Source organism: Silene latifolia, chromosome 7 (genome assembly GCF_048544455.1).
Source record: "Silene latifolia isolate original U9 population chromosome 7, ASM4854445v1, whole genome shotgun sequence".
Taxonomy (NCBI): Eukaryota; Viridiplantae; Streptophyta; class Magnoliopsida; order Caryophyllales; family Caryophyllaceae; genus Silene; species Silene latifolia.
The window spans coordinates 128,234,931-128,306,326 of record NC_133532.1 but is presented as its reverse complement, the minus strand read 5'-3'; the positions used below and the strand labels follow the sequence as shown (position 1 = coordinate 128,306,326).

General features: G+C 37.9%; 6 protein-coding genes across 6 annotated transcripts; all 6 read right to left on the bottom strand.

The window, feature by feature from the left end:
• Positions 1–19,122: 19,122 nt before the first annotated feature.
• Positions 19,123–19,950, bottom strand: LOC141591387 (uncharacterized). Its single transcript, XM_074411690.1, has 2 exons — positions 19,392–19,950; positions 19,123–19,285 (listed from the first exon to the last, which is right to left on the bottom strand). The coding sequence occupies exons 1-2, from the start codon at positions 19,744–19,746 to the stop codon at positions 19,143–19,145; spliced, it is 498 nt and encodes a 165-aa protein (XP_074267791.1). The 5' UTR covers positions 19,747–19,950; the 3' UTR covers positions 19,123–19,142.
• A 6,338-nt stretch (positions 19,951–26,288) lies between these two features.
• Positions 26,289–29,163, bottom strand: LOC141593131 (plant UBX domain-containing protein 4-like). The gene is made up of 4 exons (XM_074414088.1): positions 28,811–29,163; positions 27,418–27,700; positions 27,204–27,299; positions 26,289–26,983 (listed from the first exon to the last, which is right to left on the bottom strand). Exons 1-4 carry the CDS (start codon positions 28,969–28,971, stop codon positions 26,606–26,608), a joined length of 918 nt encoding a protein of 305 aa, XP_074270189.1. The 5' UTR covers positions 28,972–29,163; the 3' UTR covers positions 26,289–26,605.
• A 4,760-nt stretch (positions 29,164–33,923) lies between these two features.
• On the bottom strand, positions 33,924–35,534 carry LOC141590807 (protein FAR1-RELATED SEQUENCE 5-like). The gene is made up of 2 exons (XM_074411365.1): positions 35,514–35,534; positions 33,924–34,871 (listed from the first exon to the last, which is right to left on the bottom strand). The coding sequence occupies exons 1-2, from the start codon at positions 35,532–35,534 to the stop codon at positions 33,924–33,926; spliced, it is 969 nt and encodes a 322-aa protein (XP_074267466.1).
• A 1,099-nt stretch (positions 35,535–36,633) lies between these two features.
• On the bottom strand, positions 36,634–44,018 carry LOC141593130 (uncharacterized). Its single transcript, XM_074414087.1, has 14 exons — positions 43,719–44,018; positions 42,188–42,330; positions 41,460–41,909; positions 40,576–40,685; positions 40,196–40,340; positions 39,857–40,098; positions 39,253–39,377; positions 39,079–39,122; positions 38,654–38,785; positions 38,443–38,520; positions 37,634–37,716; positions 37,421–37,543; positions 37,077–37,137; positions 36,634–37,001 (listed from the first exon to the last, which is right to left on the bottom strand). Exons 1-14 carry the CDS (start codon positions 43,822–43,824, stop codon positions 36,825–36,827), a joined length of 2,019 nt encoding a protein of 672 aa, XP_074270188.1. The 5' UTR covers positions 43,825–44,018; the 3' UTR covers positions 36,634–36,824.
• Positions 44,019–46,574: 2,556 nt separating this feature from the next.
• On the bottom strand, positions 46,575–52,819 carry LOC141593129 (uncharacterized). The gene is made up of 12 exons (XM_074414086.1): positions 52,735–52,819; positions 52,039–52,184; positions 50,802–50,918; positions 50,450–50,699; positions 49,935–50,059; positions 49,738–49,781; positions 49,312–49,443; positions 49,101–49,178; positions 47,623–47,705; positions 47,411–47,533; positions 47,107–47,167; positions 46,575–47,030 (listed from the first exon to the last, which is right to left on the bottom strand). Exons 2-12 carry the CDS (start codon positions 52,142–52,144, stop codon positions 46,929–46,931), a joined length of 1,221 nt encoding a protein of 406 aa, XP_074270187.1. The 5' UTR covers positions 52,145–52,184; positions 52,735–52,819; the 3' UTR covers positions 46,575–46,928.
• Positions 52,820–54,065: 1,246 nt separating this feature from the next.
• On the bottom strand, positions 54,066–60,474 carry LOC141593128 (uncharacterized). The gene is made up of 14 exons (XM_074414085.1): positions 60,180–60,474; positions 59,369–59,514; positions 58,925–59,089; positions 58,405–58,514; positions 58,024–58,168; positions 57,661–57,923; positions 57,059–57,183; positions 56,857–56,900; positions 56,393–56,524; positions 56,178–56,255; positions 55,292–55,374; positions 55,079–55,201; positions 54,745–54,805; positions 54,066–54,667 (listed from the first exon to the last, which is right to left on the bottom strand). Exons 1-14 carry the CDS (start codon positions 60,283–60,285, stop codon positions 54,497–54,499), a joined length of 1,752 nt encoding a protein of 583 aa, XP_074270186.1. The 5' UTR covers positions 60,286–60,474; the 3' UTR covers positions 54,066–54,496.
• Between the last annotated feature and the right edge of the window lie 10,922 nt (positions 60,475–71,396).

Below are 71,396 nucleotides of genomic sequence, written 5' to 3'. Positions count from 1 at the left end.
TCTGACGCGTGATTGAAAAACAGGGAGAAAAAGAAACAGGGGTCCTACGACCTTGAACGCTAAAATTGAAGTATATAATACACTCGCTTTTTTCGATTCCGTGGTCCCGAACAAAATTCTCCATAAATCACATAGAAAGTTCCTCGGGTCCGATAAAGCGGCCACGCAAAATTTGAGCACCAACGGAAGACATTTGGGGGTGCCGTGTGCCACAAACCAAGATTCGCCGAAACTCCTGATTATCGTGAAAAATGTGTTAAAGCTCGTTATTTGAGGTCAAAATCGAACAAAGTTGATTCCCGAAATGAGTTCGGACGCGTGATTGAAAAACAGGGAGAAAAAGAAACAGGTCCTGCATTTACCTTCCGAACAAATTTAAAATTGAAGTATATAATACACTTTTTGGGATTCCGGTCCCGAACAAAATTCTCCAAAAATCACATAGAAAGTTCCTCGAGTCAGATAAAGCGACCACGCAAACTTTGAGCACCAACGGAAGACATTTGGGGTGCTTGTGTGCCACAAACCAAAGATTCGTCGAAACTTCGATTATCGTGAAAAATGTGTTAAAGCTCGTTATTTGAGGTCAAATCGAACAAAGTTAATTCTGAAATGAGCTCGGACGCATGATTGAAAAACAGGAGAAAAAGAACGGGTCCTAGATTTACCTTCCGAACGGCCGAAATTGAAGTGTATAATACACTGCTTTTTCGGATTCCGTGGTCCCGAACAAAATTCTCCTAAATCACATAGAAAGTTCTTCGGTCGATAAAGCGGCCACGCAAACTTTGAGCACCAACGGAAGACATTTGGGGGTGCCGGTGTGCCACAAACCAAGATTCGCCGAAACTCTGATTATCGTGAAAAATGTGTTAAAGCTCGTTATTTGTGGCTGAAATCGAAAAAGTTGATTCCTAAAATGAGCTCGGACGCGTGATTGAAAAACAGGAGAAAAAAGAAACAGTGGTCCTAGACGACCTTCCCAACGGCCGAAATTGAAGTGTATAATACACGGTTTTGGGATTCGGTCCCGAACAAAATTCTCCGAAATCACATAGAAAGTTACTCGGGTCAGATAAAGCGGCCACGCAAAGTTTGAGCACCAACGGCAGACATTTGGGGGTGCCGGTGTGCCTAAACCAAAGATTCGCCGAAACTCGGATTATCGTGAAAAATGTTTTAAAGCTCGTTATTTGAGGTCGACATCGAACAGGTTGATTCCCGAAATGAGCTCGGACGCGCGATTGAAAATCGAGAGAAAAAGAAACAGGTCCTAGACGACCTTCCGAACGGTGAAATTGAAGTGTATAATACACGGTTTTTCGGGATTCCCGAACAAAATTCTCCGAAAATCACATAGAAAGTTCCTCGGGTCAGATAAAGCGACCACGCAAACTTTGAGCACCAACGGAAGACATTTGGGGGTGCTTGTGCCAAAACCAAAGATTCGCCAAACTCCTGATTATCGTGAAAATGTGTTAAAGCTCGTTATTTGAGGTCAAATCGAACAGTTAATTCCTGAAATGAGCTCGGACGCATGATTGAAAAACAGGAGAAAAAGAACGGGTCCTGCACGACCTTCCGAACGGAAATTGAAGTGTATAATACACGGTTTTTCGGGATTCCGGAACAAAATTCTCCAAAAATCACATAGAAAGTTCCTCGGGTCCGATAAAGCGGCCACGCAAACTTTGAGCACCAACGGAAGACATTTGGGGTGCCGGTGTGCCTACAAACCAAAGATTCGCCAAACTCGATTATCGTGAAAAATGTGTTAAAGCTCGTTATTTGAGGTCAAAATCGAACAAAGTTAATTCTCGAAATGAGCTCGGACGCATGATTGAAAAACAGGAGAAAAAGAACGGGTCCTGACGACCTTCCGAACGGCTGAAATTGAAGTGTATAATACACGGCCGGGATTCCGGTCCCGAACAAAATTCTCCAAAAATCACATAGAAAGTTCCTCGGGTCAGATAAAGCGACCACGCAAACTTTGAGCACCAACGGAAGACATTTGGGGGTTCCGTGTGCCACAAACCAAAGATTCGCCGAAACTCCTGATTATCGTGAAAATGTGTTAAAGCTCGTTATTTAAGGCTGAAATCGAACAGTTAATTCCTGAAATGAGCTCGACGCATGATTGAAAACAGGAGAAAAAGAACGGGTCCTAGATTTACCTTCCGAACGGCCGAAAATTGAAGTGTATAATACACTCGCTTTTTCGATTCCGTGGTCCCTAACAAAATTCTCCGAAATCACATAGAAAGTTCTTCGGTCGATAAAGCGCCACGCAAACTTTGAGCACCAACGGAAGACATTTGGGGGTGCCGGTGTGCCACAAACCAAAGATTCGCCAAACTCGGATTATCGTGAAAATTTGTTAAAGCTCGTTATTTGTGGTGAAATCGAACAAAGTTGATTCCTAAAATGAGCTCGGACGCGTGATTGAAAAACAGGAGAAAAAGAAACAGATCCTGTCACGACCTTCCCAACGGCTGAAATTGAAGTGTATAATACACGGTTTTTCGGGATTCCGGGGTCCCGGAACAAAATTCTCCGGAAATCACATAGAAAGTTACTCGGGTCAGATAAAACGGCCACGCAAAGTTTGAGCACCAACGGCAGACATTTGGAGGTGCCGGTGTGCCTAAAACCAGCATTCGCCGAAACTCGAATTATCGTGAAAAATGTGTTAAAGCTCATTATTTGAGGCTGACATCGAACAGGTTGATTCCTGAAATGAGCTCGGACACGTGATTAAAAAACAGGGAGAAAACGAAACAGGGTCCGGTACGACCTTCCGAACGGCTGAAATTGAAGTGTATAATACACGGTTTTTCGGGATTCCGGTCCCTAACAAAATTCTCCTAAATCACACGAAAGTTCCTCGGTCGATAAAGCGGCCACGCAAAATTTGAGCACCAACGGAAGACATTTGGGGTGCCGGTGTGCTTAAAACCAAAGATTCGCCGAAACTCCTGATTATCGTGAAAATTTGTTAAAGCTCGTTATTTGAGGTCAAATCGAACAGGTTAATTCCTGAAATGAGCTCGACGCATGATTGAAAAACAGGAGAAAAAGAACGGTCCTAGACGACCTTCCGAACGGTGAAATTGAAGTGTATAATACACTTTTTTGGATTCCGTGGTCCCTAACAAAATTCTCCGAAATCACATAGAAAGTTCTTCGGTCGATAAAGCGCCACGCAAACTTTGAGCACCAACGGAAGACATTTGGGGTGCCGGTGTGCCCAAAGATTCGCCGAAACTCGATTATCGTGAAAAATGTGTTAAAGCTCGTTATTTGAGGTCAAATCGAACAGTTAATTCCTGAAATGAGCTCGACGCATGATTGAAAAACAGGAGAAAAAGAACGGTCCTGACGACCTTCCGAACGGCCGAAATTGAAGTGTATAATACACTTTTTCGGGATTCCGGTCCCTAACAAAATTCTCCAAAATCACATAGAAAGTTCCTCGGGTCGATAAAGCGACCACGCAAACTTTGAGCAAAGAACGGAAGACATTTGGGGGTGCCGGTGTGCCACAAACCAAAGATTCGCCAAACTGATTATCGTGAAAATGTGTTAAAGCTCGTTATTTGAGGTCAAATCGAACAAAGTTAATTCTGAAATGAGCTCGACGCATGATTGAAAAAACAGGAGAAAAAGAACGGGTCCTGACGACCTTCCGAACGGCCGAAATTGAAGTGTATAATACACTGCTTTTTTGGATTCCGTGGTCCCGTAACAAAATTCTCCGGAAATCACATAGAAAGTTCTTCGGGTCGATAAAGCGCCACGCAAACTTTGAGCACCAACGGAAGACATTTGGGGGTGCCGGTGTGCCACAAACCAAAGATTCGCCAAACTCGGATTATCGTGAAAAATTTGTTAAAGCTCGTTATTTGAGGTCAAATCGAACAGTTAATTCCTGAAATGAGCTCGGACGCATGATTGAAAAACAAGGAGAAAAAGAACGGGTCCGCACGACCTTCCGAACGGCCAAATTGAAGTGTATAATACACGGTTTTTTCGGATTCCGGGTCCCTAACAAAATTCTCCTGAAATCACATAGAAAGTTGTTCGGCCGATAAAGCGCCACGCAAACTTTGAGCACCAACGGAAGACATTTGGGGGTGCCGGTGTGCCACAAACCAAAGATTCGCCAAACTCCTGATTATCGTGAAAATTTGTTAAAGCTCGTTATTTGTGGTCAAATCGAACAAAGTTGATTCCTGAAATGAGCTCGGACGCGTGATTGAAAAACAGGAGAAAAAGAAACAGGGTCCTAGACGACCTTCCCAACGGCCGAAATTGAAGTGTATAATACACGGTTTTTCTGGGATTCCGGTCCCTAACAAAATTCTCCTAAATCACATAGAAAGTTACTCGGTCGATAAAACGCCACGCAAAGTTTGAGCACCAACGGCGAGACATTTGGAGGTGCCGGTGTGCCTAAAACCAAAGATTCGCCGAAACTCGAATTATCGTGAAAATGTGTTAAAGCTCATTATTTGAGGTCGACATCGAACAGGTTGATTCCTGAAATGAGCTCGGACACGTGATTAAAAACAGGAGAAAAACGAAACAGGTCCTGACGACCTTCCGAACGGCTGAAATTGAAGTGTATAATACACTTTTTTCTGGATTCCGGTCCCGAACAAAATTCTCCGGAAATCACACAAAAGTTCCTCGGGTCGATAAAGCGGCCACGCAAAATTTGAGCACCAACGGAAGACATTTGGGGGTGCCGGTGTGCTTAAAACCAAAGATTCGCCGAAACTCCTGATTATCGTGAAAATTTGTTAAAGCTCGTTATTTGAGGGTGAAATCGAACAGGTTAATTCCTGAAATGAGCTCGGACGCATGATTGAAAAACAGGAGAAAAAGAACGGGTCCTGCATTTACCTTCCGAACGGCTCAAATTGAAGTGTATAATACACGGTTTTTCGGATTCCGGGTCCCTTTAACAAAATTCTCCGGAAATCACATAGAAAGTTCTTCGGTCGATAAAGCGCCACGCAAACTTTGAGCACCAACGGAAGACATTTGGGGGTGCCGGTGTGCCACAAACCAAAATTCGCCGAAACTCGGATTATCGTGAAAATGTGTTAAAGCTCGTTATTTGAGGTCAAATCGAACAGTTAATTCCTCGAAATGAGCTCGGACGCATGATTGAAAAACAGGAGAAAAAGAACGGGTCCGCATTTACGACCTTCCGAACGGCCGAAATTGAAGTGTATAATACACGGTTTTGATTCCGGTCCCTAACAAAATTCTCCAAAATCACATAGAAAGTTCCTCGGGTCGATAAAGCGACCACGCAAACTTTGAGCAAAGAACGAAGACATTTGGGGGTGCCGGTGTGCCACAAACCAAAGATTCGCCGAAACTCTGATTATCGTGAAAATGTGTTAAAGCTCGTTATTTGAGGCCGAAATCGAATCGAAGTTAATTCTCGAAATGAGCTCGGACGCATGATTGAAAAACAGGAGAAAAAGAACGGGTCCTATTTACCTTCCGAACGGCCGAAATTGAAGTGTATAATACACTGCTTTTCGGATTCCGTGGTCCCTAACAAAATTCTCCTAAATCACATAGAAAGTTCTTCGGGTCGATAAAGCGCCACGCAAACTTTGAGCACCAACGGAAGACATTTGGGGGTGCCGGTGTGCCACAAACCAAAGATTCGCCAAACTCCTGATTATCGTGAAAATTTGTTAAAGCTCGTTATTTGAGGTCAAATCGAACAGTTAATTCCTGAAATGAGCTCGGACGCATGATTGAAAAACAAGGAGAAAAAGAACGGGTCCGCATTTACCTTCCGAACGGCTTTAAATTGAAGTGTATAATACACGGTTTTTCTGATTCCAGGGTCCCTAACAAAATTCTCCGGAAATCACATAGAAAGTTGTTCGGGTCAGATAAAGCGGCCACGCAAACTTTGAGCACCAACGGAAGACATTTGGGGTGCCGGTGTGCCACAAACCAAAGATTCGCCGAAACTCCTGATTATCGTGAAAATTTGTTAAAGCTCGTTATTTGTGGTCAAAATCGAACAGTTGATTCCTAAAATGAGCTCGGACGCGTGATTGAAAAACAGGAGAAAAAGAAACAGGGTCCAAAGATTTACCTTCCCAACTACTGAAATTGAAGTGTATAATACACGGTTTTTCGGATTCCGGTCCCGAACAAAATTCTCCGAAATCACATAGAAAGTTCCTCGTCCGATAAAGCGGCCACGCGAAATTTGAACACCAACGGAAGACATTTGGGGTGCCGGTGTGCCACAAACCAAAGATTCGCCAAACACAGATTATCGTGAATAATGTGTTAAAACTCGTTATTTGAGGTCAAATCGAACAAAGGTTGATTCCTGAAATGAGCTTGGACGCGTGATTGAAAAACAGGAGAAAAAAGAAACAGTGGTCCTGATTTACGACCTTCTAACGGCTAAAATTGAAGTATATAATACACTGCTTTTTTTGGGATTCCGTGGTCCCGAACAAAATTCTCCGGAAATCACATAGAAAGTTCCTGTCCGATAAAGCGGCCACGCAAAATTTGAACACCAACGGAAGACATTTGAGGTGCCGTGTGCCACAAACCAAAGATTCAAAACTCCTGATTATCATGAAAAATGTGTTAAAGCTCGTTATTTGAGGCTGAAATCGAACAGTTGATTCCTGAAATGAGTTCGACGCGTGATTGAAAAACAGGAGAAAAAGAAACAGGTCCTAGACGACCTTCCGAATAAATTGAAATTGAAGTATATAATACACTTGGTTTTTGGATTCGGTCCCGAACAAAATTCTCCTAAATCACATAGAAAGTTACTCGGTCGATAAAGCGGCCACGCAAAGTTTGAGCACCAACGGCAGACATTTGGGGGTGCCGGTGTGCCTAAAACCAAAGATTCGCCGAAACTCGAATTATCGTGAAAATGTGTTAAAGCTCGTTATTTGAGGTGACATCGAACAAAGTTGATTCCTGAAATGAGCTCGACACGTGATTAAAAAACAGGAGAAAACGAAACAGGTCCTGTTTAACTTCCGAACGGGCTGAAATTGAAGTGTATAATACACGGTTTTTCGGATTCCGGGGTCCCCGAACAAAATTCTCCGGAAATCACATAGAAAGTTCCTCGGGTCTGATAAAGCGGCCACGCAAAATTTGAGCACCAACGGAAGACATTTGGGGTGCCGGTGTGCGAAACCAAGATTCGCCGAAACTCGGATTATCGTGAAAATGTGTTAAAGCTCGTTATTTGAGGTCAAATCGAACAAAGTTAATTCCTAAAATGAGCTCGGACGTGTGGTTGAAAAACAGGCGAAAAAGAAAGAGGGTCCTGTTTACGACCTTCCGAACGGCCGAAATTGAAGTGTATAATACACTGTTTTTCGGATTCCGGGGTCCCGAACAAAATTCTCCTGAAATCACATAGAAAGTTCCTCGTCCGATAAAGCGGCCACGCGAAATTTGAACACCAACGGAAGACATTTGGGGTGCCGGTGTGCCACAAACCAAGATTCGCCGAAACTCGGATTATCGTGAAAAATGTGTTAAAACTCGTTATTTGAGTCCAAAATCGAACAAAGTTGATTCCTGAAATGAGCTCGGACGCGTGATTGAAAAACAGGAGAAAAAGAAACAGGGTCCGGGACGACCTTCCGAACGGCTGAAATTGAAGTATATAATACACGGTTTTTCGGATTCCGGTCCCTAACAAAATTCTCCGGAAATCACATAGAAAGTTACTCGGTCGATAAAGCGGCCACGCAAAGTTTGAGCACCAACGGCACATTTGGGGTGCCGGTGTGCCTAAAACCAAAGATTCGCCGAAACTCGAATTATCGTGAAAATGTGTTAAAGCTCGTTATTTGAGGTGACATCGAACAGTTGATTCCTGAAATGAGCTCGGACACGTGATTAAAAAACAGGAGAAAACGAAACAGGTCCGATTTACGACCTTCCGAACGGCTCAAATTGAAGTGTATAATACACGGTTTTTCCGGATTCCGGTCCCTTAACAAAATTCTCCTAAAAATCACATAGAAAGTTCCTCGGTCGATAAAGCGGCCACACAAAATTTGAGCACCAACGGAAGACATTTGGGGGTGCTGCAGTGTGACAAAACCAAAGATTCGCCGAAACTCTGATTATCGTGAAAAATGTGTTAAAGCTCGTTATTTGAGGCTGAAATCGAACAGGTTAATTCCTAAAATGAGCTCGGACGTGTGGTTGAAAAACAGGGCGAAAAAGAAAGAGGGTCCTGCACGACCTTCCGAACGGCTGAAATTGAAGTGTATAATACACGGTTTTTCGGGATTCCGGGGTCCCGGAACAAAATTCTCCGGAAATCACATAGAAAGTTCCTCGGGTAAGATAAAGCGGAAATGCAAAATTTGAGCACTAACGGAAGACATTTGGGGGTGCCGATGTGCCACAAACCAGCATTCCGAAACTCAGATTATCGTGAAAAATGTGTTAAAGCTCGTTATTTGAGGCTAAAATCGAACATGTTAATTCCTGAAATGAGCTCGGACGCGTGGTTGAAAAACAGGGAGGAAAAAACAGGTCCTATGCACGACCTTCCGAACGGCTGAAATTGAAGTGTATAATACACGTTTTTGATTCCGGTCCCTAACAAAATTCTCCTAAATCACATAGAAAGTTCCTCGGTCGATAAAGCGGTCACGCAAAATTTGAGCACCAACGGAAGACATTTGGGGTGCTTGGTGTGCCACAAACCAAAGATTCGCCAAACTCGATTATCGTGAAAATTGAGTTAATGCTCATTATTTAAGATTGAAATCGAACAAAGTTAATTCCTCGAAATGAGCTCGACGCGTGATTCCGGTTCGACTTTCCGAACTAATTGAAATTAAAGTGTATAATACACCGATTTTCTGGATTCCGGTCCCTGAACAAAATTTCTGAAATCACATAGAAAGTTCCTGGATCGATAAAGCGGCCACGCAAAATTTGAGCACGAACGGAAGACATTTGGGGGTGTCGGTGTGCCACAAACCAAAGATGCGCGAAACTCGTATTATCGTGAAAAATGTGTTAAAGCTCGTTATTTGAGGTCAAAATCGAACAGTTAATTCTCAAATGAGCTCGGATGCGTGATTGAAAAACAGAGATAAAAAAAAGGTCCGGTACAACCTTACGAACGGTCAAATTGAAGTGTATAATACACGGTTTTTCGGGATTCCGGGTCCCGAACAAAATTTTCCTAAATCACATAGAAAGTTCCTCGGGTCAGATAAAGCGGTCACGCAAAATTTGAGCACCAACGGAAGACATTTGGAGGTGCCGGTGTGCGAAACCAAAGATTCGCCGAAACTCGGATTATCGTGAAAAATGTGTTAAAGCTCTTTATTTGAGGTCAAATCGAACAGTTAATTCCTGAAATGAGCTCGGACGCGTGATTGAAAAACAGGAGAAAAAGAAACAGGGTCCTGTTTACCTTCCGAACGGCTAAAATTAAAGTGTATAATACACGGTTTTTCGGGATTCCGGTCCCTAACAAATTTTTTCGAAATCACATAGAAAGTTTCTCGGTCGATAAAGCGGCCACGCAAAATTTGAGCACCAACGGAAGACATTTGGGGGTGACGGTGTGCGAAAACCAAAGATTCGCCGTAACTCGGATTATCGTGAAAAATGTGTTAAAGCTCGTTATTTGTGGTCAAATCGAAATCGAACAGTTGATTCCTGAAATGAGCTCGGGCGTGATTAAAAACAGGAGAAAAAGAAACAGGGTCCGACGATCTTCCGAACGGAAATTGAAGTATATAATACACGGTTTTTCGGGATTCCGGTCCCTAACAAAATTCTCCGGAAATCACATAGAAAGTTCCTCGGGTCTGATAAAGCGACCACGCAAAGTTTGAGCACCAACGGAAGACATTTGGGGGTGCCGGTGTGCCACAAACCAACATTCGCCTAAACTCGGATTATCGTGAAAAATGTGTTAAAGCTCGTTATTTGAGGCTCAAATCGAACAGTTAATTTCTCAAATGAGCTCGGACGCATGATTGAAAAACAGGGGAGAAAAAGAACGGGTCCGATTTACCTTCCGAACGGCTGAAATTGTAGTGTATAATACACGGTTTTTCGGGATTCCGTGGTCCCGAACAAAATTCTCCGGAAATCACATAGAAAGTAATTCGGTCGATAAAGCGCCACGCAAACTTTGAGCACCAACGGAAGACATTTGGGGGTGCCGGTGTGCCAAACCAAAGATTCGCCGAAACTCGGATTATCGTGAAAAATGTGTTAAAGCTCGGTATTTGAGGCTGAAATCGAACAGGTTGATTACTGAGATGAGTGCGGATGCGTGATTGAAAAACAGGGAGAAAAAGAAACAGGGTCCGGTACGACCTTTCGAACGGCTAAAATTGAAGTGTATAATACACGGTTTTTCGGATTCGGTCCCTAAACAAAATTCTCCGAAATCACATAGAAAGTTGCTCGGGTCAGATAAAGCGGCCACGCAAAATTTGAGCACCAACGGAAGACATTTGGGGGTGCCGGTGTGCCAGAAACCAGCATTCGCCAAAACTCGGATTATCGTGAAAAATGTGTTAAAGCTCGTTATTTGAGGCTGAAATCGAACAGGTTAATTCCTGAAATGAGCTCGGAAGCGTGATTAAAAAACAGGGAGAAAAAGAAACAGGGTCCGGTACGATCTTCCGAACGGCTGAAATTGAAGTGTATAATACACGGTTTTTCGGGATTCCGGGGTCCCGGAACAAAATTCTCCGGAAATCAAATAGAAAGTTCCTCGAGTCAGATAAAGCGGCCACGCAAAGTTTGAGCACCAACGGAAAACATTTGTGGGTGCCGGTGTGCCACAAACTAGCATTCGTCGAAACTCGGATTATCGTGAAAAATGTGTTAAACCTCGTTATTTGAGGCTGAAATCGAACAGGTTATTTCCTGAAATGAGCTCGGACGCGTGATTGAAAAACAGGAAGAAAAAGAAACAGGGGCCGGTACGACCTTCCGAACGGCTGAAATTGAAGTGTACTAATACACGGTTTTTCGGGATTCCGGGGTTCCGGAACAAAATTCATCGGAAATCACATAGAAAGTTCCTCGGGTCAGATAAAGCGGCCACGCAAAGTTTGAGCACCAACGGAAGACATTTGGGGGTGCCGGTGTGCCAAAAACCACCATTCGCCGAAACTCGGATTATCGTGAAAAATGTGTTAAAGCTCGTTATTTGAGGCTGAAATCGAACAGGTTGATTCCTGAAATGAGCTCGGACGCGTGATTGAAAAACAGAGACAAAAAGAAACTGGGTCCGTTACGACCTTCCGAACGGCTAAAATTGAAGTGTATAATACACGGTTTTTCGGGATTCCGGGGTCCCGGAAAAAAATTCTCCAAAAATCACATAGAAAGTTTCTCGGGTCAGATAAAGCGACCACGCAAATTTTGAGCACCAAAGGAAGACATTTGGGGGTGCCGGTGTGCCACAAACCAGCATTCGCCGAAACTCGGATTATCGTGAAAAATGTGTTAAAGCTCGTTATTTGAGGTCAAATCGAACAGTTAATTCCTGAAATGAGCTCGGACGCATGATTGAAAAACAGGGAGAAAAAGAACGGGGTCCGGTACGACCTTCCGAACGGCTGAAATTGAAGTGTATAATACACGGTTTTTCGGGATTCCAGGGTCCCGGAACAAAATTCTCCGGAAATCACATAGAAAGTTCTTCGGGTCAGATAAAGCGGCCACGCAAACTTTGAGCACCAACGGAAGACATTTGGGGGTGCCGGTGTGCCACAAACCAGCATTAGCCGAAACTCGGATTATCGTGAAAAATTTGTTAAAGCTCGTTATTTGTGGCTGAAATCGAACAGGTTGATTCCTGAAATGAGTTCGGACGCGTGATTGAAAATCAGGGAGAAAAAGAAACAGGGTCCGGTACGACCTTCCGAACGGCTGAAATTGAAGTGTATAATACACGGTTTTTCGGGATTCCGGGGTTTCGAAACAAAATTCTACGGAAATCAAATAGAAAGTTCCTCAGGTCAGATAAAGCGGCCACGCAAAGTTTGAGCACCAACGGAAGACATTTGGGGGTGCCGGTGTGCCACAAACTAGCATTCGTCGAAACTCGGATTATCGTGAAAAATGTGTTAAACCTCGTTATTTGAGGCTGAAATCGAACAGGTTATTTCCTGAAATGAGCTCGGACGCGTGATTGAAAAACAGGGAGAAAAAGAAACAGGGTCCGGTACGACCTTCCGAACGGCTGAAATTGAAGTGTATTAATACACGATTTTCGGGATTCCGGGGTCCCGGAACAAAATTCTCCGGAAATCACATGAAAGTTCCTCGGGTCAGATAAAGCGGCCACGCAAAGTTTGAGCACCAACGGAAGACATTTAGGGGTGCCGGTGTGCCAAAAACCAGCATTCGCCGAAACTCGGATTATCGTGAAAAATGTGTTAAAGCTCGTTATTTGAGGCTGAAATCGAACAGGTTGATTCCTGAAATGAGCTCGGACGCGTGATTGAAAAACAGGGACAAAAAGAAACTGGGTCCGTTACGACCTTCCGAACGGCTAAAATTGAAGTGTATAATACACGGTTTTTCGGGATTCCGGGGTCCCGGAACAAAATTCTCCAAAAATCACATAGAAAGTTACTCGGGTCAGATAAAGCGACCACGCAAACTTTGAGCACCAACGGAAGACATTTGGGGGTGCCGGTGTGCCACAAACCAGCATTCGCCGAAACTCGGATTATCGTGAAAAATGTGTTAAAGCTCGTTATTTGAGGCTGAAATCGAACAGTTATTTCCGAAATGAGCTCGGACGCGTGATTGAAAAACAGGAGAAAAAGAAACAGGTCCGACGACCTTCCGAACGGTGAAAATTGAAGTGTATTAATACACGGTTTTTCGGGATTCCGGTCCCTAACAAAATTCTCCTGAAATCACATAGAAAGTTCCTCGGGTCAGATAAAGCGGCCACGCAAAGTTTGAGCAACAACGGAAGACATTTGGGGGTGCCGGTGTGCCACAAACCAGCATTCACCGAAACTCGGATTATCGTGAAAAATGTGTTAAAGCTCGTTATTTGAGGCTGAAATCGAACAGGTTAATTCCTGAAATGAGCTCGGACGCGTATTAATTATTTCAGATCAAAAAAGGCCGTGTGAAGCAAAATGTACTAATTCAAAATAGAGGTGGAAAATGAGGAGTCAAAATCCTCTCCATTTCCTAAAAAGAAATGGAGAGTCCATTTCTTATCAACGGACGAGATTGAATTCAATGAAAATCGAACGTTTCACGATTTAGGTATAAAAATAAAGGGTTAATAGAGTATGGAGAGTATAATATTATTAAATGGGTTTGTGAGTGGAAATGGAGAGAAAGGAAATGGAGAGGATCCTAATCGGAAAATTAGAGGGGTTAAAAATGTGTACGAAGTGCACGCGATGAAGGGCAGTCCGCAGGCAGAGGGAGGGAGAGAGATTGTATTGGGTTTCCAATGAAATGTGTAAATGTGAATCCCCCTCTTTTCTTGCATTTGGTAGTGACACTTAGAATTTCACTGCCACCCTGTAACTCTGTAAGTAATTATTCGATATATAAACTTTTAGGTTTAGGCAATGTTTAGGTAACTTCAGTCTACTCTAAGTTTTTCTTCTTAGTGACAGCTAGTGTAACCTAGACCAACGTGTCACAACAAATAGACTACCAATTAACTGTCTTTCCCATTATTATTGTTTTATCATTAATGACCTAGTAAAATGTGATTAATTGTTTAATATCGGGAGAGGTTTATGAAGTTAATTTTTTTTATCTTTCTCAAGACGGATATATATATTTTACACAAATTCTTGTTTCAGACGGACACTTTTGGTCTTATTTGTCAGACGGATAAAATATTGCCATTTTTTAAGAAAATGTAACCAATTAATTCACAAAATGTTATGACTAGAGGTGTCATTTTTTACCCTGAAAATGATGTGAACAATAATGGTAACATGTTATCAAAAAATAACAACATTTTATTGTAAAATGATGACATGTTACCCGTCTTAATTCAGACCAAAAGCAATGGTCTTAAGAAAAACGGACTGTATATTTTAATGGTAAGCGAGATAAAAAATTTGCATTTTATAGGAATTTTGTTGTTGTCTCATACATCTATTGAACCTATTGTATTGAGGTATGTAAATAATCTAAGACTATGTTCTTTTGAGTTTAAAGTCACTTAATTTAAATTAACTTCAGATCTTATAAGTTTAGTTCAGTTCAGATCAAATCTTATAAGTTCAGTTCAGTTCAGATCTTATAAATTCAGTTCAGATCCTATAAGTTCAGATCCTATAAATTCAGTTTAGAAAAATTATATACAGAGTATTATTTTTAAAAATGTACGCAAAATATTTGACATTATTAATTATTCGATACATATATATATTATTATTTTTAAAATAAAATTATCACTCTTCTCATTATTTTTTAACGTAATGTAACCGTAGTATAATGTATGAACAAACCAATGTATATAAAGCGGAAAAATATTATTATCTTACCTTGTGTTTTAGACTATATTTTCTTATCGGCGTTCTCTCTTGGCTGCCCATTAATTTCTTGTAAAAAATTTGTTTAATCTCAATAAAAGTTTGTGTTTATTTTTATATTAATAATAATAATAATAATAATAATAATAATAATAATAATAATAATAATAATAATAGTTGCGGTTTTATTTATAAAAATAATAATAATAAAAATAACAACAAGAACAATGATAACAATAACAATAATAATAATAATAATATTAAGTTAATTAATTTAAGTTAATTTAAATTCGGGTCGTGTAAGTTCGGTTCATATCCTATAAGTTCAGTTCAGTTCAGATCCTATAAGTTCAGTTCAGTTCAGATTCTATAAGTTCAGTTCAGATCCAATAAGTTCAATTCAGTTCAGATTCTATAAGTTTAGTTCAGTTCAGATCTTATAAGTTCAGTTCAGATTTTATAAGTTCAGTTCATATCAGTTCAGATCCTATAAGTTCAGTTCAGTTCGGATCAGATCCGTTAAAGTCCAAAAGAACAGGGCCTAAGTCGGCTCGTTGAACCTTCAAACTCGGCTTGGTCTAATCTTGCTCGAGCCGAGCTTGATTAAATCCAACCCGAGCCAGAGGTTAGTCAGGCCCGGCTCGAAAGCTAATTTGGGTTTGTTTATAAATTTTATATTGCAAAATAATTTTATTTCCAATTATATGTTATTTAAGTATTTATAACAAGTAAAATATATGATTATTTTATAGGAATAATTCATTATATGAGTGACCTGCTTAAATTAATTCATCCTTTAAGTAGTCAGAATTTAATATCTCCTGTTCCCTCTTTCTCCCCATATAACACAAGTATTTTATAATCTTATTTGTTTTTTCCTTCTAAATATCAATATTTAGTTAGATTCAAAATGTTGAGAAAGTGAACATAATATAAAGTTAACACGAGCTCAATTTGAACTCAAGCCCAACTCGAGTTTCAATTTTTTAGGCTCGATGTGTTTCGAGCTGATCCCAAGTCCTTCTGAACTCGAGCTCAAATCGGCTGGTTTACAACCCTACTTACAAAACTGAAAATTAAACTTACGAGAGTAGCAAATAGGACAAGAATGAGAAAAGAAATATAGATACATAAACTGCCTAAAAGAGAAAAAAAGAAGGGATGAAAGATCAAATCGAGGGGGCGGGAGGAATAGCCAATAGGGACCTAAAAGACCTAGACATGTGAATATGTGATGCTATGAACATAAATAACCTATTACAAGCCATATTATTGATTGAGTGTCCACGGAATCGCTTCCTTGTTTGCACAAAAAGACGTTATATATTTTGCTTTAGCCATTTGTCCACGCTTTCGAACTCTATTTGGTCTCTATATTTTTGCAAGTTTATGGAAATATATTGCCATGTTCTATCTATTGAGATAGGTTGGATATAATTAATATAGACGATAAAGATCGATCAACATATCATTGCATGTATCCTACTTTTAATTTATTTATTAATTATTAATAGAAATCTCGGTATTTAATATTGTCTTAAAATTCACGACGAATATCTTAGATGTAAATGTTCATATCCGTTATCTTTGGTAATGTTAATTTGATAATGTTAATATTAATGTTCACAACTTCATAATTCATATGTCAATTTTACAAGATGAAGAGTTTGATGTTTCTATACTCTATGTGTTTATCATCCTCTCAAGATATAGTATTATATTGTTTTTTTTTTCTTTAAGTTATGCTCGTATAATTTGAATCTCCTTCAAGTTTTATTGTAGATAGTGTTTACTCATTTAACACACGTACTTCCTCCATTCTATAATGATGTTCCCATTTACTTTTGGATCAAAAACCAATGCATAAAGATTAGAAGTAAAATGTGTGTTTAATTATCAAAGAAAGTACATCTATTTAGTGGTGGGGTATGTGTTAATCTTCCCACCAAAAATCAGATTACCTGGTTTCCAGAAAAAGAGAGGGAAAAATGTGTGGGAAAAGATATTTTACAAAATGAGGGGGAAAATGAAAGTTTTAAATTTCCCACCAAAATACATCACATCATTAGACTTAGGCTAAATAGGATTACATAAAGCATTGAGCCTAACAAATTACACTGCCAAAGTAAGAAAAACCTCCTCAAAACCAAAAATTACAAAGAACATTACAAAGAACTTCTACAAAAAAAACAAATTAAAAAATTACAAAGAACATTACAACTTCTTCTTTTAGAAAAAAAATTACAAAATCTGAGTTTACACTATGAAAAAACCGAACTTGAGTGACGATGAGAGGCATAGGGTTGTGTGCCTTCTGTTTGAGAGCTGCAAAAATGGGAAACCACGACATGGGATGATGAATGAAGTTGCAGAAAAATTCAATGTCACAAGGAAATGCATTTTTCGATATGGACAAAGACTAAAAGACAGAGGGAACATGAAGTGCCTATCAATGTAAGGAGTAAAATTAAAGGCAAGAAGGGTAAAGCAAGGGTACCTTGTCCAATAGAGGTCATCATGGCACTTCATAAATCAAAGAGAACAACTTTGAAGAAGTTGGGCAAGGCTATAGGTCATTCACCATCTACCTGCCATAGATGGGTAAAGGAAGGTATCATTAAATCTCACACAAACTCTATACATCCAGCCTTGAGTGAAGATCACAAGATCATTAGGTTACATTTTGTGTTGGGTAAATTAGTCTTTGATAGAATCTTGAGGTGTGTAATGTTTAAGGACATGGGATGTATTATTCACATAGATGAAAAGTGGTTCTATATGACAAATCCAATGTGTAGGTACTACATAGGCAAAGAATGAAGCACTCCCATATAGGAGTTGTAAGAGCAAGAGATACATTACAAAGGTAATGTTTTTGGTCATGCAGATTGCAAGGCCGACTTACAAGGAGAATGGTGAAGTTCTATTTGATGGCAAAATAGGTATATGGCCATTTACATTCCAAGAACCAGCTAAAAGGAGAAGCAAAAATAGAGAGGCTGGAACACTGGTGACAAAACCAGTTGAATCAATCACCAAGAAAGTCACAAAAGAAGCATTTATCAACAAAGTTATTCCGCCATTAAACGAAATGGCCAACATCAAAGAAGTAAGAACATAACCATTCAACAAGATAATGCAACGCCTCATTTTAATGGGAAAGATAAAGATTTCATGGAGGCAGCCACATCAAATGGGTTTAATATCGAGTTAACACAACAACCAGCCAACTCTCCTGACCTAAACATCTTAGATTTAGGTTTCTTTAGGTCAATACAATCACTACAAGATGAAAATCCAGCCATGACAAAGTTGATGAGTTGGTCACAAGTGTCACGAAGCATATGAAGCAAAAAAAAGATTAACACTAGACAATGTTTGGCTAAGCTTGCAAGCTTGTATGGTTGAAATAATGAAAAAAAAAGGGCATAATGATTACCCACTACCACATTTGGCCAAAGCAGCACAAAGAAGACAAGGGACACTTCCTAGAGATTTACAAGCTGATGAAGAATTGGTGAAGGAGTGTATTCAGTTTTTAATTACTTGTGGATGTATAGGTGAATTAGATCAACTCATGTTAGACCTAGGTATTGAAGTCCCATTTTGAGAAAACCCAATTAGGTGTTTGGTATGACAAACAATCATCATGGATCTTTTTGACATGATTGTTTGTCAAGCCAAATATCAGAAACTAAGCAACATAGTAATGGTCCATTTTGGTGAAGTATGTAAGCAGTCAGTTTGTTGACAAATGAACTATGTAAGCAATCAATTTGGAAATGCAAATGGCTAGAAGTATTTAAGTTTAATGTTCATTGCATTGTTACTCTCGGCAAAGCAAGTTTTCCTCATTGAGTAACTTGACCACATATAAGTGCCTCATCAAGGGCAACATAACATGGAAAGTCAAGAATTTGCCTCAACATGAAAAAACCCTTGGTGGCATCAAATATGGGTCATTAATCATAAAAACCTAAGATGAAGTGTAACTCAACATGGCTACATCACATAATGACATTAGTGGCAACAACATGGAGCACTTATTTTAGGTTTATATCAGTATTTGTGACAATCAGCAACATTAACTTAACCTCTCAGTCACTTTAGGACTTTCATTGAGGTTTAGTGTAAACACCGTAAAAAAAATAGAAATACCTGTAAATTGCCCTCAATCAAGAAATCCCGAAAAAAAGAAGAACTCCGAAAATGTATAAAAACAAAAACAAGATTAATCCCGAAAACAAAAGAAAAAAAAAAAGATTAATCCCAGAAAATAGCAGAAACCCAGAAAACAGCATTAATCCCAGAAAACCCAGAAAACAGCAAAAAACCAGAAAACAGCAGAAACCCAGAAAACAGCAGAAAAACAGAAAACAGCAGAAAAACAGAAAACAGCATAATCCCAGAAAACAGCAGAAAAACAGAAAACAGCAGAAACCCAGAAAACAGCAGAAAAACCCGTAAAACAAAGAAAACCCGTAAAACAAGAAAAATCCCAAAACAAAGAAAAACCCGGAAAAACAAAAAAAAACCGTAAAACAACAATTATGGAAAAGAAGTGTTGGAAAAGAACCTCCCTTGTGATCAAGTTTTTTTCCCCTTATGTAAGTATTTATCACAAAATCTTTTGAACCCCTTTGACTTTGGTGACAAATCAGCCGATCTCTGACTTTCCCCCAACATGAGTTTCTCCTCAACAACCCCATCGACTAATATATCAGGGACATCTACAAGCACATAACAAAAACAACCCGTTATTATTCAATTAAAGAAAAGGTTATGGTATAAAATTAAAAAGATCTACCACATGCAGCAACAATTATCAAAAATTACCTCTCTTTTCTTCCCTTTTCCTTTGCCTCTCTACGCTTCGTTCAATCAACTGGTTGAATCTCCTCGAACTTGGTGATAAATCACCAGATCTACCACATGCAGCAACATCATCAACTTTCTGAACATAATCTGGGACAGACTCAATCACCGAATCTGGGACAAAAGTATTTACATCAGCGTTAAACGCCGATGTAGCCTCGTTATCGTCGTCGAGGTCAGAATCAAGTAGGCTCCCGTAACCCGAGTATGTATCAGGAGCAACATGACCCAAACCTGGTAAATATAAACAATGATCAAGCGATGCATGATAAGAAGTTCCAGATTTGTGATTTGATGACAAGTTTTTTGTAGACATAATGAGAGATTAATCAAAAATCAAAGAGGATGAAGAATGTGAGAGGTCTGAAATTAGAGAGAGAGAGAGAGAGAGAGAGAGAGAAAGATCTAGAAAGAATGGAAGGATGAGAATGTGAGAGGCAGCAAACGGCGCAATGAGAGAAGGAGTTGTTTAGGGTTTTCAATGGAAGGATCTAGAGAATAGAGGGGGACGGATGAGAGAATTAATGATGAGAGGTGAGAGAGAGTGATTTAAATATGGGAAAGATTTGGGTATATATGGAAAATATGGTGGGAAAAAAAAAGGGAGGGAGTTATTAGTAAAATAGATTAGGTTAATAAGAAAATTAGTAGTGTTAATTGATGGCATTTTATGTAAATATGGATAAGTAACAAGGACAATATGGTCATTTATCATACCCAAAAATAGAAAGAAATGAAATGGGTACATCAAAGTGAAATGGCTCAATAAGGAAAATGGGTACATTAAAGGAGAATGGAGGAAGTATTAAATAACCAACCCAGGTTTAAAGAGCAGAGTTATTTTTTTCATGGTTGTATATATAGTATTATCAGTTTTTTTAACGTGCGTCAATAAGGTCACATGATAACAGGTCATATAAGAAATACTTTTAAGAATCATTCCCTAAAATGTTACGAATGAACATATCCTTCTATTTCGCATGATTGAAATCTTAAAATTCTTATCATGTACACACATTAGAAAAACCGATTACTCAACCCATTTTACTACGCTTTATTATTTGAGCACCAAAAAAACAAAAAAAAAAAAAGGTAAATTTAGCATAAGCGGCAAATAAAATAGATGCGTAATGGTTGCAAACCGACACCTTAATAAAATTGAGAGATTGGACAAGAAAGAAGGATATGTCTAATCTTCTATGCATCTTTCTTTCTTTCTGGATTTCCAGTTTGATGTGATTCTCATCTGAACTAGCTACCAATTTGTACCTTGATTCATTTTACAGACATATTCTTTTGACTACGTTAGCTCCCTAAACTACATACCAAATTAAACAATAAGTCTTGCTGAAGACGGGTCGGAGCAAGTGACGGATAATGTCACTCACAAAACAAATAGGGGGGACAAGGTGGGGGCACTCACATGTGCTTCCCTCTCTCCTCTATATGGGTCATTTGTGAGGGAAAATGGTATCCGTCACTCCAAAGTGACGGATACGTGCCGTCACAAATGAGATTTTGTGCAAATTAAATGTCCGTATATTATTAGAGTTTTATATATGAATCCTTTTATTAATTACCGGTTGCGTCACTAATTAATTACATATGGTTCGTTTACTCCGACATAGCTATGCTTTGTAAAATCATGCATGCTTAGTAATATGAATATTTATAATAGTTGAGCCTCAATCATCACCTTAAGGCTTTGGTTGAGATGGTCTATCTATCATGGTATCAGAGCCAGTGAACACGAAGTGGAAACCCAGCACACGGTACGGAGGAGCCGGTGCACAACTAACCACTCTTCAAGCCCAACGGGCATTTGAGTGAGGGAGCGTAATAAGAATATTTATAATAGTTGGGCCTCAACCATCACCTTAAGGTTTTGGTTGAGATGGTTCATCTATCACTTAGTTGGTAAAATTATAAGATAGTGATACTCATGACATGAATTCAAACCCTATCAACATGCATTATTTCAGCCTACAAATAAATAGGCCAAGTTCGGGTTCATGTTCATAAAATGTGACGAATAGACAAATCAAGTAATCAACCAAGGTTAAAGGTTTTAATAGATGTCCATAAAATGTGCCAATAGTTTGTGCACTAATTGCCATAAATATATCGCAACCCTACTGTTGTGGTCAAACTTGGGTAAGGATCATCTTCATTAATTTTTCTCTCCATTACCTTCCATTACCTCTAATATATCAATATAAAATCATTATTTTCCTTCCTCCTCATCAAAATATTTGACTGTTGGATTGTCTTGGAACAAAATTCCATCCGTTGATAGGTAATAGAAGATAATGGAGAGAGTAAGGTAATGACAAGGAACTTTGTCCGTCAAATTTAGAGTCGGCGGTGAAAGTCAAGACACTCGCATATAGAGTTCTCTTCCTTTCATTATTCTCATTTGTAGTTTAGATGTGCAACACGTACATAACGGTTTTAAAGAATGATTTATGTCGTCAATGCCAAGTAATTTTAGGATTGGAAGTGAAATAATTTGAACGTAGAAATACATTACAGATTAAGGCATGCAAGGAACAGCTTAAGGCATGCAAGGCAATGAAGAATGTCTAAAAACACATCGAATCACAGATTTATAGATTTTACCGTACAAATAGAATCAAAAGGCAACATCAAAGAAGACTGATGAATTACTTGACAATTCGCTAACGCATCCCATCATGCATCATTTAATACATTAATTTATTATACAACTGTAATTCAAGGCAAATTGGATGTTTTTTTAAAGTTTGTTTGATGGATAGCCTTTTAAGTCTTAACTGATTTACTTACTTTTTGGTCTTTACACACCTCGCTCAAACATTTTTATATACGTAGCTTCCTATTTAGCTCCGTAGGGTTTTGAAAATTTTCAACTTAACATTAGTTTAGACCATCCCCAAGCAGTGGTCGCGCTAACTAGGTCGCGACCCGATTTTACTCTTAATCCTAACTTATTAACCTTGACCCATTTTCACCCTCCTGCCAGGCGTCGCGACCTGGTCATCAACCCAATCATTATCCACTTTACAACATTCTCAATCATTGTTTTTTATTGTTTTATAATTGTTCAACCAATAAGAAATTGACACGTAGAAGGTCAATAAGACCCCTCTTTTGATCAACCTTGGTCACAAATTGACCAACCTTGGTCACAAATTGACCATTTCTTGTTTTTGGTCACAAATTAACCACCCTTGGTCACACATTAACAATACTAATTACTTGATTAACCGTGACCAAGCAAGATCACAACCAAATAATTGACCTTACTTGGGGATGGTCTAATAACTATTGCGTAAGACGGTTTTATATTTTAAGATGGTACTATTATGTAAAAGAACAACTTACTCATATTTATTAACATTAAGTGAATAACTTTTCCTAAAAAAATAGATCATCTCACGATACAAATTAAAACAATTTATTCTACAACTTATGTAACATTAATTTTTCATTCAATTATTTTAAGCAGGGTTATCCTCATACTCAAAATGAGTTTTAACATCAAAAGACTCTTCTTATTTTAGTTCCAAACTTCAATTCGAACTCTTTTTTTTTTTCACTTTACATAGAGACTCGCAAATTTTTTTTACACACTCACTTTTTCACTTAAAAAATACTCCATCCATCCTAATTATTTGTTCATATTTACTTATGGCACAAATACAAATTAAAAGAGGGAAGAAAGGTCACTTATTTGCGAGTTGTGATTATTGTTATTGCTATAAATGGACAATAATAAACAAATTACCTATCAATTTTTTTCATAATTTAGAAAGGTAAATAAATGAACCAAACACCCTAAATTGGAACAGTTAGTTTCCCTTAAGACAAATGTATTCGTCTTAACATTAAAATAGGTCTAACTAGTATCATCTCACTTATGCATGTAAAATATTAGCAGATAACATTACAATATGAACAAGACAAAAACAGATCACAATAGGTAAATAAATGGCCGTCCCGGCCAACGAGTAATCAAACTAGAGCAATGCACACCTCGTTATACCAAGTACTTCGTAGTTACTCCCTCCATTCAACTTCACTTTACATGTTTGCTTTATCACGTTTGCCAACGCGAGTTTTTCGCGATAAATATCTTTAGCTACGTATTTGCAAAAATTATGAAAGTTAGATATTTTTAATGTACTCTTAAAGACGAATCAAATAAAATCCACATGAATATATTTTAACTTATGAATCGAGAGAAAATTGAAGTTGAATGTCCGCTTGTGAATATTGTGCAAATGAGAAACCTGCAAAGTGGAGTTGAATGGAGGTAGTACTAGTTAGGGTGTAGATAAGTATAGGTTTTGCAAGTATTTAGGGTTTATAGCCCCCAATAAGATAGCAGAAGATGGTAGGGTACTAGTGATACTAGCGTGGTACGTGAACCCCTCACAACGTCGTAAGTTAACGTATAGATAACGTTACAATATTTATATATACGTTATATTAGTACTACTATCCTACATGATAATCAGCCGTACAGTATTATACGAGTAGATAGATGGAGTGATGGAGTATGCATATTGCATTGGAAGGTCACTGCATTATTATTTATTTAGCTGTAAAAAAGATCAGAGGAATGCATGGGGCATTCAGCAAAGCAACAGCCTTCCTTATTCCTTTTCCTACTTGATACATACCTTTATTTACGTCATTTCCATTATCACCTTCCATTTATTCTCTCTTTCCCATCAATTACGATTTCATAAAATTCGTTAAGTTCAATTTAGCTTCATTCATTGCAATTCAATTTATTTTTACCCTTTTCAATCCAGTCAAATACGTCAAGTTCAAATAAGAAAATTGTATGAATTTAGCGAATGTGATGAAAACAGAAAGTATGTTTCTAGTATGGCTCTATTCTTTTCGGCTAAAATGAGTTGAACTAAAGTAAATGAGGTTAAGCCGAACTGAATTGAAATGAATGGAGCTGAGATGAACTGAATGCAACTGAAGTAATAGTTAATTTTGTGAAAAGATAGCTGAACAAAATTAATGGAAGAGGTAGTTCTAATGTGAAACGTTTTCATTCTTGAATCTTGATAGGGGTGGTAGAATACAAAGGAAAAGAAAATTATTCGTAACAAATAAAATGAAGTATGAGCTAAACAAGACTTGACTAGCGAGATTACTTTATTTTCTGCTAAAATGTCTAAAATTTTATATGTGGTTTAAAGAGTTGAACACGGGTAGGTCTCATACAACATTTAATTAAGAGATTGTATCTCGTAAATTAATAATAAGTGTTTAGTTTGCGCTTACGTAACATATGTGACAAGGGGTCTTTTATGTCGACCAAAGTTAATTCAACTTAACTTGAATCCTGTGATTCTGTGAACAAGAAAGAGCTTGAAAAATTGTTATAGGATTTTAGATAAGTATATATAATTGATACAATTAGAAGTAATTTGGCCGACAAATAAAACTTTCGCAAGTCTAATCTAAGACACACAATGGGTGGAGGAGGTAAACTCATTTATGTGTAAAACAGGTAAGATGCTTTCCTCTCCAGGCCCCCTCTTGTCTATCTCTACATACAACTTTTTTTTTTTTTTTTTTTTTTTTTTTTTTTTTTGACGAGGGGGCTGAGTCCCCCGACCATGCATTCCCGCACCACGACATGGACCATGTAAGCCATCTTTTCGGAGGCTACACTGGCCAAATGATCATCGCCCCAACTGGTAGTCGAACTCGGGACCTCTCAACTTCTGCATTTTTGCAAGCTTCAAGATTTAACTCGACTACCACTAGACTAACACCACTTGGTTATCTACATACAACTCGTACCTCCCTTTTTTTAGGCTTTTTAATTATATCTATCTTGATACCAGTCCATCGATGCAATTTTCAAACTCGAGTATCGGATTTTTACATTATTGATTGATGCAATATGTATAAGATGGTGTATAACGATTTTCTTGTGTAGACGAGTGTCTACTGTCTAGACTCTCTAATCGGATTTTTGGGTAAATTTGACAGGAGATTGTTCATGTGGAGCACATCTATTCTATGGTTGGTGACTTTGTGTGTACAAAAACGAATATATGCACATCACAACATCACATCTTATTATTAAATCACATTCTTAGTTTCTTACCAACTTCTATTTTGGGAATGTTTTATCTTTACAAAAGTGTTATGAGTTGATGCCTCAAGAATGAGTTTATTACTTGGTGTGGTAAGTAACAAAGTATAGGACTGTGTCCTTTGAGGGACATCTAAAATTGGAACGATATAGAGAAGATTAATGTATGAGATACAAAGAATGTATTATTATACTCATGTCACTAATTTTACCAAGTATTGTTAGGTTACGACAACTGATTATGTGAACAAGACCATGAATCCATGACCGATTATGTAAACAATACCAAAGAAGAATAACCATAACAAAGGTTTTCGTGTAAGGCTGTCTCACACTAAGTTTTGTCAAAGGGATCTATATTAAACAAGTATTATGACCCATTAAATGAGAAATTAGTTATTAAAAATATCCGTTTTACAAATGTTTTGTGTAACGCCGCATAGCACAAGAATGGTGTATAACACTAAATGTACACGGGAAAAGCGCTTTGAAGGCCAAGGTGGGTTCTAATTGTTCAGGAGCCATTCTGTTATTAGACCGGAACCCGTCTAGCCTAAAGACAACGCATCTACAAAAACCGACCCGACCCATTACCTCATCCAAAATCATTAACCTGCCGACCTGTACGTGGATCACACATTTCCCATTACTTGACCCATGTCAGATTCAAGCCCGCATTTTATAAATCCTAAAAAAAAAAAAAAAAAAAAAAAAAAAACTCCAATAATAGTTCATCACATTTCAGTATCTTGTGAGTTATGAGCCAATTGCAACAAATCAGCATAACTTGCATAAACAATTACCAGAAGCAACTGCCATAGTGCCAATGTAGACAAGTCATATTGGTTCTTACAATCCTACACAGGACTCCGGTCTCCAACAAATAATTCGGATAAGCAGTGCAACCAAAATATACAAAGTGATAGCGCATAAAACCCTCGTCTCGTCACATATTGAGTATTAACATATTACGACAAAAAAAAAAAACATATTGAATAATATGAATATAATAATAACAATATGGAAAATTAAATCCAAAGATAATGAACAAGTCTAACGTGGCAGCCTATAGTTTCTGAATGACGACTGAATTAGCGAGCCCGGCTTGCTCTATCGTCTGGTTGAGATCAGTGAGTGGCTTAGGAGGAAATCCGACGGTCTGGAGCTGGTACGCCCTGCTACCCCCAGGTCTTGAGGAATCAATGAAGGCTCTGATATCATTAACAGTGTGGTGGTAGTTAAAGTGAGCCACCACGCGGGTCCCATCTGCCAATCTGAGCTGGATAGAAGTCGATGGTTGGTCCTGATCGACGACCAAACGCACAGAAGGAATAGGGGTGGAGTTCATAGGAGCAGGGCCGGTTTGTTCGGATCCCGTGGATGAACTGGTACCACCAAGAGTCCTTCCGACTCCTTGAAACGCAACAGTACGCTTCTCAGGTTCCTGCTTGCAAAAAAAAAAAATGAACGACTTGTGTTGAACAAGAGTGTGAGTGAAATGTTCTAATGAGCATAGTTAGCTTCGGATCTTAGGATCCGAAGACAGATATCGTCTATATACTCAATTATTCATGACACAATCAAACTCTAACCATGAACAAAAAGACAATGAAGTGGGATTTTAACAATCAACTATACACTATAAGGTTCAGGTTAGTACTCACAGGACAACTCTCCTCCCTTCTGATGAGATTGACATGCACGGGAGTCCCCCTATCTGCAGGTGTAAGTTCTTGTGGGCACTCCGACTTTCGGATGCTCTGCATTAATTTATTACAACGGGAAAGAAATTATGAAAGAACTAAAAACACCATGATGAGACATCGTTATTAAAAGAAATTCAATCTTTATTAGATAAGAGAGTTCGTGATTTTATACCTCTAACAAGGTTGCATTCTGAGGGTCATCTAAACTCCTTATCGGGCCATCATCAATGGTGAACCCATTGCGCCAGAAAATAATGTTGTGGACGATAGGCTCGGGTGGGTGAGAAGCTGCAGGAACTGCATCCCCAGACAGCATTCTGGCAGCACCAGTGAAACTTCTTGAGCTCGATGGGCCAAGATTATCAAGAGGCCCTTCAACAGCACCCAACTCCCTTGCTTGATTGAAAATTTCATCCACATCATTACCTTTTGGAGGGCCCTGAACTAGCATTCCGCTGCAAACCCACATTTCAGCATTAACAAACATCTTAAATCTTTTCAAACAACAAAGGGTTTTGAGCTTCAGTGGAAAGGACAATAGACTCTTTAAGTACATATGCATTTTAGTACATGCATTCTAATTTGGCCCCCTTGGCTAATTGGTTGAGTGGGTTCTTGATCCCTTTTATTTTTCGCTCCAAGATACGCCACTGATTTTCTAAATGACCCATCATCAGTGATCATAGAAGTGAATAATTAATTGATGGTCAACTCTCTAGAAAAAGAAGGCCTTTCTCCCTAGTGAAGAAGTTGCTTAATCAGTTTTTTTCACCTAGAGACCAATTAAGAACACCTCTGTATCGCTGTGGCTGTTTTGTGTAAGCATTAGGACTAGCATTCTAAAAAAAGAAGTGATTTTTGGTCTTCCGGAAACAGAGGTGAACTAGCCATACATAGTCATTTGGTTGCACATTACACAACTGAATAATATGAAATACCTGTACAGCTACAGCAAGACAAGCAACTAACAAAGCAATACAGAGTCATTCGGGTTTAAGGGCTCTTGCAAGACCGTCCTATGCTCAAGATCGTACCAAACAAGCCAATATTCATTTCTGAGCCAAAAGAGCATTCTTAAAGAACGAATTAAATATATATAAGTGACATGACTAAGGCCCTCTTCTTTTCGGCTGAAACGAGCGAACAGAATTAAATGGAGTTGAGCTGAAGTAAACTGAACTGAATGGAGCTGAGGCGTACTGAATACAGCTAAAGTAAGAGTTAATTTTGCGAAGAGATAGTTGAACAGAACTGACTGAATCTAAAAAGAACGGAAGTAAATAGACTTGAGCTGAACTGGGTTGAAATTAAGCCAGAAAGAACGGGGCCTAATACCGCAAAATCTTATTTTTAGACCGTCTTAAGCTTAAAACGGCCTATTTCCGTGTCACGTAGCTCACTTAATGATTCCTATTATACACACTATATTGTAAGGTTAAGACGGTGTTAAGGAAGACTAACTCGACTACAAAATCACAAATTCACACCATAAAACAATCAGAAAAGTTGAATTAAACAGCATAAACAGTTAAATTAATTAACGATTAAAGAGTAAAAGAAGCAACCTTTTTTCACCGCCAGTGTAGTACTCTTGAGGAGCAGTATCAGAGTCACTATCGGAGTCATGACCCGAATGACGATTCAAGTCGGCCAAGGTTCGAATCCCACCAGCGTGTCTACCACCACCGCTTGTTGATCTCGCGGGTTTCTTGTCTTTTGAAGCCATTGATTTTAATATTTTATTATTATAATAATTAGTTTGAGTTATGAATTTGAGGTTACAACTTTACAAGGATATTTTGATGAATAGGAAAATTATAGGAGGATGATGATGAATTGATGATTATATTCCCCTTTGATTGAGGAATGTCTGGCCCACCCTTTGTTTTTATTTCTTCATTCTTTGACAATGTCAACAATAGTTGAGGATAGCCCTGGTCAAACATTAGGGCCGACCCGTCCCTAGAGTCGATTTTTTTCGGAATGTGTGACCCGTGACTACTCCAGCCCGACCCGTCAAAAACTAGTGCTAGGGCCGGGTCGAACAAATCCAACTCGAGTCGCTTTGCCTCCCCCCTAATTCGATATTATTATTTTTTTTACTAATAGCATATTTTTAGCTAGTGTATCAATAAAAAGTCAACAAATTTTTCATCATTAAATACGGGAGGCAAATCAAATGCACGACAAATCTATGTAATTTGTGAGCTTTAAATTTTTTTATAAATATCTCAATTTAAAAGATTGAGCCCAATTTTAACTCAACATACTTAGTATATCGGTAGAACTAATCAGGCCCAATTGTAAGCTATAAAGTTTAGGCGGGAATATATATATATATTATGGGATTATGTGGGAAATTATATCCTAATCCGGATTCGTTTATATCGACGACGTTTTAGTAAACGTCGACGACGTTTTTCAAAAAAAAGACGACCTTGCCCCTGCTATCTCACTTCACCATTTCTCTCTATTCTCTCTAACTCCAAACTCACCTTCAACAACATTCAACTTCCACCAACATTCAATCCATTCACCCACCACCACTGCCCTACCCCCGACACCGACCGCCGACACACCGACCGACGACCGACACCACTCACCCGCCGCGGTGACAAAGGTACGTTTTTTTTTTTTTTTTTTTTTTGTTAAATTAGTTTAGAAATTGAAATTAAATAGTTTTCTTTCCCTTATTGTTATTGTAAATCGATTAAATTGATTGGATTTTGTTTTAGAAATGAATTAGTTAGTAAAGACTAAATTAGGTTATGTGTTAGCTTTTTATTAAAATTAATTGAATTAGTTTAGAATTTGTTAGTTTTTCTATTAAAATTCATGTTAATTAGTTGTTATTATGTAAATTTTGGTATTGTTATATGTTGTTTGCGAAATATAGTTGATTGGGATTGATTTTTGAGTCGAAATTAGTTGTTGTTAATCGGATTGGGAGCGAATTTGATGCGTTTTGTAGGCGTCACCACGGCCAAACGTTGGAAATGGATGTTTGGGCGTGGTGAAACGCGTTGATTTCCAACGTTCATCGCCATGGAACGTGGGAAATGGATGTTTGGCTGCGGTCAAACAATTAATTCTCACGTTTGACCGTGGTCAAACGTTGGAAATAATTGTTTGGCCGTGGTCAAACATCCATTTTCGTTGTTTGCCCGCGTTAAAAAAAAAAAAAAAAAATGTTTGGCCGCGGTTTAAAAAAAAAAAATGTTTGCCCGCGGTAAAAAAAAAAAAAAAAAAATGTTTAGCCACCGTCAAGTAAGGGATTTTTTTGTTCAACCGCGGTCAAAGAAGGGGTTTGTTTTGTTAGTCCGCGGTAAATTAATTTTTTTTTAAAAAAACCGTGTTTTATGCTATTATTTGCCGATTTTTGTTACTTTATATGATATTTAGTCGATTAACGTGTTTTCTAACAACTTCCAATTTCCTAATGCAGATGGCAGATCGAAATGAGAGAGGAAAGGCAATCATGAATGCTCCGGCTCCGCCTAACATACACGACCGTACCGCCGGCGTTATGTTCTGGGTCGAAGCGTCGTTATGCAGTTAAGCAGCCCACAAGCAGCCACCCCCACTTCGAGAGACGTCTGGAATGGTTATGATGCCTACTCCCGGTCACGTCGTTAGCGAGTCGGAGGAGGCGAGGTCTCGGGAGGTTGCTGGTAGTTACCAGCATGATAGAGATGATGAGCCGTCGGATGACGGTTCCGGGGAGGAGGATGAGGATGCTGGAGAGTATGTGGTCCAACCGAACCCTGCACCGCCGAGAGTGTTGAGTCTGAAGTTGGGTCGGGATAGGAGTGGACGTTATTCGAGTGTTAGAGAGTCCTCTAGCACCGATAGGTCGAGGAGGCCGAGGAAGGATAGTTCTTGGATCTTGAGAGAGCCCGTTCCTGGTGGTCCTAGGAACATTAGCACCCTACGGAGTTTTGGTGGTCACGTTGCGTTCAACAGTTGGTCGGACCCTAACCCGGAGAATATGAGGTCGTGGATCAAGCTCTACGAGAGGCCGAAAGTCATGCGAGGGAGATTAGGAACATGGTTCTCACCGAGGGTGTTGCAGGCTAGGGTACAAAGCGAGCGGGCTTGGGGTTTTGAAGGAGTGTTTTACCACCGGTCTAGATGATAACCTCCTTAGTGCTTTTATCGAGAGGTGGCACCTGGATACTAACACTTTCCATATGCCTTTTGGAGAGATTAGTATCATGCTCCATGATGTCCAGCATATTCTTGGGATACCTGTTAGTGGTGATCGGGTTCTTGTGGCCGGTTCGGGCGAGGATGATGACAGTGGTTTGCGGGGCAAGATTGCGAGGTTAATGCTTCATCAGAGACAACCTCATCTGTAATTGCTGGAGTTAGCACATCTTCTCGGTTTCCTTGTAAAATTATACAAAGGCTACCAATTGGAGGCTCTTCAAGCATGTGCCATACAAAGGCACCGGGAACCACCGATTCAAGACGCTCAATTAGAATTGGTAAATTTTGAACAATTAGGTCGATTCTTATTTGATAAACTCTGGTTTTTTGTGCATTTGTGAGATCCATTTTAGAATTGTATGTTGTGAATAGAATTGGATGTTGTGATTAGAATTGGATGTTGTGATTGAAATTGAAATAGAACGGCCTATTTATAAGCTAGTAATTGTAACGGCTATTTTTGAATTATAACGGTTATTTTGAATTATAACGGTAACATTTGAATTATAACGGTAACATTTGAATTATAACGGTAACATTTGAATTATAACGGTAACATTTGAATTATAACGGTAACATTTGAATTATAACGGTAACATTTGAATTATAACGGTAACATTTGAATTATAACGGTAACATTTGAATTATAACGGTAACATTTGAATTATAACGGTAACATTTGAATTATAACGGTAACTTAATAGTTTTTTCAATGCGAACAACTACTAACTGAGATAACTGTCGCACTATCAGACACCTGACTTCTACGACGTGTTCTCGGAGTTTCTAACATGAACGCTTGCCAAATCTCAATGTTATGTTGGTACAAAGTCTCTAGGTGAACGACACAGGGATCTCGGAAGGTCAACCAAGCGGGATCAAGTGGCGGCATAGGGAGACTCTCAAGGGGGCTGCTAGAATGCAACCGCATCCAATGGCTATGATGTAGGACAAACCACAAAATACCACACGGTAGTCGGCCTTCAACTCGGGTCTTCAATGGCATGATAGTTTTGCAACTTCCTTCCCAAACATTCTTCCCGTCTCGCAGTGTATGACCAATCACACATATCGTCCAGTTGAACATCGTTGCAAAAACTAGCAAATCGTCGCTACACATCCAATGGTCCTGCCCACAACCAATCTGCTAAAAACTCAACTCGTCGAATCGCTAAATCTAACCCCGACATACCGCTTTAGTGGTGATAGAAAACCTCCATATAACTCTGCGTAGATAGAGTCGGACCTCATCTCCCTCGAACACCATTCCCGCATAACTATATAATCTGTCTCTCGGCCTCGCCAAGCGTGCGATATTACCCGGAATCCACAATGACCGTCATCTCCAACATCCACCCACCCATCGAAGTGGCCCCACAAAACCTCAGGTATACCCCACCGTTTGACCCATGTTGATATAAAGCCAATGGTAAAGTTCATTCCCAAAGGAGCACCGGAGTTCCCGATTCGAAATCACCAATTCTTTGTTGAACCTCTGCATTTGTTGAACAATGAGTACTTGGTGTCCCGAACTTCCTTTCTGCATGCTCAAAACCCGACCTGTTTCTAGTGGTTGAACCTCTTGGACGACCTTTCGGGTGCTCATTAATAGGGGTGGCAAAATCTCTTGGTCCTCCGGTCTTTGGAAATCACGCAACAAGTCTATGGCCGCCCTTAGTTTAACCGGGTCACTTTGCCTCATATCATTCGCTAATTCATCCCATAAATCACCGTCATTTTTCGGCATTTGTTGAGGAATATCATACACCAATGTCTTCCAAAAGACATGAATATCCTCGAGATGGACCCTCCTACCTTTTCCGTGCAAAGATACCAAATTGCATGCACAAGGTAATCCATGAGTCGTTCGCATCACGTGTCGGCAACGATTATTCAATCCGATACCCAAACCAAGGCCTCTAGTAAGTTCTTTCTCCATTAACTCTATGGCCTTAGTAGACACGTTTCCTTGCAATAAGGAGAAAGTACGAGATGTTCTCCTAGGTTTACTCATTTCATCTTCGAGTTCTTTCTTAATCTTCGAGTGTTGACTTTCAAGCATGCCGTGGATACGGGACCACATGGAGTCAAGTGTGAGATGCTTTGACTTCAACCAAGCCTTCAATAGAGAATGTGCTGACTCAACACGGGAAGTTGCCGTGTTACCAAAATGTAAGACCTCGTTTGTATAGCATAAAACGAACTTCCCTGCGTGTGGACCCCATGCCGTCCGTACATAATCCACCATTTTTGGCCACTTACGTTGGAAACACTGCCACGCACGCTGAAACGATTCCTCGGTGGTTGAATTGATCACCTTAAACCAACCGGATTCATCATTTGAGATGACAAATTTCCTCATAGTTTCAGTTTGGTATGTTGTCAAGGCTTTTGCATTGACGGCTTTGTTCACATGCCATCTACACAACAAATGCTCAGCCCGGGGAAATACTTGCTCAAGAGCGCCGATCAAACCCAATTCCCTCGGTGACAAATACAAACAGGGGACGCAACTCCGGTGGCATCTAAAATCGCAGCTAACTTTCTCAACAGCCACTGGTAATTCACGTCATTCTCCTTAGGAATCATCGCACATGCAATTAAGAAGGACGATCCTGTGGGTGTCACACCAACCATCTCAATGAGTGGATTCTGGTAAAGGTTGGTTTTATAAGTCGAATCCATGAGGACCACATAAGGATAAGCCCGGAACAACTTAATCGCTTCAGGATGAGCCATGAAAATGTGAGTCAACTCTTTTGACTCCTCGGAAGAAATCTCGTAGAAGTGGACGTATTTCGCTGCCACCGCTAGAGCCAACATTTGCTGAGCGGTGTTTCTTTCACCCATTTCTTCTTTCTTAATTTTCCTTGTTTCATTATACAGTTGGGTGCTTGACGGTTGAGGTTTATCGGGGGATCTCAAATGAAGACCATTTTTAATATCCCTCGGTTGAACCCCGGCCAATGTTTGTTGCCTAACATATGCCTTCTCTTCCGCGTCCAATCTCGCAAAGTGACGATCCCCGTCCTTATAAACGGTTACGTTGTGGTTGTGTACTCCAGCACCCTCGGAGGTTACAATGTTCCACACCACCGTCTCCTTATCATTTTTAGACACGAAATTTTGAACGGCACGAATACGAAACTTGCATGAACACTTCTGCGACCTCCTTGGCTTTTCAAGATCTTCCGTTTCTTTTGGTTTACCATGTCTTTTACATCGAAAATAACTTGCCAACAACCCGTTCTTTTTCCTACTTTTAGCTCCGTTATTTGCTTTAACCAAAGCAAACCCATTCTCGAATGCGATTTTCTGAGCCCAATTGAAAGCATCGTCACGCGTTTCGAAATCTATAGTAGTCTCGAACAACGGGTTGTAATCAATTGGATTCTCGCCAAAATCCTCCCACGATTCCTGTTACAAGCAATAAGGACTATAGTAAGACAATAAAAAGGATTAATAAACAACATAAGTTGCGTAAAACGAAAGAAAAACATGTAAAAACGAGTAATTCATGCCTAAAACATTGAATTCCAACGAGACTCAATAAACGACCGCGGCAAAACATTACTTTCCATCGATCAACCGCGGACGAACAACGAAATACAACTTTAATCCGCGGCCAAACAATGAAAATCAACATTTGACCACGGCCAAACAACGAAATCCAACGTTTGACCACGGCCAAACAACGAAATCCAACGTTTGACCACGGCCAAACATTGAATTCCAACGTTTGACCACGGCCAAACATTGAATTCCAACGTTGGACCATGGCCAAACGTTGAAATCCAATGTTGGACCATGGCCAAACGTTGGAAATCAATGTTTGGTCCGTGGCAAACGTTGGTTTCCAATGTTTGGACCGTGGTCTGAACGTTGGTTTCCAACTTTGGCCATGGTTCATCTTTCGGGGGACATTTTTCAGATTACGCAACAAATTCTAACATTCGCTACTATTAAGTTAATACGTCAATTAATTCAACTATCGAATAGAATGAACGATGCGCAAAAAAAAATTGAAAAATTAAGCAAATGATTAAGTTGTTTACATACCGTTGAATCGAGATCCGACATATTGTTAATTGTTGTTGTTGTTGTTGTTGTTTTTTGTTTTTTATTTAGTTGAATTTGAGAGAATTTTTTTTTAGAGAGATAAAGTGAAAAGGGCATTCATCGTCTTTTTTATGAAAAACGTCGTCGATATTTACTAAAACGTCGTCGATATAAATCAGCCCCCATCCTAATCAGTACTAGCTATTTTTCTTTTTGATATTCTTCAATACACCTTTAAAATCATACCAATTTTATCAAATCCATAATTTTCATCAATTTGTAGTCAATTTTTCAAGTTTATAATTCAAAATCATCAAACTAAACCACCGTATTCACTAAATTCAAAGTGAATATAGTAATTTTTTTTTTTGTGCGAAAAGTGAATATAGTAGTGTCATATGATAAATATCACATTACGTAACTCATATTCATCAAATTACTCTATCATATCCATTCACCAAACCCAAAATAAATTTAATAGTGTCATATTACATATATTCATCACATTAATACATATTCATCAAATTTAAAGTGAATATAATAGTATAATATGATGAATATCATATTACATACCACATATTCGTTAAATTATATAGTATCATATTCACTAAATTCAAAGTGAATATAACAGTGACATATGATGAATATCACACCAGAGAGAATATATTCATCATACTAAATTACCATATTCACTAAATTAAAAGTGAATATGATAGTTCCATATGTAAATCACACCTGAAATCAAAGATCTAACTAACGACAAATCTGATGTAATTTCAGCACTTACCTGATGCATTTCAAAATAATCAATCAAAACATAAATCTAATTACAAAACTATCCAGTTAGATTGAAAATGAAATTTTATGCTTTAGTTTTTTGGTAAATATGGAAGATTTAGGTTTGAAATAAGAGTAAGACAGGTTTATGGTAAGTGATAAACTGATAACTACTTTAGTAATGGGTGGTTTTATCTTTTAATTTTTGTTTTAATTTTTAATTTTTTTAATAGTGGGAGTAGGGAGAACGATTTTTTAAAATAATGCTCAAAAATAAAATATTTATCGTCTTGGGTCGGTATTGAAACTATTTGTTGAAATGGTCCACGTAGGCTCGGAATAATTGGTTTAACAACTATAAGAATTGGGATTATGCCATATAAAAAAAAAAGAAAAATATATGTGATCGATAGTGCAAGATGGTCTGGTTGATGCCATATAAACAAAAGCCTTATGATTTTTGAATAATTGGTTTAACAACTAACAAGGGTTAATTTCCTAACGTACTAGAGCAGCGTAAGTTGACACCTCTCATCATTTCGGATCTAACGGCCGTGGCTGTGTATGTCGGCCAACGGTGGCACAATTGCGTTTATCTTCAATCTCAAGAAGGGATTTTCTTCTATTAGAGGCACTTTCAATATATTCTTGTAGTGGGGGAAGAAGAGGCACTTCATCTTTCACTTCACTAGCTGCTTTGCTTCGAATGACCTGATGAGGGCGTTATAAGATTATGGTTTAACAGTATCTCAAATTCACAAATGGTTGGAGATTCGGAATAAGTACCTTTGATGCCCAACGACGTTCAACCCGTTGACATACGTCCCGAATCTCTCTTCCCGAAAAGCTAGTTAAGAAGAGGAGCATACAAAAAGAGAATGTAAGAAGCATGAATAAGGGGAATTTCATCTTATGATTATAACTTTACACACAAAAATTGAAATTTGGACACATGATATGAAATTTCGGTCTCTTAACTTAATAACGGAATCGTCCTTTTCGGCCTGACCCCGGACATTTTGGGACAAATGCGGTCACAATTCATAGTAAACTTTACAACCTTAGCCACTCGGTTGTAATTAGGTGTCACGGCCCATATTTAATATGTTTGAAGATTAGTAAATTCATACCTTTCAGTGGCCGAAGCAAACTCCATCAATTCAGACACTGTGAGGTGTTTCGCGTACTGAGCTGCTATTTTCTGCCGACAATGCTGATCAGGGAGGCCAAAATAGATAATTGAATCGAAACGGCTGAAAGACGAGAAGTAAAATTTTGTCAGGAAAAAATATTGAAGTTAGTAGAGAGCTCAAAGAGAACGGTAATATCTCGGATATAGTTACCTTATTAGAGCAGGATCAAGATCTTGCTTTCTGTTGGTTGCGCCAATCACAACCACCTTTTTATCTTGCTCAAAACCATCAATCTGCACCAGATAAAAGTATTCTTCACGTGATACTCCAAATTCCCAACTCCCAACTCGACAACAAATCTTTAGAGTCAACAACTTGAGACGGTTCACTTGAAAAAATGGCAATGATCGACACTTTTTCAATCAATTTTAACTTAAAGAAATGCTGATATACTTCAAACCAATACTCTATGGACTATTAGCTACAAACTTGAAGGTTGCAGCCAATATGAAATAGCTTCTCCATTTCGAAAAATACTCACTATTCCAAGGCTTTGAAACGCGATGAAATAAAGCAAAATGACTCGATATTTTGCCTGATATTGTAAAGTAACAGAAGGTTGTAAACTTCACATAGTGATACATCATGGATAAGCAACAAGGCTGCATATATCCAACACCCTCTTACATTACCATGGGCAGGAGCCTCTTAAAGCACTAAAGCCTAAAAGTAATGGTGTTGGCGTTGTAGCCAAAAATGAAATAAGCAAAGCAAAAATGAAATAGCCAATCAAGTAAAGTCAAAGCGTAATGGGATTATTGCACAATTCGAAAGTTGGTGAAGTGAAGTGAAGGCAAGGCATAGTACAAAACTATACACAAAGATAATTGGCTTTATTGAGGTACATCACCATTTTAGCTAGATATTCCGAGGAATTATAATAGTTCTTTAATGAAGTCAAGGCAAAACAAAAATCCATTCACTAACTCGCATACTTATGTACTCCGTATATGCTTTACCTGTCTCAATAACACAGACAAAATTCTACATGTTGCTTCGTACATGTCGTCATCACGTGAACCAGCAAAAGAATCGATCTGCAAAGTTTCAAATAATGATCGTATTACACATAAATAACCAAAACAAACAAAACACAATACTACACCCAATAAGTTGCCGGAAAATGGACGACGACAAAAACATTATCAAAAAATTAAATTAGGCAGATACCTCATCTAAGAAAATAATTGCACCAGTTGGAATCTCATTGGCAAGTGAGAAAGCCTCCCCCAAGAGACGTTCACTTTCCCCATACCACTTGGACATAATAGCCTCAAGTGGAAGATACAGAAGCGGAATCCCCTAAATGACAACAGTTGACGAAGCAAGAGCAAAAGATTACTGAGTTTCAATCTCACTTAATATGCAAAATAGAAATTATATATGCAAGTTTAACTAACACAAGTACATTAAGACTAAGGTTTCGCATTATTATCTATACAAAATATTTGTATAAAGATGCTATATGCCAAATATTCGTTCTGGATCTTGCACCAAAAAAGAAGCCCCAGCAGTTCACGATTTCATCAGGTTGTATAACAAAGTTAGATGACGACAGTTAGTAAAGATGGTTGTTGATAAGGCAAAAGGCTTACCGCCTGATTAGCAATTACACGGGCAGATGCTGTTTTCCCAGTACCTGAGTGAACGACACAAGCATTTACTTAATAACTTTGCTTATTCGGATCAAAACTAATAACTTTGTTTATTCAACAAGACAATATTATAACTTGACATGTTCAAACATGCATGATTGCAATTTTACAAACCTGGAGGGCCTTCAAAAAGCACAGCTCTTGGTCTATTAGACTCAAATTTTTCCCGGGTCCCACGAGCAATTTCATTGTAAACTTCAGGACTGCTCAGAGCCATTAGTATTGTATCTTCTATTTCCCTATATGAGAGGTATTTGAAACGAGAATGGTAGAGGGTCATATACATTACAGAAAATGTTCATTACCAATTATACGATCAGTATATCAGTATTCAGTAATGAGAAGTCCTATGAGAACCTAGATAGTATAACCACACTGGTTAAGAAGATTATTCCTCTCTTCTCGACAATCAATTAATCAGTTAATGATTTCAAATCTGAAGTTAAAACTCTGAAGCTAGATAGTGTATAACCACATGCAATGTTGCAATTGAATCTTAGTTCAGACAAGTGCAATGGAGAAAAGCATTAGCTGGACAACAATATTGGTAACTTCCAATCCTGAGACTTCATTTGTCGGTAATTTTTTAAATGGACAACTACGCAATACAAGCAAATCTGGAATGCTCATAAATGTAGCAATATTGGAGATCTTTTCAATTTCCTAGGAATATACCTTTCTCAGCTTAAATACCTGAGAAGAAGCAAATCAGATGTACCTTTTTTGATGATCATATCCAGCAAGGTTATCCCAAGATATCTCCTCATTTGCATTACCAACGCGGGGCTCATCAAGCCCAAACACACGTACTCCCATGGCTTCCAACTTATCCACTGCTTTCTTCGTAGTAGATGGCACTTCTCTGTTCTGCTCAGATTTCTCACCGGCTATTTGTAGTATGGAGACCAGAGCATCAAGCTCAGTAGAACTGAAGCTTCCTTTCTTTAAAAACTCAATTTTCTGCGAGCGTAGAACATAACACCGAAACTCAGCACGATCACTAGGATTTCACTTCATTTACAAATTTAGAATAAATAATAAAATTAATTAAGACTACCGGCTTATCAGGGCTTTCCAACGAGTGTAACATGAGAACACTGAGATCAGCATCGTTTGGTTTACTTTCTTCCCCACCATCCTTATTCCCTCCACTTTGTACTTGGCCAGGTGGAAGGCTAAGCGCTACCTGGCAATCAACTGTACTGCAATCATACAAGGTATTAGTTTACTATCACTATATCACAAAGCTATAATAGCAAAACCAACAATAATCACCCCTACACAACTAAACGTACTCCCTAACATTGATATTCATCGGGTAGGTTATAATATCAACTCATAACCATGGCTGGCCGGCTGGGGGCAAGGACTTAAATATCACTGGACCCATACCCCAAAATAAATTACGAGAATGAAATTTATTCACTTGATATGTACCTGTCCAATGATTGAATTTCCATGGGTGAACCGCTATTAAGATTTGAAGAAAGGCTAGCAATCAATCTCAGAACCTTACAATTAGAGGGAACTTCGAACATTATCGCAATCTACACAGTCCATATAGAGCAATTATCAGTGAACAGAAGTGGCGCCAGAAGATGGTAACGAATCCCACTAAAATAAAGGAGATGCCTACATATATGCATGCTTAGTAACAGCTCTATTTATCCAAAACCTACAATAGACAGGGCAAAATTGTTTCTTCATTTTTTTTTTTAAAAAAAGCCCTTCCAGCATGATATCAAATACTGTGATTATTCTCGAGCAACAAAACAGAACATATATTGTATCAGTCTTTAACCATTATCATCACAAATGTATAATGAGACAAATAAGCAGAAGACACAGTAGACTCCACAAAAATAACCTAAATAAGTCATTTAGGTTAAACAATTAAAGGCCAACCTTCAAGTGGTAAGATTCATGATAACTCCGAAATTCTAAAAACACTGCTACTCCATGATACAATCGTTTAGAAAACAGTCTTAAAAAATTCTCATAAAAATCATAAAAAAATAAACTAAACATAAAAATGCAAAGTACGAACACAACATTAACGTAAATGCAGTACATTCCGCAAATCAATTATTGTTCCCCTGCACAACTAAACTATGTGTTTTGAATGAGATCCATAAGAAGACACGCTCAAAAAAGAAATCTCAATTGAGTGTTATAAATCCATTTCTGAAAAGTATCTTCGAGAGTGGTTTGCAATGACGGGAAAGAATAATTAAGAATACTTACTATCAAAAAGGAAAGAACAATAATAAAATAAATTTTGTCTGCAAATTGTTGCAGCATGTACATATTAAGATGCAAACCTTTTGGTCTTTCACATAACCTCTGAACGGGGGATAAGACCCATATGGTATCCCTTTACTTCTAAGCAGTTCCCCTAACCTATATTCTTCTTCTTCTGCGGTCTCCTCTAACCTACTTTCCTCTTCTTCTGCAAACCTACTTTCCTCTTCTTCTGCGAACCTCCTTTCCTCTTCTTCTGCGAACCTCCTTTCCTCTTCTTCTGCTGCGAACCTCCTTTCATCTTCTTCTGCTGCGAACCTCCTTTCCTCTTCTTCTGCTGCGAACCTCCTTTCCTCTTCTTCTGCGAACCTCCTTTCCACTTCTTCTGCTGTCTCCTCGAGGTCTTCGTCGCTCGAAGAGGGTGGCGGCAACGGAGAACTCGGAGAGGGTGGCGGCAACGGAGAACTCAGAGAGGGTGGTGGCAACGGAGAACTCGGAGAGGGTGGCGGCAACGAATACTTGGTAGATACCTGGAGAAAGTCGAGCAATAATAGACTTTGGTGTAAACCCACTTCAAATGAAACAGATATGAGCCACAATACAGGTGCCAGTCTGTGACACTGGCAAAATTGTGAAAACTTAATTTTTAAATTCTCATCATTTATCAGAGAGCAAAAACACATTACAGACAAACTGAGGAGGGAAAGAGAAATAATCCGTAGAAAAAGTTGCAAAAACCAAACTGAAACTCCCAACTCAAATTCATCTTAACAGAAACAAAATCGTTAAATTGTTAACAAGCACAGACCTCCTCAGCATCTTCAGCAACAGTTGAAATTCCAGCACGAAGCAGACCAGCTGGCGCAAGTGGAATGTAAGATGACCATGTGGGCTTCGCTATGACACGATGTCCCTTAACCTCATTTGAACATTGAAGTTGGGTCACGTAGACTGAAAATCACACAATTTCAAAGGTAATGAATTTTTACTATGGAGCCATCAAAATCGGCCCTTTATTAACAATCAAAACAAACCAGGCACAAAATCAACACAAATTATCAATTCAACTAGTATACAAGCAGATTTTGTTAAAATCTACTACGTTAAGTATTTTAGCCATCAAAATTTGTCTAAGTGGTTCCATAGCTACTATCAAAATACGGAGTATTAACTTCAGGTGACTCAAGTAGCAGCCATCGATCTCCAAAAAAAAAATCATCATAAGTCTTTTGATGGCATGCCAATGGTGGCATTTGACAAAAGAAGTGTACCTCTGAACTCGTCAACAAACTAAACAAAAACCAAAACACCAGCTTTCAATCCCAATTTTGACTATCAGCCAGCTTTACATGAGAAATTATTCTCAATTCTAACCGTTTTCTCAAAAGAAATGGAGCTCCATTACTTATTAATGGTCCGGATCTAATATTGGATAGATCGGGTGGTTGTAAATATACTTGAGTAGAAAAAGGTAAATGGATGAAAATGAACTATATAATATAATACGAGTGTATTAGAAAATAAATGGAAAGAAACAAATGGAGAGGATCCAAATTTCCCTAATTGAAACTAACATAAAAGCAAGATTTCGATTTAGTGATTCGACGAGCCATAGATTTGTTGTGCATCCCCCCACTGGCAATGACAGGAGCCGAGTAAAACAGTCTCATGACAAGACCAAGTAAGTGTTATAACACAATTGTGTGAAAACCATAAAAATACACCTACTTCACACACACTAAAATTGTCTCATCTAAATTTGACTGCTCAACCAAACTACAATTAGCAATAGAGACATGAATCCCCAAGAGCTCATAACATCCTCACAAAATCAAAGATGAAACTTTTGCGTTTCAAAGAAACTACCAAGCCAACAGATAAGATCATAGTACCAACAACCTAACTAACAAACAACAGTAGCTAAAGAACAAATTATCAATTTCGTTATTAACAACCACAACAATATTACCCCAATGCCTCAATGGCTCCCATAAAATCGCTAATTGGTAAGGTATGGGGAGGCCGGATGTACGCAGCTTTAACTTTGAGTTCACCATTAACAACCCAAGCGATAAAATTCGATTTACTACATTACATCACTACACAAACAATCTTAAAAGTTCATACTATACAAGTGGTTCAATATACTACATATTACTACACAAACAATTTTAAAAGTTCATACCTTTACCTATCAAATATGAAATAGATGAAAACTTTTCAATTGCAGTAAAATAATCTCCAAATACTCAAAATTACGAAATTTAAATTCCCTCAACAAGAATTAGATGAAAACAGACGAAATTAAAGGAAACCAAGGAAATTAAAAGTGATAATACCATGAAAGAAGCGAGATGGAGAAGGATGAGTAGGGTTTAGGGTTTTAGAAGAAAGAATTGCAGTGCTGAAAGCTTTTCTTTGTAGTAATCCCCTTAATGCTGACATTGTTGATTTGTTAGTTGTTTCAGCAGTTTAAAATTGAGAATTTGGTGTTTAATTAATCGGAGAACAATCAATCAATTAATCAATATATCAATATCAATCAAGCCACTTAGTATATTACAAGGACTCATATTAGGAAATATATTTCCATTCACGTATATTACAAGGACAACAAGTCTTCAACTTTCCAAGTCTCCAATTCCTAATAAACAACCCAGCTATTCATTCATATTTGGAAATACATGTGATATGCAATTTTTATTTTATCGCTGTGGTTGCTATAATAATAATAATAAATAAATAAATAACTGATACGGAGTATCTACATAGTATAAAAGCTGAGTTTTTTCTTGGCTTCTGATTGGCTGTTGAGTTTTTATATGTGGGTCCCCCATGTTTTCTTATTCATTTAATTACCCTGTCTCCTCAACACAATTCCTATTGTTTTTTTTTTTTTTTTTTGATGACGATGGGGTTGAATCCCCCCGGGCCCATGCATTCCCGCACCACCACATGGACCATGTAAGCCACCCCTTTCGGGGGCTGCAGTGGCCAAGTGATCATCGCCCCAGACAATTCCTATTGTTATCTCTTTTTTCTATTTTAATTACTTATGTTAAAACATAAGTTAAAATTTCACAATTTACATACATCTAACGGGTCTAACATGTCAAATACTTTTAATATAATTCTAATAAAATACGGTTGTATATTATCTAATATTCAAATCTAATATTTATCAAAATCCGAATCTCCAAATATGGACTATTTATATTGTCACAGTATTGAACATTTAATCACGCTTAATTATATGTTCATGTATATAATAATAGCGCTTGCTATTATGACCCGTGCATTTTTGCACGGGTATAAAACTAATATGTTAGTGTAAAATCGGGAGTTGGAGTGAAGATACCTGCATTATCATCCGTGCCCTTACTGACTGCTGCTTGGAAGCAAAAGTCATCGTCTCTTCCAACATTTTATCGCTTACATTGTCAACCATGTTGCAGAAACAGCCTGAAGTCAGACCCGTCTTATTAGTCACTAAGCTCAATGCTTATCCTATCAGAGATCATATTACTTAGAATTAGCAGACTAATATACATCAAAAATTCTAATCATATTACATAGAATTATTTGTTCCTTTGATTATTCAGTAATGTAAATATACCAATGATCCTCCTGGTGTGTAATTTGAACGATTGTATTTGATTAAAATAGCCGTCACAAAGAATATAAAAGTTAAAGAAATGATTATTACATAATCTAATTTGAACGATAGTATAATACTCCCCCGTCTCAATCAATTGATTTAACACAAAGAATATTAAAGGTAAATAAATGACTGAGACTGAGAGAGTATTACAAAAATAAAAAAAATAAAAAATACAGCCGGAAACAAAAGACAGAAGGAGAAGGGAACAAGAACCTGCTGCAACAAGGAGAAGGCCGTAGATCAAACCCGCCGGGATGAGAAACTACTACTCCAATCACCTTATTTGGGGATACTCCGTATATAAGAGGAGGATGTGGAAATGTAAAATACTAAAATGAGCCATTAACTTTGCTCAATTGTAAAATTAGGCTCTATAAATTTCATTTGGAGTAAATAAGCCCCTTAAGTTCCACCAAAAATGAAATTCAACCTCATTTTCACCAAATTCTTTAATTGGACGTGCTGGGTTCAGACCAGTACAGGTTATATTGGCTGCAGAGGAGTTTGGTATACAAGTGTAGGAAAAGCCCTTTGAGGGGAAGATTGTTAAGGTGCAAACTCACGTCTCACATCGATAGAATAAAGATGGAAAATCATATTTACGAGTGTCTATTGAATATAATAGTATGAGAAAAGGAGTCCAAAAGCAAATCCGTGAGAGCTTCGCCCAAAACGGACAATATTATACTATTATGAACAGTAAACACCAATGCAGAAGAGGCCGTACTATTATGAACAGTAAACACCAATGCAGCAGAGGCCAGCACGAGGTATTCACGCTTTCGCACAACAGTTTAAAATTGAGGGATAGTCGATAATTCGATATTAGTTCTTATATTCAAATCCACTACTTATATGAACGCATTTGATCCACAAAATTATAGAAAAAGAACCCAAGTTCGAGAATTAGCACATAAATGTATTAATCTAATGGTTAACACGGAAATTTTGGCGCCATTAGATTCTAGCTTCTAATTTCTCTCCCGTAGTAGGCGCCATTAGATTCTAGCTTCTAATTTCATTCAAAACTCATATCTCATACCTATTTTGGGTGAACCAAACACCCTAAGACTAATCATTAAAATATTATAAATCAAATTAACATTTTATCTTCAGAAAACATTATAAATTAGTATTGTCAATGATTTTCATAATAAGAGTCGTCTAATTGTTTAAATACATTTTTATTTAGCGGAATTAAAATATAATTATCGTATACGAAACAGTGAAAAAACTAGTTTAGCTCCATTTCGGTCCAAGACCGGAGCGGACCAAATATTTCGGGTTTGGTCCGGTCCAAGATCAAAAATTTTAGATCCCGTCTTCAGTCCACTAAATTTTTATTTTCGGTCTTCGGTCCAGTCTTGTACCGATGCTCAGCAGTCAGCCCTACCTGTATCGGCCGTGTGTATTGTAGTGCGAGTGTCCTATTGTTCTTTTAACTTGTTAATGGCATGGAGATGGACAAGTCTGTTGAGTTTCATGGTGGTAATGAACAACACAACGGCCTGCTGTCGCAAGCAAAAAAACAAAATGAAAAATCACGAGATTAAAGGGCTTCTTGAAGCTTAATTACTTCAAGTCGGCAATATCAGCAATATTCGTTACAAATCACCTGAAAACCATCTCTATGTTTTACCATAGCAAAAAAGGTGCATACATAATCCTAATCCTATTCAACCATAAACAAAAGCACTTTGAGTTTTAAGTACTTGGTACGTCCATTATCGACAGTTGCTGTAAACTCTGGCCATCGAGTTTGCTTCCTCTATCAATGTATATTATCAGGGCTAATTTCCTATTTTCTAGAGCAGCGTAATTTGACACACCTCTATCATCAGCTCGGATCCAACGGCCGTGGCCGTTTGCCTCAGCGAACGGTGACACTTCAATTGCATTTTCTTCTATTAAAAGCACTTTCAATGTATTCTTGTAGTGGGGGAAGAGGCACTTCATCTTTCACTTCACTAGCAGCTTTACTTCGAATGATCTGATAAGGGTGTTATAAGATTTATGGTTTAACAGTATCTCGAATTCAAAAATGTTAGGAGATTCGGAAAAAGTACCTTTGATGCCCAACGACGTTCAGCCAGTTGACATACGTCCCGAATATTTCTTCCCGAAAAGCTAGTTAAGAAGAGGAGCATACAAAAAGAGAATGTAAGAAGCATGAATAAGGGACATTCATCTTATGATTGTAACTTTACACACACAGATTGAAATTTGGACATCATCCTTCTCGGCCTGACCCCTGACATTTCGGCACAAATGCAGCCACAATTCACAATAAGCTTTACAACCTTAGCAACTCGGTTGTAATTTAGTGTCACGGCCCATATTTAATATGTTTGGAGATTAGTAAAAGCATACCCTTCAGTGGCCCAAGCAAACTCCATCAATTCAGACACTGTGAGGTGTTTCGCGTACAGAGCTGCTATTTTCTGCCGAGTTTGCTGATCAGGGAGGCCAAAAAAGATAAGTGAATCGAAACGGCTGAAAGACGAGAAGTGAAATTTGGTCAGGATAAATATTGAAGTTAGTAGAGAGCTCAAAGAGAACGGTAATATCTCGGATATGGTTACCTTATTAGAGCAGGATCAAGATCTTGCTTTCTGTTGGTTGCGCCAATCACAACCACCTTTTTATTCTGGTGAAAACCATCAATCTGCACCAGATAAAAGTATTCATCATGTGATACTCCAAATTCCCAACTCCCAACTCGACAACACATCATTAGAGTCAACTTCTTGAGACGGCTCACTTAAAAAAAATGATTTGACACTTATTCAATCAATTTAACTTAAAAGAACTGCTGATATACTTCAAGCCAATACTCCATGGACTATTAGCTACAAACTTGAAGGTTGCAGCCAATATGAAAACGCTTCTCCATTTCGAAAAATACTCACTATTCCATGGCTTCGAAACGCGATGAAATTAAGCAAAATGACTCGATATTTTGCCTGATATTGTGAAGTAACAGACGGTCGTAAACTTCACATAGTGATATATTATATATATTGGTCATCTGAAAATAACCTCTTCATAGTTGATCATGGATAAGTGACAAGGCTGCATATAGAGCTGGCCAAAGCAACGGGCTGGCCTGGCCCGGCTCACGATTGGCCTTCCCGGCCCGCCCTTTCACAGGCCGGTTAAGAGCACATTGGGGTGAGCCCAAACCCAGCCTGTGGCTAGCTTTAGTTGCATAGAGTCATAGCCAAAAATGAAACAGCCAATCAAGCAAAGCAAAGAGTAGTGCAATTTTCACTCCCCGTATAAACTCATAGCCTATAAACACAGATAATAGTACAAAACTATAAACACAGATATTTGGCTTTATAGAAGAACATCACCATTTTAGCTAGATATATTCCGAGTAGACCTGTCAAACGGGTCAGGCGGGTCGGGTCCCGGGTCGGGTCAGAATACGGGTCGGGTCAAATACGGGTCGGGTCAGATAGGGGTCGGGTTAGGGTCAGAATACGGGTCAAGAAATAATTTTTAACGCCTTTCTTAAACGATTTTTTTAATTTAAAAAATATTTTTTTAAAAATTAAAATATATTTAAAATTATTATTTTAGTCATATTCATCATATACAATAATTATATTGATATAATTATTAAAATAAAGTTTTTTTAATAATTATTTTATTATTAAATATTATAAAAGTTATATAAAAATGACTTTTTAGTTGAATTTTTAATTTTAAGTAATAAAAAAATAATTTTTTAACTATATTTTCAAATATAATATATAAATAATAATATTTTTAATAAAATTCATGATTTTCTCTTGACCCAACGGGTCGACCCGTTCGGGTCGGGTCTCGACCCTAAAATAACGGGTCATTTCGGGTTCGGGTCAAACGGGTCGCGGGTCGAAAAAACCGGGTTTGTAACTCTAAGAAAACGGGTCGGGTCGGGTCGGGTTTTCGGGTCGGGTCAAGTTTTGACAGGTCTAATTCCGAGCACTTACAATAGTTCTTTAATGAAGTCACGGCAAAACAAAAATCCATACACTAACTACAATACTTATGAACTCCATATATGCATTACCTCTCTCAATAACACAGACAAAATTCTACGTGATATTTCGTTCATGTCCCCATCACGTGCACAAGCAAAAGAATCGATCTGCACAGTTTCAAATAATGATCGTATTACACATAAATAACCAAAACAAACAAAACACAATTCTACACCCAATAAGTTGCCGGAAAATGGACGACGACAAAAACATTATCAAAAATTCAAATTAGCCAGATACCTCATCTAAGAAAATAATTGCACCATTTGGAATCTCGTTGGCAAGTGAGAAAACACTCGCCAAGAAACGTTCACTTTCACCATACCACTTGGACACAACAGCATCAAGTGGAAGATACAGAAGCGGAAACCCCTAAATGACAACAGTTGACCAAGCAAAGATCAAAAGATTACCGAGTTTCAATCTCACTTAATATCCAAAATAGAAATTATATATGGAAGTTTAACTAACACAAGTACATTAAGACTAAGGTTTCACATTATTATATATATATATAATATTTGTATAAAGATGCTATATGCTAAATATTCATTCTGGATCTTGCACAAAAAGAAGCTCCAGCAATTCACGATTTCATCAGGTTGTATAACAAAGTTAGAAGACGACAGTTAGTAAAGATGGTTGTTGATAAGGCAAAAGGCTTACCGCCTGATTAGCAATTACACGGGCAGATGCTGTTTTTCCAGTACCTGAGTGAACGACACAAGCATTTACTTATAACTTAGTTTATCCAGATCAAAACTAATAATGGGGACCATTGAAAGCATGACTATCGAGTTGCCTCGAGAAGACAATATTATAACTTAACATGTTCAAACATGCATGATTGCAATTTTGCAAACCTGGAGGGCCTTCAAAAAGCACAGCTCTCGGTCTATTAGACTCAAATTTGTGCCGGGTTCCACGAGCAATTTCATCGTAAACTTCAGGCCTACCCAGAGGCAATAGAAATGTATCTTCTATTTCCCTATATGAGAGGTATTTGAAAGGAGAATGGTAGAGACGTCATGTACATTACAGAGAATGTTCATTACCAATTATACACTCAGTATTCAGTAATGAGAAGTCCTATGAGAGCCTAGATAGTATAACTAGGCTGGTTAAGAAAATTATTTCTCACGCAATGTTGCAATTGAATCTTAGTTCAGACAAGTGCAATGGAGAAAAACATTAGTTGGACAACAATGGTAACTTCCAATCCTCGGACTTCATTTGTCGGTAATTTTAAAATGGACAACTACGCAATACAAGCAAATCTAGAATGCTAATAAGTGTAGCAATATTGGAGATCTTTTTAATTTCCTAGGAATATACCTTTCTCAGTTTAAATACCTGAGAACCACCAAATGAGATGTACCTTTTTTGATGATCATATCCAGCAAGGTTATCCCAAGATATCTCCTGATTTGCACTACCAACCCGCTCATGAAGCCCAAACACACGTACTCCCATGGCTTCCAAACTAGCCACTGATTTATTTGTAGATGGCACTTCTGCAGCACTTTCACTATCATCTTTCTTCCCAAAAATGTAATCTGACCATGTGGGCTTAGATATGACACGATCGCTGTTAACTTCATTCGAACTCTGACTTTGGGTCGCGTAGCCTGAAAATCACATAATTTAAAAATCTAATTTAATTTTTTCATCAAGCCCAAACACACGTACTCCCATGGCTTCCTACTTAGCCACTGATTTATTCGTTTTACCTCTGTTCTTCCGAAGCAGACCAGCTTGTGCAAGTGGAATGTAAGATGACCATGTGGGCTTAGCTATGACACAATGGCCGTTAACTTCATTCGAACATTGAAGTTGGGTGGCGTAGCCTGAAAATCACATAATTTCAAAATGTAAATAATTTTGCTATGAAGGCATCAACATCGGCCCTTTATTGACAATAAAAAAAAAACAGGCACAAAATCAACACAAATTATCAGTTCAACTGTTCAAGTAGTACAGCAGCACATTTTGTTACAATCTAACTACGTCAAGTATTTTAGGCATCAAAATTTTTCTAAGTGGTTCCATTGCTACTATCAAAATACGGAGTATTAACTTCTGGTGACTCAAGTAGCAGACATCAATCTCCAAAAAAAATCATCATGTCTTTTGATGGAATGCCAAATGCCAATGGTGGCATTTGACAAATAAGTGTACCTCAGAACTCGTCAACAAACTAAACAGAAACCGAAACACCAGCTTTCAATCTCACTTTCGAAATCAGCCATCAAAGCAAGATTTCGATTTAGTGATTCGACGAGCCATAGATTTGTTGTGCATCCCCCCACTGGCAATGACAGGAGCTGAGTAAAAGTCTCACGCTCTCATGACAAGACCAAGTGAGTGTTATGACACAATTGTGTGAAAACCAGAAAAATTCACACTTCACACGTACTAAAATTGTCTCATCTAAATTTGGCTGCTCAACCAAACTATAATTAGCAATAGAGACATGAATCCCCAAGAGCTTACAACATCCTCACAAAATCAAAGATGAAACTTTTGCGTTTCAAAAAGACTACCAAGCCAACAAATAAGATCATAGCACCAATACCCTAACTAACAAACAACAATAGCTCAAGAACAAATAATCAATTACGTCATTAACAACCACAACAACATTACCCCAATGCCTCAATGGCTCCCACAAAATCACATATTGCTAATGTATGGGGAGGCCGTATGTACGCAGCTTTAACTTTGTGTTCGCCATTAACAACCCAAGTGATAAAACACGATATACTACATTACATTACTACACAAACAATCTTAAAAGTTCATACATTTACATATCAAATATGAAAACTTTACAATTGCAGTAACAAATGTAACATTAAAAAAATCTCCAGATACTCAAAATTACGAAATTTTGAATTCCCTCTACAAAGAATTAGATGAAAACAGACGAAATTAAAGGAAACCCATAAGATTGAAAGTGATAATTACCACGGTAGAAGCAAGATGGAGAAGCACGAGTAGGGTTTAGGGTTTTAGAAGAAAGAATTGCAGTGGTCAAAGTTTTTCTTTGTAGTAATCCCCTTAATGCTGACATTGTTGATTTCTTAGTTGTTTCAGCAGTTAAAATTGAGAATCTGGTGTTTAATTAATTGGATAACAGTCAATCAATTAATCAACATATCAATATCAATATCAATCAATCAATATAGAGAGTTGGTGTCTTGAAAACTATTTATACGGAGTATTAATTTTTACAACTGAAATAACTAGATTATTATATTAATTGTACAAATTAAATAAGTAGATTAAGTATATAAAAATACAAGAAAAATCAAGGCATTGGAAATATAATCTGAAAATACACCTATTATATTACAAGGACTCGTATTTGGAATTTCTAATTTCCAATCAATCCACATATTATTACAAGGACAACAAGTCTTGTTCAACTTTCCAAGTCTCCAATTCCTAATAAACAACGAGACAACGTTGGCTTTGCTAGGCTATCGGAAGTTCTCAACTTTTCAGCTAAAAGAATGATAAAAACAGGAATCAAAGTTCTGACCTTCACATCCCCCAAAATTTATCCCAAAATAATTATCCGCTTTCTAAATTTAGTAAGTATTAATAAATTACACTACAAATCATTCATCATTTATATATTGGGAGTTGAGGTGAACATACCTGCATCATCAGTGCCCTGAAAGCAAAAGCCATCGTCTCTTGAAAATTTTATTCATGGATTGATCGATTAACAAAGCTTTATATTTGTCAAGAAGTCCAAGAGTCGGAGGAGAGACGCGTCATTAGAGATGGCCGGCTGAGATGCATAGAGTCCGATGACGAAAAGGTGCGCCGAAGGAGAACATGTTTCCATTAATGGAGCGGATGACGGCGGGAGAATGGGTGGCCGTGCTAGCCCCAGATCAAACCAGTAGAAATTTATAGAATTGATTGAAATGGATGGATAGAGAAAATGTAATGTGAAATATTAACGGCGATACGTTTTTTTTTTTTTTTTTTTTTTTTTTTTTTTTTTTTAAGAAAACTAGATTGATCCGTAGGACCAACCTATCTCATCCTTTCGAATGGGGGAGGTAAGTTGAAGCCATCGGCTATCAAACCACCTCGAAAGAGTTGGACATGAATGTCCAACAGAAGCCATGAATGTCCAACGGCGATACGCTTGATTCTTGAATCCTTAGTTTGAGCCGGCAAATAATGTGACGATCCGAAAATATGACACGGTTCCAATATAAAATTAGCGAGTTTGGGTTAAGGTTTTATGATCTATCTATGTGACTTGGTTGGTTACACTTGACATAAGCATGACACAAGATTTTATTGGGTTGGGGTTTGACTAGAAAGATAGTGATCCGTTTACGTGTGACGCAAACCAAACACAACCCGATCTATTTGTCTGGTCTATTCTTATGAAGTACTCCCTCCGTCCCGGTCAATTGTTGTCCTTTCGTTTTGGCACAAAGACCAAGGAAAGAGGAGAGGGCCAATAACTAAATGACAAGTGGAACAAATTGAATGAGAATGATCAAATTACTCATCAAGTTCATTCTTAAAATAGAAAGGACAACAATTGACTGACACCCCAAAATGGAAAACGACAACAAATGACCGGAACAGAGGAAGTATATTAAAGGAACAATTAAGTTCTACAAAGTAGGAAAATTACTAAAACAATTTTTTCTTGAATTAATTACTCCTGTATTGACTGCCTTTTTTAGGTGTAATAGAAGCTCCAAGGGCAATTTTGATATTTACGGTTTGTCGGGATTCAAAGCCAAGTCATGAATACTACCTTTCATGGCTATATCAACAAAGTTAGTTGACATCAGCAACTAACGGATGTTAATGACGTTGATTATTAATATTCTATGGGGGTATAAGATTACCTAGGTCCTATAATGTGTATGCTTATCGCCTTGCTTACAAAGCGATTACTAGTTAGGATACCTTTCTTTACGGCTGTCAAAAAATAAATGTAAAAGCTTTGCATCTTTGCGGTTATGATCGTTCTTGTTTTCTCGTACTTAATTTAATATACGTACCAAGACAGTTTAGCATAGCTAATTCAAATAGAGATGCTATACGAAAGTGCGAACAACAGAAGTGTACTCTTGCAACAAAAAAAAAAAAACAGCATGGGGGTAAAGGGATTTTGTAAGGTTAATTACTTCGAGTTGGCAATGATGGCAATATTCGTTACAAATCATCTGAAAACAAAATCGTCCTCCTACGTTTTACCATCGCGGAACTGGTGCATACATAGGGTCCCTAACCAACCATAAACAATACCCTTTGGGTACTTGGTAGATGTACCACCGACAGTTGTAAGCTCTGGCCATCGAGGTTGCTTCCTCTATCAATGTATATTAACAAGGGTTAATCACCTAATGTAATAGAGCACGGTAAATTGACACACCTCTCATCAGCTCAAATCCAACGGCCGTGTATCTCTGCGAATAGTGGCACTTCGATTGCGTTGATCTTCAATATCAAGAAGGGATTTTCTTCGATTAGAAGCGCTTTCAATATATTCTTGTAGAGGGGGAAGAGACCCTTCATCTTTCACTTCACTAGCAGCTTTGCTTCGAATGACCTGATGCGAGCTTTATAAGATTTATGGTTTAACAGTATCTCAAATTCATAAAATGGTTGGAGATTCGAAGAAAGTACCTTTGATGCCCAACGACGTTCAGCTTGTTGACATACGTCCCGAATATCTCTTCCCGATAAGCTAGTAAAGAAGAGGAGCATAGAAAAAGAGAATGTAAGAAGCACAAATAAAGGAATTTCATCTTGTGATCGTAACTTTACAAACAAAGATTGACATTTGGATGCACGTAAACTTGATAACGGAATTCTCTTTCTGAGCCTGACACCGGACATTTTGTCACAAATGCGATCACAATAAACTTTACAACCTTGGCGACTCGGTCGCAATTAGTTCTCAGGAGTCCCGACCCAGATGTAATATGTTAGGGGGATTAGATTATTAGTGAATGCATACCCTTCAGTGGCCAAAGCAAACTCTGTCAATTCAGAAACTGTGAGGTGTTTCGCGTACTGAGCTGCTATTTCCTGCCGATTTTGCTGATCAGGGAGGCCAAAAAAGATAATTGAATCAAAACGGCTGAAAGAAAAGAAGTAAAATTTGGTCAGGAAAAAATATTGAAGTTAGTAGAGAGCTCAAAGAGAACGGTAATATCTCGGATATGGTTACCTTATTAGAGCAGGATCAAGATCTTGCTTTCTGTTGGTTGCGGCAATCACAACGACCTTCTTATCCTGCTCAAAACCATCAATCTGTACCAGATAAAAAAATTCATCATGTGATACTCCAAATTCCCAACTCTGAAATCGACAACACATCTTTAAAGTCAACCACTTGAGACAGTTCACTCCATAAAATGGCAATGATTTGACACTTTTTCAATCAATTAAACCTAAAGAACTGCTGATGCCTGATGCCCTGATGTACTTCAAGCCAATAATCCGTGGACTATTAGCTACAAACCTGAAGGTTGCAGTCAATAAGAAATAGCTTCTCATTTCGAAAAATACTCACTCTTCCATGACTTTGCAACGTGATGAAATCAAACAAAATGACTCGATAATATGCCTGCTATTGTGAAGTAGCAGAAAGTCGTAAAACTTCACATAGCGATACATACGGGTCATTGAAAAATAACCCTCCATGGTCGATCATGGTCCATGGATAAGCGACAAGGCTGCATATATCCAAACAGCCTCTTACTTCGCTATAGGCGGGAGCCTCTTAAGCATTAAAGGCAACGGTATTGGCGTTGTAGCCAAGTATGAAATAGCCAATCAAGCAAAGCAAAGAGTTGTCCAATTTCCACTCCTCAGATGAAGTGAAAGCCTAATGGGATTATTGCTCACATCCAAAGTTAGTGAAGTGAAGGCAAGGCAAGGCATTATTGAAGACAATCACCATTTTAGCTAGCTATTCTGAGGATTTATAATAAAAATTCTTTAATGAAGTCCAAGGAACACTGTAAAAAAGTAACCGTCTGTATTCCAAGCAAAACAAAAATGCATTCACTGACTCAAATACTTATGTACAAGATTCTCCAAATATGCTTTACCTGTCTCAATAACACAGACAATATTCTACGTGTTGCCTCATGCATCTCGCTATCTCGTGCAATAGCAAAAGAATCGACCTGCAGAGTTTTAAATAATGATCGTATTATGTATGCAAAACCGAAACAAAAATTTTACAATTCTACAAATAAGTTGCTGGAGCCTGGAAAATGGATAATGACAAACATTAGAAACATTTTCAAAACTAGGCAGATACCTCATCTAAGAAAATAATTGCACCAGTTGGAATCTCATTGGCAAGTGAGAAAACCTTCCCCAAGAGACGTTCACTTTCACCATAGTACTTGGACAAAACAGCCTCAAGTGGAACATACATAAGCGGAACCCCCTAAACGACAACAGTTGATCATGCATGAGCAAAGATTATCGAGTATAAATAGACAAGTTACCGAAAACTGTAACCTTACATATGTGTGTGTATTCAAGTCGGTTCAGGCTTTAGTTGGAAATTATATATGCAAGTTTAACTAACAAAAGTAGATTAAGATTAGGGTTAACATTATTATCTATATCAAATATTTGTATATAGCTAGATGCCAATTATTCATTCTGGATCTTGCACAAAAAAAAGGCACTGGCAATTTTCATTTCATCAGGTTGTATAAAAAAGTTAGATGACGACAGCTATTAAAGATGGTTATTGATAGACAAAAGGCTTACCGCCTGATTAGCAATTACACGGGCGCATGATGTTTTCCCAGTACCTGAGTGAAAGACACAAGCATACACTTACAATTATTCGTCTCTTCAGATCAAAACCAATAGTGACACTCATTTAGAGCGGGACTATCGAGTTGCATCAACAAGACAACATTATAACAAGTTAACATGATCAAATATGCAAGATTGCAGTTTTGCAAACCTGGAGGGCCTTCAAAAAGCACAGCTCTTGGTCTATTAGACTCAAATTTGCGCCGGGTCCCATGAGCAATTTCATCGAACACTTCAGGACTGCGCAGAGCCAACAGCACTGTGTCTTCTATTTCCCTATATGATAGGTATTTGAAGAGAGAATGGTAGAGGCGTCATATATATTGCAGATAAAGTTCATTACTAGTCAGTAACGATTCTGAACAATAAATATTTCATCAACGAAAACACAGCAAAGAGAAGTCCCATGAGAACCTCTAGTATAATCATACTGGTTAAGAAGGTTATTACTCTCTTTTCGACAATCCATTAATCAGCTAATGATTTTCAAACCTAAATTACAGCTCTGAAGGCGACATTGCAATGTGGCAATTGAATCTAAGTTCAGACAAGCAGCAGTGGAGAAAGACATTAGCTGCACAATATTGGTAACTTCCACTCCAAAATTCATTCGCCCTTGTTTGACTGTAATTTAAAATGGACATCTACGTAATACAAGCAAATCTAGAACGCTATGAAATGTATTACAGATCTTTTCAATTTCCTAGGAATAGTACCATTTTTCAGATTTAAAAAGAGCCAAATCAAATGTACCTTTTTTGATGATCATAGCCAGCAATGTTGTCCCAAGATATCTCTTCAGTTGCACTACCAACACGGGGTTCATCAAGCCCAAACACACGTATTCCCATGGCTTCCAAACTAGCTACTGATTTATTCGTAGATGGCACTCCTGCGGCACTTTTTCTTTCGATACCTCTGTTATGCCCAGACTTCTCACTGGCTATTTGTAAAATGGAGACCAGAGCATCAAGCTCAGTAGAACTGAAGCTTCCTTTCTTTAAAAATTCAACTTCCTGTGAGAGTATAACATAACAACGAAACTTAGCACCATCAATAGGATTTATTTTTTTATTTACAGATTTCTAATACACGAAAAAAAATCACGGCAATTACCGGTTTATCAGGGCTTATCAACGAGCGAAACATGAGAACACAGAGATCACCATCATTTGATTTACTTTCTTCCCCACCATCTTTATTCCCTCCGCTTTGCATCTGGCCACGTGGAAGGCTAAGCGCTACCTGCCAAGCAACTGTACTGCAATCATACAGGGTATTAGTTAACAATCACTATTCACAAAGCTATAATAACAAAAGCAACAATAATCACCCCTATGACCCTACACAACTAAACGTACACCCTCATTGATTATCATCGCATTGTTATAATATCACGTTGAACTCATAACAGTGCCAGTAGGTAAGGACTTAAATATCACTGGACGCACACCACAAAGAAATTAGGAGAATAAAATTCATTCACTCGATATTTACCTGTCCCAGGACTGAATTTCCATGGGTGAACCACTGTTAAGGTTTGAAGAAAGGCTTGCAATTAACCTCGGAATCTCACAATTAGAGGGAACTTGGAACTTTATCGCAATCTGCATAATCCATATCGAGCAATTATTTGTGAACAGAAGTGGTGCCATAAGATGTAAACAGACGGGCAAAAAAAAGGAGAAGCCCCAAAGAATAAGGGATAAAAAAGTATCAAAGTAGAAACACTACATTATCGGAATCAGTAAAGTAGTACATTCTTCAAATTTTCAAATTGATTGTTGTTCCTTTGCAAACTAAACGATGTGTTTTAAATGAAATTCATAAATAAAGAAGACAGGCTCAAAATGAAATTCCAGTTGATTGTTATCAATCCATTCTGAAAAGCAACTTTGCCTGTGGTTTTCAATGAAGGATAAGAAATAATAAAATTCGAACCATTAAAAAGCAAAGACCAATAGTAAAATTATTTTGTCTGCTAGTTATTGCAGCATGTGCACAATAAGATGCAAACCTTTTGGCCTTTCACAGCAACTGTTAATCGGGGATAAGACCCATATTGCATCCCTTTACTTCTGAGCAGTTCCTCTAACCTACGTCGCTCTTTTTTTGCTGTCTCCTCTAGATCTTCATAGCTAGAAGAGGGTGGCGGCACTGGCAACGGAGACTTGGTCGGTGCCTGCAGAAAGTCCAGCAATGATAAAATTCAGGTCAAAACCCACTTCAGATAAAAACAAATATGAAACATAATACAGAGGCCAGTCTATGGCACTGGCCAAATTATGACATCTTAATTCCTAAATTATCATCATTCACCAAAGAGCAACAACACATAACAGACAATTTGAGGGGGGAAAGAGAGATAAACTGAAGAAAAGGATGCAAAAACGACACTGAAACTCACAACTCAAATTCATCTTAACATAAGTAAGTCATTGAGTTGTTAACAAACACAAACCTCCTCAGCATCTGCATAAGCAACATCTACAACTCCAGCACCAAGTAGACCAGCTAGCACAAGTGGAACGTAAGGTGACCACGTGGATTCAGCTATGAAAGGATGGCCATTAACTTTATTCGAACATTGAAGTTGGGTTGCGTAGCCTGCATAACAAATAATTCAAACGACTTTTTTTAACTGTGAAGCTGGCAAAATCAACCCTTTATTACCAATCAAAACAAACCAGACAAAGATCAACACATAATTATCAACTCAACTAGTATAGGAGCACATTTTGTTACTATCTAACTACTTCAATCAGAATGTTGACAGCAGCCAGCTTTTACTCGACGAAGTTGTTCCCAATTCTAACCATTTCTACTTGGTCCCTAATCAAAACCCTCCGCTCTATCTTAAAAATTCACATACTTCGAACATACAAAGATCGTCTCATCCATATTTGGAATTTACCAATAGAAACATGAAGCCTCAATAGCTGACAACATCCTCACAAAATCAAAGATCAAATCTTTGCACTTCGGAGAGACTACCAAACCAATAAATAAGCTCATAGTACCAATAACCTAACTAACAATCAGCACTAGCTCAAGTACAAACTATCAATTTCGCCATTAACAACCCAATTAATAAAACCCAATATATTACGCCTCCGTCCCATCATTTGTTTACCTTTCTCATTGTTTGCCATGGATATTTTAATCAGTAACATTCCCGCATAAAATTACAGAATTTTAATTTGACAAAAGAAAGAAATACATGAAAACAGACGAAATTAAAGGAAACCCAGAAAATTGAAAGTGTTAATTACCATGATAGAAGCGAGATGGAGAAGGATGAATAGGGTTTAGGGTTTTAGAAAAAAGAATTGCAGTACTCCAAGCTTTCCTTTGTAGTAATCTCCTTAATGCTGACATTGTTGAATGAATTTCCAATTGCTTTAGGTGATTAATTAATTGAAGATCAATAGATGAAGAAATGGAAAAATTGTGTATGTAGAGAATTCTATGCTTCTGCGATCATTTGTTTGTTGTGCTCAAAGCAGCATCCGATACTGTTACACTTTTCTTTTCTTTCACGATAGTCTTATTAATTTTCATCCAATTACTACTTCCTCCATTCAACTCCACTCTACCACTTTCCTTTTTCACGTTTGTCAACGCGTGTTTTACGCGCTAAATATCGTTAGCTACGTATTTGCAAAAATTATACAAGATAGATATTTTTAATGTACTCGTAAAGACGAATCAAACAAGATCTCACATGAATATATTTCCACTTACGTATCGAGAGAAAATCGAAATTAAATACACAATTATGAATAGTGTACAAAAGTGAAATAGGTAGAGTGGAGTTGAATGGAGGAAGTATGTTTTATACTAGTAATATTTTATTGTAAAATCGTCCAATTACTATGTTTTATACTAGTAATATTTTATTGTAAAATCATGTTATAAATAATCTACTTATTTATTTATTATATGCGAAATACATACAAAATTACAAATGTTTACCATTAATTTAATATTAACATCTCACACGAGAATATTATTACATTAACAAGCTAGCTAGAGTAGTAGCAATTCGTCTAGGATTCTTTTATTGATAATAAATCAAGAGCTACAACATCAACATCAATTTGAGGCAAAACATCCGATTAGGCATGTCTAGAATTATTGACAAAGTGCGATATTCAGATTTGACTCCATTAAATGATTAATATATGTACTTATGTAGTGACCTAGGTAATTCTGATTTTTCTTGAGTTTGTAATTTATTTCATTTGTAACTTTAGTAGAGAAAATGAAAGCTAGTTTTGTGTTAAATTCTTACCCACACAATTCTTGTCATTCTTTCTTTCCTTTATCATGTACTTCGTACTTGGTAAGTTGGAATTTAATTTTTGTTGGTTGTGTCATACCAACATAACCAATTTTAACTTAAATTATCAGTTATATTATTATAACTTCAAATTATTAAAAAAAATGATCAATTTAAGTTGATAAATTAAGCTTTAGTATACTTAACTAGGTTAGACCCCATGCATTAAATGCACGGCTTATAAAGTTTTTTTATTTCTACTATATTCAATATATAGTAGTGGGATCTCATTAGTTGTTCATGTTTCTCATCATTGCATTTTGCTTTGAGAAATAAAAAGTCGAAACTAAAAATTAAATAAAAGAATTGAGTAGCATGTTGAAATGTATTTTTGTAAATAATATTTTTTATACCACAAAGCTAATAATTCCTATTTATAAATTTTCTCAATTTTTTTTATCTCGAAAGTAATTAGTAAATCATAGTTTGATATAATTTTTTTATTAAAATATTATAGCTTAGAGTTTAGTCAAAAAAATATAATTTGATGAAAAAATTAATTTTAATGAAAAGATAATAAGTTAATGAAATAAATTATTATAATTATTAATTACCTAACTTAGTTAATGTATATGTATTTGTTATTAGCCACCTTATTTAGAAAAATGCTTTTTGGAGGGAAAATTTGTGAGGATGCCTATTCATTTAGTAGATAGGAGATTGGAAAGTGAGGATACATCCACAATGGAAATTAAAGCATTGAGATATATTTTTATTGTTTTCCATGATCAAAATCTATATTGATTTAAAATTTGTCTGAATTTAGAAGGGTGATTAAACTATTCTTGCTAAGATTTGTTTTTTTTATTGTTGACTTGTTTTTTGTATAAAAAATATACACAGTACGTATTAGTAACAATAAATAGAGTTTAGAAGATATTTGTATACAATGTAAGAACCTAACTTTAAGAAAATGAGTTGGGGTATTATTATCAATAATTTGAATTTCTAAACTTTTATAGCTTTATTTATCAAAGAAGGACCAATAATGTGTTAATATTGTATATTTAATAATTGTACGTCATTTTAAAGTCCCATGTTATTTTTTCATTAATAGAACAAGGTCAACTGAATTTTTAAGCATAAAGTAGTGTACAACCTTAGGAAATTCATATCAAACATATTATAATTCAAGATTAATGAAAAAAATGTAATTGATGGTGCTCCGAATTCAACTATTCCTATTTATATGCATTACACATTATATGAACTTATTTAACACATTAGTTAAAATATTATCATTCTAAGTGACTTATTTTATGTACATACATTTATGCAAGAGGAATTAGTATACCCTTTAATATATTTCGGTCATTTGTTTATCTTTCTTATTCTTTATAAATAATATTTTAATTAATGTAAATACTTAAATAATTGGGACAGAGGTAATACTTGTACACCGAACAAAAGTTTAAAAGGACACATAAACATATAAGTAAGAGCCTAAGTACGAAATTGAGTTGTCAATCGATATAGTGTTCCCCACTTAACATTCTTCACCTAAACCCATGTGCCTTGTCTCAAACTCTCAAGTTTCAACGTTGGAACTTCCCACAAAATTTATTCTTAATGAATTTAGGTAATTTTAATAGTGTATATGCTCCTAAATTTTAATAACTTTATGTATGTGCTCGTGTTAGGTTAATACCATATTACCAACTAATGTTACTTATTTTGTGAAAAAGAGATGTGGGGTAGTTTTATGTCGACTGTCGACATATCTAGCTTAAAAGGAGAATTTGATTAACATTATTCTATAATTTATCATCACTAATGAAAGATCTAATTATTTGAGTTTGATTAAAAATTTTCATAAGAATTGTTAGCCTTAGGGATTAAGGAGTACGTCAAGTATACATTGATAAAGTTATAAATAGAGTGGAAGAAATAGAACTTTGCGGATCTATAATTTAATAGTCGGTCATTCTCAAGATTAATATATCGTCAGAAGATTATTGAAACGGGAAAAATAACATCTTATTTGAATAGATGAGATTAGCATTATTTTATTAGTCTCTAGCTAATCATTACGCTGTATATGTTTGTCTTATCTATTCAGTTTAATTCGTGTATGTTTAAATTTAACACGACAAGAATGGTTGTTTGAATTAAAGCTTTAAAGGAATTGAAAGTGAAAAGAGCAAAGAGCAAAGTGAATAGTATACGTACGAGATGAAAAGAGAAAGAGCCAAATAGAGGACGGAAGAGATCAGACAAAATAGTTATCCTAAAGATAAATCATTGCATTGAGCTAACACCTAACGGTATAAGATACTATGATAATGTCACTTTTACAGTTTTACATCATTTACTATGTGAAAATTTTGAAGCAATGATGTTCCAAGGATGATCATGATACCGGTTAGTCAAAATGCAACCACTTAAAAACGATAGTTTAGGTTGAAATTAAAAAGAAATCATATGGACGGTAATGATGCAATAACATGCATGAAAGTTCACATTTAGTCTGGAAAACGAAGCTAAAATATCTAAATTTTATGGTTTAACAAATCGCGCACTTAGTTGCTGTTAGATTCGCACATGATTCTGGGTTGCGATCATCGAGGAGGAAAGAGTGTTCAAGTTAAGGAGGTTCCATATCAATGGTAGAGTAGTTCTTTCATTGGTTTATAAAGTAGAATACTCTTCCTCTCTTTTTCCATGTAGAACACTTATATGTATGTGCATATAGGGTTGGTTATTTTTTCACGGTCACTAATCTTTAATGAAGTTTCTTTACTTTAAATTATGTATAATGATTTGTCCGACAAGTGGAGAATTATTACCCATTTAACCTAAAAAACGATAATAAAAATTGGTTTTACAATATGTAAAAAAAGTCATAGATAGCTAAAACAAGACTTTGGATTGTGATCAACGCATGATTTCAATTTGACTGTTATAGAGATGTTCCAATGTTTCATTACCAAATAATAAATTAGTTATAACTTTTGCCAAAAATACTTCGTTGATTGATTTTACTTTCGCCAAGAAATACAATAAAAGAAAAGTTATAGTATGTACTTCACCATGATATGCGTAGTACACAAATTTTAACGACTTTTATAAATTTTAGATTACCTCTAAATACATCCCTAAATATATCACATCATATGATTATTAATAGTCGATCACCAGGTTTCCTAATTAAGCCACCTTAAAAATACATATTAATACAAATTGCACTAATATAAAGTACAAATTATACAAATTCCGTCATTTTCAAAAACATTGCGATTTTGTGACATAATACTAATATTACTTGTAATGGGGTTTTATAACTTCAATAGATAGAGGTTCTTTATTTCGAATCTTAACATATAATCGTGTTAAACCCTCATAAGTCATGAGCGAGAATCATACCATCTTTGTGGTCATAACCTTGCTCAAATTCGAACTATACTAAATGATTTACACCAAAAAATCATTACGAGCACTTCATAATACATTCACATCATTATATTGCACTAGAAGAAATGAGCCTTAAGTTTACAATTAACCACTGCAGTCTACAATCAAGATTATGTTGAACTAAAATATATACATTAAATTCTCGAAAATATAAAGTAACTCAAATACTAAATCGAGCTTCGGGTTTGTTTACCTTTTAGGTCCTACTCTATAAACACCAAAACGGTTAAACCGTTAAAACAGTAGTATTACATTTCTTACTAAACAACCCTCGAAAACCAAACAAATTACCATTCCTACCACTACTCTTCACCGCGCCACTTTCATTACTCCGGCAATTCAAATGCTGCCGGTTCACTTTCCCGGCTCGATTACCCGGCCCAGTTTTCTTCACTTGCCAAACCGGACTAGCCCGGCCCAAATGAACCCCAGTTCGACTCGGACTACTAGGCCAAGACGACCTCCGTGATGAATTACTCCGAGAACATGGCGCGCTGCTCACTTTCCGGTTTGACGATGTCGGTTTACTAGACCGGTTGGAGTTATTCCCTGCAGACCGACTCCTCGAAAATGGCCATATGTTTATATTGAGCTCGGCCGAAGCTGGACCGTTGCTGTTTTTCTTGCATTTCCCTTTTCTTTTATTATCGACTTTATTATTATTACTATTACTATTAGTATTATTACTGTCGTGGGAATAATCGTTAGTATTATTCCCCGACATTATCCTGAAAATAACTCTCCATCGCTTTGAAGCGCTGGCAGGGTTGGCACTGGAGGAAGCATCGGAGGTGATGAGGGCGGAGGGCTGAGATGAAGACGGGATTGGATCGGGTTGGGTTCGAGAATGTGGGAGGAAGTGAAGAGGGAGGAGGAAGCCGTGAGAGAAAAGCTCGTCAGCGTAGTGTAGAGGATCAGCGGTACTTAAGGGTTCTTGTTTGTTGCAAGAGATGCTCCAGAACTCGAACTCGGGTGAGTTAGAGTTAGTACGACGTCGTTGTGATCTTGAAGGAGTCTCCATTGATTATGGAAATGTAAAAGAGAGAATGAGAGAATAAATGAGAAGGAGCAATAAAAAACGGGAGGGTCATATATATTACTACTTCGTGGTACAACTGTAGTAGGACTATAATTGTTTAGAGGAAGAATGTTGGACAATAATTATCGAATTTTTATATCACGTCTTCATTTTACTAAAAGTTTTTCTAACGTATGTACCAATAATACATCAATATGGAAAGATTCATATCATATTCTCATCAAAAGTATAAACTTACTTTTACCATAGTTAGGGAGAGTAACTTATGAATCTTTCATTATGCGGCTTATTAATATATGTAGCCTTATATCACAAGTTATTAGAAAAACTGTTTTACTTATCACGCTCCTAAAATTACGGAGTATGAGTTTTTTAATGTATAGTATGAAGTAATAATCATTTTGCGATGTGAAATGTGTCCAATGTTTATGATTCGATTTTAAGATTTTACCATCCTATCGATGGTTGGTTGTTTTGAATAATTTAATCACTCTTCATTTTATTGAATTTTTGTTTTACAGTTGGATAGAAAAAAGCAAACGTTTGTACAATAGGTTAACCTTCTTGACAATGACAATATCATGAGCAAGAAAGCCATTTTTAGATACTACATATTCATTTGTCATGATCAAATCGCAAGGTTTAAGGCTTGAAAACTACCGATCAATAGTAGATGGATTACTCAAAAACAACATTTATTCTTTTTGTGTGTACTGTGTACTAATGTAAGTAGGAGTTGAGTAATAATGTACTATAAATCGCAAAATTATTCTAATGAACAGCAATGTAGCCATGTTGGTCCATTAAATTTGTAATTTCACCATTGTATTAACATTAATTATTTCCATTGAAGTGACTAGACAATTCAATAACGTAGTTAGGAAATCAGACCATTTCAAAACAATGATCAGGGAAAATAATGGATGCCATAATACAGTAGACAATCGGTATCTGTTTACAGTAAGTATATGGATTCGACTAATTTGGTCATGTCATCATGTTATAGAATATCGAAATATTCTTGTGTCTTTCAAAAGGATTGTAATTCTTCTAGAATATCCTATGCATGAATGCATGATCATGAACTTAGTGGTATTGATGGGGCATATTCTGCACCGCTGACCAAGTCAACATATTGAACAAGGTCAAAGATATCCACAGCAAGTCAACGACTTAGACAGACTAGCCGATGCAGCCCATCGGCCTGTTAGCCTAGGGTCTCGGCGTGACAACCTGCCCGGGGGACACATACCCGCGTACTCATATCCAAGACCCCTCGGCGGTGAGTCAACATGGCCCGCCGGCTCCGCCATAGGTCCCTCGGCCGAGGGGTAGATCGATCTTTCCACCTCTAGCCACTTGGCCACTTGGCCACTACGTGACAAAAGGTGAAAGCCTATAAATACTCCTCAACCTTCATTGAGGAAAGGATCCCACAACTTAACCTAAATACACTATTCATCTGGTAACATCTTCCTTATCTCTCTACAATACATACCTAGCCAAGTAACACGACTTAATCCTTTAAGTTTACTGACTTGAGCGTCGGAGTGAGTACGCTTGGCACAAAGCCAAGCCCTCAGTTCGTTCATTGTTGCAGGAGAGGCCGAGAGGAACGATAAAGGCAAGAAGGGTTCAACTCAAGACATTATTCTACAAGCCACGGGTGGTAACTGTAACACCCCGATATCCAGAGGAGCCTTAGCTAGGCCTTCCTTAGTATATAAGGGCGTTACCATCTCGGTTGCCCGAGGAAAGCAGTTACCAAACGTCAATAAAAGAACTGTTAAGTTATATTACAAGTGATTCAAACCAAAATACAATACAATGCTACAACTCAAGGACTACTCGCTATGACCACCACATCTCGTGAAGACTCATCCCCGCCCGGACATCAGCTATCAACATCATCAACACCTGCTAAGACCGACTGCTCACCACAAGGGATCACGGCAGACACATAACAAACAAACAACCACACAAGGTCAGTACTGAGCAAGACAAGACAGCTACAAACAACAATACAAACAATGACACTAGTACCCACTGCAAACACAACAATCCAGCCAAACCTGTCACTGACTGTCCACTGGACCAGTCCTGCCAGTGGGGGACCGCAGCCGTTCCCACCTAAGCCCCGCTCATCGTACGAGCGATAACCCTGCTCATTAATGTGCACATCCCCTTCCGTGGCGGGTTCCACGAAGGGCGAAACTAGGGCGTGAGATCAGTCCCGCAAGTGACCCCACTCAGCCGAGAACGCATCTCGAGAACCATCAACAACGATCTCCATCACAGTCACAACACAAACAAATACTACAACAAACAAGCACACCACTACTACAACGACCGACACACTAGACCGTCAACAGAAACTGAGTAGGCGAACCTACCTTTATGCAACCGCAACCAATCCACGCTGACAGACAACATATCCAGCGACCAAGCAAGGCCTATAATCACCATACAAATATCTATTACTACAAGCAAACCCTAATCATAGAGACAAAGGCACGGGTGATGATTATGACATACCTATTAGGGAGAGACAAAGCAAAAGACCGCTACCCGACTCAAGAGACGCTCTCCTAAGGCATAAGGATCTTCAAGAGGCATCCATGGAGGTTTTGAGGTGAAGGGAAGGGAAAGAGGCGGCTGAAGGATAGGAGGAAAGTGGCGAAAGTGATTTGCGGATTTAACAAAACGCGATATATAACCCTCGCTGGAAACCGGGCACTCGATCGAGTACCCAACATACTCGATCGAGTAGCCCCCTACTCGATCGAGTACCCTAGCTACTCGATCGAGTAGCCTCTACTCTATCGAGTACCACTCTTACACGCCGCTCAAACAGGTTTTGGTATACATTCCTAAGGCTACTTCCGCTCCCAAGGTCGGTCAACGATGGTCAAAGGGTCCCTAAAAGGACGGGTATTACAATCTTCCCCCCTTAAAAAGAACTTCGTCCCCGAAGTTCACCTCACCTATCTCCCGCTCGAGACACGAAAACTACACGACTTCATCCATTTTCCCGCTCAACCCACTATTCTCTGGAACTATCACCTCCCCCCCCTATGTCGTCATCATCACCGTCTATACATACATCTAAAGACTCTTATTACTATCATGCAAGCTTAATCAAAGTTGACCTTTATTTTGTATATACATAAAACATCCGACGCGCAGTGCGAATCGCCGCTCACGAACTTCCAACATACACTAATTACTGTTCAACCATCCATCTACATCTAGAACATTTCTCATATCAACTTTCATGTGGTACAACTAATGCCACCATGTTACTTGGTAACGTGATGCAAACGCGGTTTATCGTACTATAGCTTTTCTCCATAACCGTATTTTGAAATATATTACCACACTCCCTTAAGAACTAAAGCAAGTCGTTACACATATATTTTATATTATATATATATATATATATATATATATATATATATATATATATATATATTTTTTTTTTTTTTTTTTTTTTTTTTTTTTTACGCTACCAACCACATTATAACAACCACCAACAACATTATAAACAAGCAAAACACCATACGAAAACAACCTTTTTATTCCGCGACATTACTCTTCCCCTCTAAAAGGAACTTCGTCCCCGAAGTTCACCACTCAAATTACCACGCATTTTGTATCTTAACATTAAAAGAAACCATATTATTTGTTGTGGACATTACCCGTTAACTACCTACTTGTTAAGTTAGAAACCATGCGCAAGTTACCGAAATAACTCGTTACTATTGACGACACACGTTAACATAGTATGCGCAAACCTAGGTGACGTTACCATGCTGACAAATAGAATGAAGGAGGCGTATGCGGTATTAAAGTAACAAGAAAATGATTACCGCTTCACTAATCGTAACAAGAAATTACTACCGCATCACCAATTGTAACAATTATGCTTATAAAATTCCAATCATGACTTATAACGTATGAAATTAACAGCTCAAAGGCGTTACTATGCACTCGCAACAACTTTAAACATTGAACTTGCAATTATAAAACAATTGAACATTTTTAATTTTCAAAAACCCCCTGTAACAGTGACACTCGATCGAGTAAGTATCGGTACTCGATCGAATACCATGCTACTCGATCGAGTGTGTTGGCTACTCGATCGAGTAGCCCTAGATCAGAATGTTTCCTCACCTCCTTTCCTGCAGCTACTCGATAGAGTATGGGGTACTCTGTCGAGTACCTGCAGGTCAAGTTCCTTACACAACTTGTCGTAAACAAACATATAACAATACGACTATCACATAAATTGAGTCGGGATGATGCCCCGACTCTCAATCTTCCTGCAAAAGGTTAGACTAGCAATTCCGGCCTTATGGCCAATCATACAAACCCAATTAAGTCTGAAAAAAAAAATAAAAGGAAATAACTACCAAAGTCTGACAACAATACCACCATCTAGCATCAACTACTATCAACAAAGCTAAGAACGAGGAGTATCACTCCTCCTGCTGCTGCTCGAACATCACCTCATCATCACCACCACCTGAAGTACCTGCTCCTGCTGACCCGATCCCCGCATCCACCCCTGCTCCTGCTCCTGGGCCCACATACCATGGGGTCAAGCCACCGTAAGGGAAGGACTGAGGTGCCCCCCACGTCGACTGATCCACCCCGTAGGCATGGAAGACCCCCGAGTAGCTCCCTACTCCACTCCACCAAACTGGATGCGGTCCCTCGGTCCCTATCCCCTGGGTGTACGCCATCTCATGCATGTTCCGGAGTGTCAAAGTAGATGACACTCTCTCCGACAAGTAGCTGGACCGCGTCTCCGGTGTATCAAGATAGGGGTAGTACGGGAAGGGGTCAGCTGCTGCTTCTTGTGCCTCCGGTGTGGTCTAGGCTCCGTGGCCCTCTCCCTCACTCGTCGGGGTCCCCTCACCACCCTAGGCCTCTCTGCCACCTGAACTCCCGCGTTCTCACCCTTCGTCGGCTCCGGCATCTCCGTGAGGATGGTGCCGTCGATGAGATAGGTCTCAGGCGGCGGGGTGTGTCCTCATCCTCCTCCTCCTCATCGTCGGAGTCCACTGTCACTACAATCGGCTCCAAGGGCTCCGTGGGTGGGAGGTGCTCGGGAGCTGGGATCTTCATCCAACTCATCCCATGCACCCTCCATGCTAGGCTACCATCTGTCAAGGTTCTCAACCATTTCAGGTCGAGATAGTACTCACGATCCATGGTAGGCACAGGGGTAACTAGAGGCACGTACGCTGAAGAAGCCTCAAAGGAGGTTAGCTTTTCAGCTAACCGAGTGGCAATAGCACCACAGCTCAAGTATCGAGAATTAGAAGAAGCCATCAAGGCGAGAGCAGCACAAACTATGGAAGGGGCATTGAAGACCACTTTCTTGGCCCGCTCCGGATTGAGGTACGACATCAAAAGTAAAACCTCATGGTTATTCAACTTACTGATATCTTTCCGGTCATAGAGGAGGTTTGAAAGAGAACGGAGAAAGATTCTCAAGGTGATGTGCTGAACGTCATTAATCAGCATATTGCTCGCGGTGGGAGCTTGCTTCCCAGTTACGCAAGGCATTAGGCGGCAAACGCCGCACTCAGCTGGAATGTCAGTGATGGAGTCCTTGGGAGGCTTGGCCAACCCAAGGTGAGAGGCAAACAAATCCATGGTTAACAAGAAACTGGTATTCATCAATCTAAA

What these genes read in the sequence shown, in the direction of transcription:
- LOC141591387 (XM_074411690.1), bottom strand. Translation starts at nt 19,746, where the DNA reads ATGTCTACAAAAAACTTGTCATCAAATCACAAATCTGGAACTTCTTAT. An exon ending in GAAAAGGGAAGAAAAGAGAG is followed by an intron (nt 19,286 to 19,391) that starts GTAATTTTTGAT and finishes ATGTGCTTGTAG; the next exon opens with ATGTCCCTGATATATTAGTC.
- LOC141593131 (XM_074414088.1), bottom strand. Translation starts at nt 28,971, where the DNA reads ATGGCTTCAAAAGACAAGAAACCCGCGAGATCAACAAGCGGTGGTGGT. An exon ending in TACACTGGCGGTGAAAAAAG is followed by an intron (nt 27,701 to 28,810) that starts GTTGCTTCTTTT and finishes GTGGGTTTGCAG; the next exon opens with CGGAATGCTAGTTCAGGGCC. An exon ending in AGAATGCAACCTTGTTAGAG is followed by an intron (nt 27,300 to 27,417) that starts GTATAAAATCAC and finishes AAATTAATGCAG; the next exon opens with AGCATCCGAAAGTCGGAGTG.
- LOC141590807 (XM_074411365.1), bottom strand. Translation starts at nt 35,534, where the DNA reads ATGTCGGATCTCGATTCAACG. An exon ending in TGTCGGATCTCGATTCAACG is followed by an intron (nt 34,872 to 35,513) that starts GTATGTAAACAA and finishes TGCTTGTAACAG; the next exon opens with GAATCGTGGGAGGATTTTGG.
- LOC141593130 (XM_074414087.1), bottom strand. Translation starts at nt 43,824, where the DNA reads ATGTCAGCATTAAGGGGATTACTACAAAGAAAAGCTTTCAGCACTGCA. An exon ending in TGTCTGTGTTATTGAGACAG is followed by an intron (nt 37,717 to 38,442) that starts GTAAAGCATATA and finishes TATCTGGTGCAG; the next exon opens with ATTGATGGTTTTGAGCAAGA. An exon ending in CTTGATCCTGCTCTAATAAG is followed by an intron (nt 37,544 to 37,633) that starts GTAACTATATCC and finishes CTCGTCTTTCAG; the next exon opens with CCGTTTCGATTCAATTATCT.
- LOC141593129 (XM_074414086.1), bottom strand. Translation starts at nt 52,144, where the DNA reads ATGTCAGCATTAAGGGGATTACTACAAAGAAAAACTTTGACCACTGCA. An exon ending in GCTTTTTGAAGGCCCTCCAG is followed by an intron (nt 49,782 to 49,934) that starts GTTTGCAAAATT and finishes TCGTTCACTCAG; the next exon opens with GTACTGGAAAAACAGCATCT. An exon ending in GTGTAATTGCTAATCAGGCG is followed by an intron (nt 49,444 to 49,737) that starts GTAAGCCTTTTG and finishes GTTGTCATTTAG; the next exon opens with GGGTTTCCGCTTCTGTATCT.
- LOC141593128 (XM_074414085.1), bottom strand. Translation starts at nt 60,285, where the DNA reads ATGTCAGCATTAAGGAGATTACTACAAAGGAAAGCTTGGAGTACTGCA. An exon ending in CTTATGCAGATGCTGAGGAG is followed by an intron (nt 59,090 to 59,368) that starts GTTTGTGTTTGT and finishes GACTTTCTGCAG; the next exon opens with GCACCGACCAAGTCTCCGTT. An exon ending in TGATAAGCCCTGATAAACCG is followed by an intron (nt 57,924 to 58,023) that starts GTAATTGCCGTG and finishes ATACTCTCACAG; the next exon opens with GAAGTTGAATTTTTAAAGAA.